The following is a 70,652-nucleotide window of genomic DNA, read 5'->3' on the forward strand; positions in this document are numbered from 1 at the left end:
AAGAGTTTTCTAGGCAAAACGTAGCCCCTGGTTTGTGTCTTAAAATGCAGAGGAGGAAGTCCACCACATTAAACTTCCCAAAACAAAGCATTTCACATTCAAATGTTAACTTCAGGGTGAAGTTTCCAGCCCTTCGGAAAAGTTGCTTTATTTTCAATGTCCTGATTCAGAAAAGCATTTGTGCTCAAGCAGCACAGAAAGCACCTTTCAGCGCGGGCCTTCCACTTAAATTATCACTGGGAGTCAACAAGACCTCAAGACTTATGCTGAAGCACACTCTTTAAAGCTGTACTTTTCCTAAATGGGCTTCAGCATACATTTAATTATTTTCTTGAACTAGAGCCACTGCAAGTGAAGGAATTATTGTTATAAAATATGTAAACAAGGGCAGCTGCACATTCCTGCAAATATTCAGTATAAAAGCACTCTTACTCCTGAGGAAAAAGAGTGAGATTTTCCTCAAAAAGGCTCATATTTATTCTACTTAGCTCTTTTTCTCCCAGAGATGTCTCAGCCTGGGAGGGACTTTTGGCCGAAGATAGCCCAGTTTGAGCTTGCAAGGGAACGCACCCTGCACAAACTGGTTTTCTGCTGGAAACATTCCAAAAGTGGGCAAAAAACAACATTACAGATGCAATGTATTTATACAAACACCCCTGCAGCACTGGCCACAAGAACGTTGATCTTAGACAGAGCTTGCCTGGGTGCCTCCACAACACCAGCTTTGCATTGCAAAGGGTAATCCCAGGAAAGGACGATTTTAACCTGCAGCGCTATCGCTTATGTGCCCGAAATGATGCACACACGACCCGGGTTGGCAGCAAGGACACCGCTAGCGGGGATCACACCACCCCTGCAGCCTTTCCTCGACAGCCTCTCTCCGGGGCTTGGGAATCAAATGAGTTTCTCTTGGTCTTGCTCAAGGAGCTGCTGCCTGTGAAAGCAAGGATTGCTGGCTGAGGCAACAGCCCCAGGGAAGAGATTTCTCAGGAAAATGTACTGGAAGCCTCATATTAGCCGTTAGCTAATAGCTATTTTGAACACAGGAAGGCTGGTCTAGATTTGAACCAGCCACACTAATGGCAAAATACTTGTACGCTACAGCCAGGCCTGCTTCAGGCTCAGACCAAACACCGATACCTCCTGTTGAAGCCTGCCCCAAGTGGACCAGATTCCCACTCTCCACACCTGTGGCTTTCCCAGCAAGTACCCCTGGCTTTGCCAGCTACGCGTGGCCAGGGGCTTCTTCCCCCTGCAGCTGCTGAGGCAGCCTCATTAACCCCTAGACTAGCACTTGGTGCCCCCGTGGCAGCAGATTGTGGCCCCCTCACCCACAAGTGCACGGATTCAGCCTGAAACTGCCAGCTCGTGTCTTCTCCACCGCAGCGCGTGCAGTGCAGGAACACTGCTAGTCAGGCTTTTCTGCTGATGTAAGCTGTCGTCTAGAGACCTTCAACAGCTAACATGTGGACTACCAGCTCAACTGGCTATTTTTCAGGTGGGTGTCCTGGAGAGATGCAGCTTCTCCCTTCCAGCTTCAGTTCTCAGATAGGAACGTTTTTCACATTTACTGCATTGGCCTCTATTGCTTTGCCCGGTCTCTATGGAGCTCCTCAGCCAGTACTTCCCTAGGACAGTTATGTTTTCCCTCAGCACCAGGGACTTCCTTCTTTGTTTAACGTCCACATTTAGTTACATTAAAAAATAAAAAAATAAAAAATAAAAAAAAAAACAAGATTTCTCTTTAGAAGATGACACATAAGTTTTATGTTCTCATAATCTCCTTATTTCCTCATCTTCCAGCTTCTCTTCTCTTCTCTCTCACTTCCTCTCTTCACACTCCCAAAGTCTGTAGCAATCCCTCCTTGCTCCCTGGTTGCCTTCCCCATCCCACTCAGTGTATGGGGAATAACACAAAGGATGTGTGAATCCCTGCTAATGCAGGATGGAGAAAAACAGCTCCAAGAAACACAGAATCAAACCAGGAAAAACATAATCTTCTGATCAAATACAGCAGCTCAACCCTTGTCTTTAATCTCAGCCATCTGCATAAATTGTCCCTGACCACAGTGGAGAAGAAACAAGACAACTTTGACCAAGAGAAGGGGGGAATTAGGTCATCTCCAGAGTTTCCACCAACATTTGAACCATAGCCTGGAGAACACTAAAGAGCTAGTGGGGCTCCTAAATGTAGAGCTCGTGAGAAAGTGCACTGGTATGGCTTCTCAGCCACTGACATCCCCACAGCTCTTGCCAGGAAGTGGGATCCCAGGAAAATTATATAGGAAACACAGTGGGGAAGCCATTCCTGCATCTCTGGCACTGCAGAGAGCTGTCTTTGGCACCCAGCAGCAGTTCAGAGAATGACCTGAGTAGCAGGATGAACAAGTGAAAGAGCACTACAGGAAGGACTAGAAAAGATAAGAAGTGGGAGAGTGCAAAAAGAGAATTGACTTGAAAGGACAATCCCAATGGGGGAGGATCACTCCTGGGGCCCAAGGGCCACAGGAAGACTTAGGCACCTACCAGCTGCCATAGAAATCTGAAGCCAGAAATTAGATCTTCAAAAGCCCCTGGGGAAAGTAGGACCCTGCCACGTAATGTAACGTAACATAAATTATTTTGGGATTCATAAGTCTGGTCCCTCCTCAAAACAGGCCTAGCAAAGCCAGTCCATCCAGGAAACACAAAGCAAAGCTGTCACATTGCTTTCTCACCACCAGCCCCAACATCTCCCTATGCACCAGGCTGTGGGAAGCCAGGGCTATGTTCCCAGGAGGAGAATAAAACTGCTAACTCTGATTATATGGGAATTTTTGTAATTACAAATTCACAATTACACTTTTAAGCAAAGTTTCCCTCACTCCCACCTACTCAAGCAGTTCCATTTTTGCAAAGAAATATTTAATAGGCCAATAAGCCAGACAGTAAGAGGGTAGCTGCAAGGGGCACTCACCAAGTGAAAGGCAGCTAAATCTTCCAGCATCTCATGCAATAAAGGATTTGTATCAGTTATTCTTGAAGCATCAGGGAAAAAACAAATCTCTGCCTTTGCAATTGCATGTGCTACTGAGCAGCCTCCACAGTGGTTTTATTTTTCTTTCTTTCTTTCTCTCTTTCTTTCTTTCTTTCTCTCTCTCTCTTTCAGGTAGAGTAAATAGTTAATTACTCTAATTACAAGAAGCTGGGCATCTCTCAGGAGCCAGCCTCCTGGTGCAATTCTTCTTCAGGCTGCTTTCAGTAGACAGCTGAAAGGATTCCCCATCAGCTCTGACCTTAAATAACGATGAGAACTGCCTCATGCTAGAAGAATAAAACAAAAATGAGATGGGAGGTTGGGGAAGGGAAATAAAGGAAGAGCATAATTATTTTTTATACATCTGAATGATGTAGATGGCTTGCATTCGGCATATGGGATTTCAATTTGGGCTTTTCATGGAAGAAAAACTATCCCCGTGTTTCTCAGCCAGGGCAACCAAAACGATCTAGATTTTTTGTATTCTGCAACTGATACCTTTTCTCTTTCTTTCTTTCTTTTTTTTTTTTTTTTTCTTTTTTTTTTTTCTGGTAATCATGGCTTTCACTCAAGGTGATAACTGGCCAGAGAGTAAATATAAAGCCTTTAGGTCAGTGCGAAAGCACTTACAGCATCCTGGGGAACAAGAGCTTGGCTCCAAACATTAAGCTGAGGCAGCAGCACTCTGGCAAGAGAGAAGTCACATGTCTGCTACACCATCTTCAAAGTGGAGATAGCAACAGCTTTCATAAAGCCCTGAGGCTTCTTGTTTTTAAGTTCATTCTTAGCTAATTACATCCCTAACCCCAATTCCTTCAGCAAGTTTCTTGGCTGTGCATGGATGTGGTGAATAAGGAGCCTGTAGTGCTTGCCAGGCACCAACTGTAAACCACCAGGGCATGATGATCAACCAGGTAGGCAGGGGACATCCTGGCAACTGTGATCTGCAGGTTCTAGTAATCCTATTTCAGGGTCTTTCGGGCTACCGGGGGGCCCCATAGTCCTAGTAAGCCGTGAGCTGAGCGTAGCCCTTCAAGATCCAGCCTTGGGAGAAGGAGGGAGCTCAAGGTTCCATGTCCCCAGAGGCTTCAGCACCACGCAGCAGCAAAACACCTGGTGCAAGCACAGGAGGGCACTGGCAGAGGAACATATAACCCCTAAACATGTTTCTGACCTCCACCCAGCAGCTGCATGCTTGACAGCTGGTCCTGCAATGTCTTAGACCATCCTGCTACCTTCAGATTGTCTTTGTGGAGGCAAATTGCTTTGGTACCTGGTAGCAGGCTCTGGGCTAAGTTCTCTGCTGATGTGGCTCCACTGAAGACAGCTGGCTTTTTCCAGCACATATACCTACAAAAGCCAGTTGGCTTCTGGCAATGTAACCCACTGAAGTTTTGTGTAAGGACAGTAACAAAGCAAAGTCATTCTTCAAGTGATTCACTTTCCTGCTTATTTGGAGGGTGTTCATTCATCCACCTCTTTGCTCACCAGACTTTCAAGCACCTGCCAAATGTCTAAGGAAAACAGACATTTCGCTGTGTTTTGCTTGTTTGATTCATGTTCTGTTCATGCTACTGAAAGGGAACAGCACCCATCCCACATGGGTGAGGGCAGTCCTTTCTACTCTTCTAGTTTGGCCACCAAAAGCCCAAAGGCCTGGGACTGCAGCCAGCTTGAGAATTGTGCAGAACCAAGTCTTCAGACATGGAAACACCAGAGTGGCACATCTGCCTTTTGAGGTGGAGAGAATCTAGGTCAAGCTTTCTAGTCAACTGTGCAACCCTTTTTCTCTCCCACCCTGAATGCTGGGGAGAACTTGAAGGCAGCTGGAAGCCACAAAATGGGAAAAATGAATCCAAGGTGACCCAAATGCCCCCGGTGGCCAGCATGAATGGAAGACTGCGCCTCTCCTCTCATGCAGCTTCGGATCTTCACTGCATTACAATCCTATTAGCTCTCCACAATGGCAGCACTGGCCATGCTTCTCATCCCATTCCCTTCGCAACCCATAGAATTAGGAAAGCCCAGGTTTTGAAAGCAGAAATTCCAGTAACTACTGAGCCTGTAAGGACTGATCTGGCCAAATATAAGCTCTTCATTGTCAGGTGCTCAAACTGTGCCATTGAGTAATTAAAAGAAAAGCAAGCATTACCATCACTTGTCATATTTATATTTTTGATTTTATTTTTAAGTTTTATTAAAAAAAAAATCCAACCATTATTACAGATGAATCATTTACTGGAAGGCTTCTGCCAAGGAGAACTTTCATTTCAATCTTGTTGTGAACAAAACACAGCACAGTTAAAACCCATAGGCATAAACAACCACCCTCCCCCCCCCGAAAAAAAGAGAGAACAGTCCAAATCGTAGCTTATAATCATACAGTTTCCTCAATGTCAACCAGAGGCTTTTGAAAAAAAAAAAAAGCCGCTCAATTCAGAATTTCATGGGAGACTTTTACAACACAGGAAGAAGGAAACATGCTGGTAAAGGAAACAAAGAAATCGAGGGGAAAAAAGGAAAAGAGAAATAATTGCTTGGGTAATAGTTAATGAATTGAACAAATTTACCTCATCCAAAGCAATCACCATTTGCCTAGCTATACAATTGGCCCCATCCTGAAAGATGAAAAAAACAGAATTCTTGACAAGTCATTCTGGTAAAGTTTCCCAATGTTGCCAGTGGTTTGGAAGGGATTTTCAGCGAGATTATACCCATCTTTCCATTTTGGGAACCCTGCGTTTGCAGAGCTAGTCAGTACCATTTGGAGCCTGGAAAAGGACCTTTAATTCAAAGTCTCCTTAATTGAGATAGCATCATGAAAAGCTTTAAGCATCTTTTTATGTGCTTCTGAATCAGGGCTGAATTAAGCACCTGCCCTTGTACATCATGGGTATCAAGCCCAAAACTGGGTATCTCAAAAACTGCAAATTAATGACTACTTTGTAAAAAACAAAACAAAACAAAACAAAACAATAACCTTACTGTGAAAACTTGAAGGTCAAAAACAAATAAAAATGGTCTTAAAATATATACATATATATATATATATATGGCTTTTAATTTTTCCTATCCTTTTCACTGGAGAAAAAAAATAAATTTAAGAGTGATATTTGGTTTTTAAAAACAATTCTGTCCTTGTCTGAAGCTGTCAGCGGAAGTTGACGGGAGCAGTGACTGGGGAATGCTCACGTGGGTGCTCAGAACCCGCCTGGGTTCTCCTTCATCTTCGCTAGTAGCCTGGAGTAGACGGGTGCTGGAAGAGAGAAGAGCCCAGCTGCGTGGGACAAGCATGCAGCATTTCACTTCCCCCTTCCTCCCTGCTATGATGAGCCTTGCTTGGAGCAAGGCAAGTTGCTCATTCGCTGCTAACAGGGCCACGACATGCTGGAGTTGGCCAAGAGTACCCTTGCCTCTGATGGTGTCTACTTCCGGCCAAATCGGTCAATAAAGTCCCTCAAGAATGAGGCCCCGGCTAATCTGTGGCTCTGTTTTCAATCTTCCCTTTCAGTGCATATGCATACCTCATTTCCACCCAGTGGGGGCTTTTTTTTGGCCTCTTATTGCCATCATTGACCCTAGGAAGCCAGGGATGTCCAAGGCAAGAAGGGCAGACAGGAGAGCTACCTATGTGCGCACCAAGGGCTTTCCTAGGGCCAGATGAAGTTAAGGCTGGTTGCACACACCCAGAGCCCAGCGCAGCCTTGCGCCCTGCTGCCCCGCACGGCCAAGCACCCACCGAGCGGGCAGCCGGAGTTGCTAACATCGCTCCTGCTCATAGAGCCACACCGATGCATTCAACAGAATAAGCCTCTCTTTGAACGAGGTGTGATAGGAATTAGAAACAAGCTAGAGAAGCAGAAAGTCACCTTACCTAGCCGAGGATTCCTTTGAGAAACCTGCACAGGAAGAAAATCAGTGAATAAAACAAATCTCTGATGACAGCACAGTTTGCAAGTCAATATATGTATCCCTGTTCTCCAAACACTATCAAACAGATCCAGATTGTTTCACTTGTTTTTAGCAGAAATTACGCATGCACAGGCATTCAAATTTTAAAACAGCTCAGCCAGAGCAGTGACTTCTCTAGACAAATTATCACACAGTGTGAAGCCATGAGGGCATCTTAAACCTCTGGCTTTGGTCTGCATTATTGGGAGCTCCCCTCCCACCAACCCCAACGGCAAGACCATCCAGGAAGTCTGAAATCTTTACATTCAGGAAGTAGTATGCAGGGCAGGAGGAAGGACACGTTCAGGGAGGACTGCAGGATGCAGGACCACCTTGCCCCACGTCGCAGAGAAGCTCACAAGGAGCAGTGCAAAGCTGCTCTCCTCTGCGGTGCTTGTCTGAACAAGTTATGTTTATAGCTTTTATAGAAGACACTTGCCCATGATTTTGTTTCTGACATTTAGCAAGTCAAATCTGTTACTTGCTAATTCTTATTCTAACAGTCCCAGAAGGGCTTAAGAGAAGAATAAAGGAATGCTTCTTCAAGACCATGTGTGTTATTGCAGGTTGCCAAAGATTGTAGTGCGCCAAGGCTACGTTCACAGTATGTTGCAAACTCGAAGCTTCATGTTGCAAAACCTATTACTTCTTATATAATCAAGTCATAAGAAAAAAAGATTGGTCAATCCATGAAACAGATACATTCAGTCCTTTCAGAAAACAAAATCTGAATGTGGCTAGTTACCTTCAAATCAGTAATAATACCAAAATGTACTTTTAGAAGTACTACTTGATGACAGGGTTTTTTTTGTCTTTTACCTTGGATAATGCAGATGCCTGTTTGAAGATTTCTAATGCGGGATCTGCTGGCTCATCACCTCTTTCTTGAGGCCTTGAAGCTACGGGCAGAACATAAATAGCATTGAAATACTTTTCAAAGCACATGGGCTGCTTCCTTCGCCCGTTTTGAAGGATACGTTGAAAATCCAGTAACAGGCTAACGCTCTAATTGCCATGCATCACCTCTCCCTCCTCGAGAGGAGCAGCTGATGGGACGGGTGGCAGGAGCTAGGAGGGGGCAGTGAACCGAAGTGAGCTCGAGCCAAGCTTGTCCTGCCAGCACCACCCAGAGCAGCAGCTCTGGCAAGAGCAGGTTTCGCTCCGGGAGCGCTAGGTCAGCCGCCCGGTGCCCCCAACCCGCTCCCTCGCCTTCTGCTGGGTTTGTTTTTTAATATGCTCCTTTTATACAACCGGATTTTTTGTTGGCAGCTTTGCACTAATGTGGAAACCATGCTGCTCTAGGCATTTCTAAACACGGACCTACCCTGAGGCTGCAACACTGAGTTCACAGCATAAATCACACCGTTCGTGGCCATGATATCACTTTCAGCAACAGGCTCCTTGTTGATGTGTATTACGTGGTTTTTCTGTCAAGAAGAGAAAAAGAAAAAAGTGGAAAATGACAAGCTTCTGTCACCTGTGGTTTCCAGTTCTATTAGAAAAACCTTCACTTTGCATTCATTCATTTACTCAGTGGCTGTAAGAATTTTTGTTGCTCTTGCCAATTAAGAAGAACATAAAATCAAATTATAATTCCAGCAGTTTGTCCAAGAGCGGCCAGCAGGCTCTGGAGTCCTTGACCTCTTCCATGCACGGGGTGGGAGTTTGGGCCAAGGCAGCAGAGAACACCCCCCCGCTGCCCCAGGCACACCCAGGGGCTGCTCCCTCACTTGCGGAGGAGTTGCTTCAGCAGAAGTGGGCAGATCACGCCTCAACACAGGTCGAGTCTCACACACAGATTGGCCAACTCAAAACAGCTGGAAACACCAGCCTTTCCATTGCTGCTGTCCTGCATTTCTTCTTTACATGCACAGAGTAAGTCGTGAGTTATTTATTTGGTAAAAAATATATCTTTTTTTCCTCAGTAGAAGATCCTACAGTCTCTTAATTTTGTACAAAATTTTTGAAATAAAATTATACATCTAAATCCTGCTGTGCTAAGGGAGCACATGCAAAGATCATTGTCATTACATTAAAAAAGATGTTATAGCTGAACAGGCTATTCATTTAATTTATTTATGCTCTTTCCACCATGACTCAGGATGAAATTTATTACAGTTCCTGGAAGTCATTTACAATTGGTCTTCTGGGGAGAAAGCTGAAGCAAACCACATTTCAAGACTGCTAGCCTGTTGAACTGAACACATGGCAACACTCCCTCCGCTACAGTCTCACAAAACAGTTTTGTGGGACAACACACACATTAGAAGAGGTTCTCATACCACCCACATGACCATGCTGTGGTGGACTCCATTATGGACAGCTAAACACAAAAAAAGCCCAGCACCCGTGTTCACTGCAAAAGCCCACCTGAGGTGACTTACCATGCTGACTTCCAGCTTATCTCCCTGCATGGACTTTAGTCGCACGAGAGCCCCAACAGCGCCACTAACCAAGATCTCGTCAGCAACGTGGAACTTGAGGATGTTGGCAAGTTCTTTGGCATTACCTGTGGGAAGAAAACATTTAAATCTGCAGACCAGCATCAGAGGTTATTTCCCATAGCTCACGATCTGGAATGACGTTATCAGGAAAACGCAATAATTTCCCGAAAGCGCAAGGAAACAATGTCAATTTGAAAGACCACGTAGAAGCACCTTAGATGGAGGTGGTTGGGACATTGAGGCTGATCTTGCCAGCATGTGCTGAGACTTGGTAGGTCTGGATCCCTGTGAATCCAGAAGGACACTCTCCCAATACCCCTTCTTAGTACTAGCCATGCTCTAAACAGGAAATCCTCATCTCTTGGTTTTTCTGTCTCCCCTTTCTCTTACTGTGCACTATACGAACCTGCTTCTATAGCTGCTTTCACTTCCCAAAATAGTTTAGGAGAAAAAACATCTATGTTAAATAAGGGAGCCTACAGGATTCCCTGGTATTTGCAAATGTCAATACTTCTGCCAGCATCAGTGTAACTTTGCAATACTTTTAATGGGTGAAACTGTAGGATGTCTGGGTGGGAAGGAGAAAAGGGCAGGAGAAATGTCCCTGATGGTTCACAAACATTAGTAGTTGGGGTATGGATCAGACTGGCGATGAGTCTTTCTCAATTCATCTAGCTATGCTTTGAAGTAGGTCTTAGAAAGATGAACCACTTTTTTACAGTCCATCTTCCTCCATCTTCTCCTTTAAGGCTACAGCGTCACATCTCAGGCAAAACCCATAGACAGATGATGGGGAACACCCAGTATTAGAAAGTCCTCCATCTACAAAACCAGAGCAGCTCCTTCAGCAGGAGGAACTTTTCATCTCACTGCCTGTATCTGAATAAACTGTGAGCCCTTTTCCATTACAGCTTTTCTAGGGTGGTCACAGTTCACACTGTGCGTCTTCAACAGCATGATTCACTTCTTCGTCAAAAGCATAAGCTAAATATTTGCGTGAAAAAACAAGACTGTTTGAAGTGCCCGCATCTGGGATACTTCATTCCTGCAGCCGTTTACAATAGCGGCGGAACAGTTCTGAAATATTTATACATTCAGCACTAGACTGAATGTGCAGTCTGATATTACCAATTCCTCATCCATGCACTTAAAAGGATAACCAACTACCATGGGCAAAGGCTTCCCAAATTATGATGTCAATGTTTGGTTGTGCTTTAATGACAAGAAGATGTTACACTCAAATACCTGACATTGTTTCCAAACCACAGCCATTTTTCAACATGAAGAAAATAAAAGATCATGCTGCATATACAGAAGAGAGTTATTAAACATTCCCGTGCTTTTTTCCCCCTCATTCAGTCTGCAAGCTTGTGCTTTTCAGGATATTGGTCTTGGTCTTTGTCTATGCTAGACCAGAATATTTTGTCATCTAAGGATCCGACTGGATTTCCTGCTTTGTCTATGTACACATACATGGAGCAACAGCTCCATCCTTTTAATACTTACATTTCATACAGCACAGCTTGAAGCTGAACATGGACCAGGCTTTCTATTTGCAAAGCCTGCTTTAGACACCCTGCTCCTATGTGGTTGAGAATCTAGGTGGAATAAGGCCAGCCATGTTCTCACTTTTTTCATCCCTGACATGTGAGTCAGAAACCTCAGTCTCTAGAAACACTTTCAGGTTATGTTGCTTACACCATCTGGCAGAGCCAAACAAAAGTCAAAGGGAGTATGTAGCATACACTATAAACATGTCTTCCAAGCCCAAAGGAAATACAAGCCCATGCCTATGCCTCGTAGGAAGTATAAACCCATGCCTGTGCCTTGTAGGAAGGTTCAGGGCCACTCCTCTGTGTCCACCCCAAGCTTTTAGCTGGAACAGGACATATCAAAACCATGTAGGAAGTCCATGTTTCCAACAGACAGGGTCGAAGAATGAGGTACAGAAGACATTAACCTGAGTCAGCTTTCAAGCATCATGCCAATAACACACAGCAGCTGTTCATCTACATGCTCTGAAAATTCTTACCCATTAGTTTGTTCAGTTCCCCTTGTGGCATAGCTCGGAAAGCTTCATTTGTTGGAGCAAAGACTGTGAAGGTACCTGGCCTGTTCAAAGTCTCCGTTAGACCTGCAGACTGGATTGCAGCCACCAATGTACTGCAAGACACACACAAAAAATCTCCAGTGGCTTCATTTGTTTAAACTATGTTGGTCTTTGAGCAATTGCATATCATGTTCAAGAGAGAGCTATGAAGTTACATTGGAAAATCCTACTGGGATCCAGCAAATCAATCAACTAAGAAGTCAATCAGATATGAACTGAGCCCTCTGAGATCCAGTAAGAACATCTGAGCAACAGCAAAGTAGCTCAGGGATGTTGAATCCCTGGGGACAGTGAGGTGACAGAGCGGCCTGACCATAGTGCCTCTCACAGGCAAAGACTGCTTTACAGCCAGGTGTTTGTTGTTTCAGTGTACTCACAAGGTCTTCATAAGGTAACTGAAATAAAAAGTACAAATCAGTATTTTCCTCAGTTAGGTCCCAACCCAGCTCTCACTAAGCTGATTTAACACTTGAGACAGCAAGTGCCACTAGAAATAGATGAAAAATACTTGTTACATGGATAATTTAAAGCAATGCACACACTCCTGGCTCAATTGCTACCTAAGGGCTCACAGTTTTTAAGGGGTTATTTGAAGTCTCACTCCCTTTAGGGACGAGACTATGGTGTGGGTGCTTTTTCCATGTTAAGAAATTATGTATAGTCATGACTATAATCCACAATAAATAGAAACTGATTTGACAGCTCTTCTGCTCCAAACTGGCCATTAAGAAGAGCAGAAAGGTCACCTGAAGCGATGATCTGCCTTAAGAACATCCATCACTGAACCAGACGGTGGGGTCAACATTTTGTCCATGCTAAACAGGGTCCCAAACCTTCCTCTCTTGTCATGGGCAGCAATGCAGGCATTTTCAATGCAAAGGTTCTGCAAACAGAATGGCAGATCAAAGACATCGTTAGCATACGCTCTGAAAGAGATTTTGTGTTTTCCACAATGCTCAGCTACATTTTTTACATGTTAGCCATAACATTACAGACATCAGGTATTGTTCTGCAGGCAGAGTGTTTAACACAGATAGTAAGGGACAAGAAACTCCAAAGTAACCCCTGCCTGCCTGCCTGCACTGAACTGGTCATTTAGAGACACTGGTGAAGTTCTGACTGACTGAGAAATTCCAACTGATTTTGAGAAGCTGAAGCTAGACCCTCACCCAGACATGGACTCACTGATGCACTAGAGATCCAGGATACAAAAGCAGCCCATACACAGCATCCACTCTTTTATAGCACTGCATACTATGGGAACTTACATTGCGGTAAACAAAAACTCTCAGTTCCTTGTCACCCAGAGTCTGCAGTTTCTGTCCATGGTAAAGATATTTAGAGGAAAGCTGGTCTCTAACAATGTGGTTCAGAAGCAAATTTTTCATGGAGCTGTCAATGGGGGGATTTCCATCTGCAGCAAAAAATACAGAAGGAACCGGTCATTCACTTAAAATGATCCCTGAGACATTAAAAAGATCCAGGTACAGAATATTATCTACAACGAGTTTTAATTTTAAAGCTACATGCCACTGTCTATAGCTGAAGCATTTGAGGGAGGGCTTGAGTGCTTGTGCACTGTATCTCTGCTGAAGAGAGACTCTTTGAAGCAGATCTGTGGTCCGCACTGACGGACGAAAGGGAATTACTCCTAGGTTTACCTTTGAAGGCATCATTTATTGGGGCAAGAAGTGTCACACGCTCACTGCCAGTCAGATGAGAACTGAGACCAGCTTGTCTGAAAAGGTCCATAGACTTGGAAACTGCAGATTCTTGGGCCAACTCAAACAAGGTCTTAGCTGAAAAGAAAAGCAGCACAGATTAACCTTACGTTAAAGGCAATTCAGCCACTGCTACAAAATATCTACAGTAAATTCAGTACTTCCTGACAAAAAGAAAAATAGAAAAAAGAAAGACAAAAGAAAGGCAAAAGGAAGAAAGATGCAGAGAGACACTAGTACCTGAATCTGGGATCAGCAGCTCATTAACGAAATGTATGACGCCGTTGGTAGCCAGGACATCCTTGTTAGCAATGATGGCCTTCCCGTTGAGGGTCAGGTCCTCTCCACTGCAGCCTACATCCAAGGTGGTTCCTTCTAGAGTCTCCATCGTCAGGCCAGCAATGATGGCCTCAGCGCACATGGCTGATTTCAGGATGTGATGGTTCAAAAGGTCTGTAAGAGAAGTAAGTGCCTTAGAGAGCTAGAAAAATTAAACATGTAAATCATGTTGGGTGGATTACTGTAGCCTGTTCAAAGGCAAGAGCATCCCATGTGGCACCATGTAGGGCTCCACTCCAAAAGATGTACAGTAATTTCAAAGAGGCCGCCTGTGTTTCAGGCTGTGAAGTCAAGTGCCTAAAAAGAATAATTTTTATACACCTTTGTCAAGTTAGGAAATGTTTCATGCAGTTAAAGTGTTTGACTCATTTGTTGGGGAAATTACACTGATTAGATACTGTTTCTCTTTCACCTTGCAAGATTAATAGAAGCCACCATCATCTGTAGGAGTGCTAAAGCATCAACTGTCCCCTGAATCTTGTACACCCATTCAGACTGCAGTCTTGAAAAGAGACCAACCAGGACACAAACCCCTTCATTCCCATAGGCACTCTGGCCAAAGATCCCTGGGGAACACAACGGATAACCTGGAAAAGGGACTGTTTCAGCGCTCTCCTCAGTGTATCTGAGTAACACCCACTTTGCCACATCTATCATGTTCAGCTCTGAAGCATTCTTCACTGTCCGGTTTAAATGCTGAAGGTTCTCAAATGGGTTTATTCTAGCTGTTACCAGAGCGTATCAAGGATCAGTTCACATCTATTTGAAAGTGCATTTAGAAGAACTGCAAAATACTCTTCCATATCCCAACATACTCAGTAAACAAGCTCTTACCCCTGAGGGCCTCTGGGTCCCCCAGGATTCGGTTCAGCATCTCTCGTGGGATCTTCTCAAAGGCTTCATTGGTTGGAGCCAAGAGTGTGTACTGGCCTTCACTTTCCAGCAAACTGTTCAGGTTGGAAGCAGCCACAGCAGCCTTTAGAGGAATGAAGAGAGAGGATAGAATACATTCAGCAAGAATACAACAGTTGGCAACTTTGCCCAGTCACTAAGGGCCAGATTTATTAAAGTATTTATTGTTTCAGAACTCAGAACACTAAAAAAAAAAAAAAAAAATCCTTAATAGCCTCTTTCAGCACTTTGTTACTTTTACAGATTTTATCCTGCCCCTTGGTTCTCTCTTGTGCTCCAATAATTTGAGCATGAGATGGACAGAGCCTTTTCTGGACTCTTTCCGAGTTAGTTCTAATATGCTGAAATGCCTGGAAAAGTTTCCAGCGAATAATTCAGATCAGAACCTGAAGCTGGCTAACAGCAAAACCCTTATGTTTTTTTCAAGTTACTCTTTAACTTGGCAAATAGCAAATCAAATAAACTGGCACTCATCACATTTGAGCAGTTAACACCTAACAGTGGGACACCTAAGGCAAAAGTACCCATGAAAATGTGAGGAGCCAGACTCGGGCTACATCTTTTTACTGAGAGCAGCAGCAAGGTGGCACTTGCACTGGCACCAAGCTTTTCTCTTCTTAAAGAGCAAAATAAGCTTCACCGGTACAAGGCTTTTAGTCACAGCACCTAGGCATAGCAAGCTCTGTGTTACAGTTCCTCGGGAGGGAATATCTTCAAGGTCCCCTGGAACATGCATCTCTCACCCGCAGAGTTTCCAGGCTTTCTTCGGTTTCGATGATGTGCTGAATGCTGTTTGTAGTGGTGGCGATGACCTTGTCAATGACATGAACCACTCCGTTGGTGGCATGGTGGTCAGCTTTCAAAAGCCTGGCACAGTTCACCGTCACAATCTGCAGAGGAAGAGAGTCACAGGGTGTTATGTGCGGTAAGACAGGAAGGTAAAGCCGCCTCTGCTGTTTTTCTATTTCAAACGCACCGAGTGCTGTAATACTGAATCAGCAGGAGCAGAAATGTGGTTTCCTAGAAAAACAAATGAAGAATGAGAATGTTCTATCAAAAAACATATTTGAAACATTTTATATTTAAAGAGCTTTGAAAGCAATCGCGGTTTTGTCTACTCTGCATCAGCAAGACTAAGAAAATAAGTCACATCAAACAGTTGCACAACCATAGTGCTTTTTATACCAGAACATGCAGCTTTCCTGCAATATCATCTATGAAACTATCTGCCTGTAAATATTCTAGCAAAGCTTCACCCAAACATATTCCCTTAATCAATAACCTAAGTGTTACTGAGCCCTGGAGGTCCAACAACCCTGTCGGAGATGCAAGGTAGAAGAGCAAGCCTATTGTGATAAAGCTTAAATCCACTATACTGCAGTCCGTGCCCTTCACAGGCACTTTCTAGGGGACCACAGACCTAAATGATTTTGGTTAGTACTGTGTAATTGTGCACCAACAGGTATCTGTGTATGGTCTTACTGTGAACCCAGTTTTAATCTACGTGGGGTGACTAAACCTGAATACATCCCTCAACATATCACGCAGGGCTCCAGGTGAAGAGAAAAGGGGCCCTGAACATGGTTTGGCTGAAGGCAACAGTTTGCCCAGGTGTATCAGAGTACCCTCAACACCCAGTGCTCACCATGTTGTCAAAGCTTCTTCTCTAGAGTTTTTAAACCTTCACTTTTATCCTCAAAAAAGAAAACTCAGCTGATGTAGTTGATATAGGTCCATTCTCAGCTCCACCTGGGTAACTACAGCATCTCAAAGAGTTGTCTTACCCCATTAGGATAGTGGTGAATGTGGATAGGAAGGTTCTGGTACATTGAATTAAGTGTTGTCCCATGTTTCAGCTCATCTGTTAGGACTCGTTTGTTCACCATATGGTAGCGGAGGGCGTTGAGCAGCTCAATGTTAACATTACTGACTAAGGAATCCAGCGTTTCCTGAAAATAAGCAAGATGAAACTCAGGGCTGAGTATAACCAAGCCTGTTGTCTGTGAGAACACAACTGCACCAGAAGACCTGGCTGTGTCCAAGGTGCTTCCAGCAAGACCTTACTTTATGCGTATGTACATGGTTTTGTGTGGGTCTCTAATGTCAGTAAGACTCTGTCCTTTGCCTTACAACAGCAGCTAGCAGCTCTGGCATCCCTGTCCTGGGCAGACAGATGGATGACAGCAGCAAGGTCCAACATGGGATCCCTGTATCAACAGCAGCAGTAAGGCGACAAAAGATGCTATACAGAGCCAAGAGGCAACTGTGCCGGGAGACCTTCCCCAAAGGCATCATCCTCACAAGGGAGCCTGCTGGTGCAGCTTTGGTGGCAAAGGCTTGATATTGGAAACAGGAAAAAATGCTCCTCTCCCTGACCCAACAGCTGTTCTTGCATGTTTAAGGACAAGAGATGTAACTACAGGCTGTAAAATACGGGTTGTGAAATCAGGATTCTCTCCCAGCCTAGGGATGCTCCATGTGGATCACAGCACCAGCAAGACAGTAGTGATAATTTGGGGAGGAAAATTTTCACAGGATGCGGAGTGGAAAAATTAAAAACATGGATACTTGTGCAAATATTAAGAATAACTAGAGTGGTAAAGTAGAAATCAACAACAAAACTAGTGAAAGGGATGTTAAATCTCTTGTTACAGATCTCATGATGATCTCCAACAGTAAGAGATAGGAAAACATAAAGGAGGTGATTGCTATATCCCTAGAGAGCACCTACACCTTCCTCTAGTGCTGGGCTCTTCCAGGAACAAAGCTCTGGAGCTGATGGACCAGTATGGTGATTCCTGTTTTGGAATAAGCTTCCTACATCAGGGCTGTATCTGTACCTGCCTTCAGCCTGCAGGGCTGAATATCCACTACAGAAAGAAGAGGAGAAAGAAGAGAAACTGAATCTTACAGCAGACAAGGACGCCCAGGCCTCATTACTTGGGGCAAAAATTGTAAAACTTCCAGGTCCTTCAATTTCTGGCCTTAGGTTAGACCGGTCAGAGTACAGCTGCGTGGTAGCAGATCCAACAACGCCAAGGGTTTCATAGATGTTTGAAAGCGGCAACGCTGAAAGAAGGGAAGATTATGTTTCCAGCACAACATCACTCATCCTTCACTGTACTTTGCTGAATTAAAAGAAAGCTGCTGGCAAAAATGCTCCTGAAAATGAAGCATGTCATTGAATTCATATCTGTTCATTAATTAGATAATGAGTAATCATAGGCTGTCAGCTCCAATCTCAATTATAATAGTGTTACCCAGGATCCACTGCATCTCCGCAGGCTTAAACAGAGTTACCACGGATTAGCATGCATGAAAACAAGGAAAAAAAAAATCATAACCCAGCACTGTATCTGGCCTGAGAGACTAAAGAGGCAGGTACAGATAACCATCACTCTCACCCAGTCCATCAGGGCTGACACCCAGGGCCAGACGGTCGGACCACAGCACCAGTCTGGCACAAGGGTGGGTGGCAAGGGCAGGACTTCACCCCAATTTGTACTCCTTGGCTCTTCTCTGGGACCCTCCTGCAAGAGATGCGAGGTCCCGCAGGACGTCCCAACCCCAAAGCGGCCGAGCTCTCCCCGCTTCAGGGCGTGGGTCACAGCAGCCCCGACGCCGCCGAACTGCGGGCTGCAGGACGCCCCTTCGCTAGCCACGCTGCCACGAGCTCACCGGGGGAGGAGGTGTAAAGAAAGCAAAAGCAGAACACGTCTTTCTTTGCTAGACCCAGGCAATTCCCTTCCCTATCCCCACCGGGAACCAAACTGTATTTTCTATTAAATGCAATTTTGCTAAACTCACGCTTGCCAAAATAGAAATGAGCAGAGACTGGCAGAACTGTCTGCTACTGTATCATTACTTTGTATTGCATTTCCAATAGAGCTGTATTACTTGTTGGAATAAGTAATTCCCTGCGGCCCTTCCCATGCTTGATTTAGTTTAATTATATCCAGTGTTTTAAATTGTCTGGAACATTTTGCATGCTTTGGAGCTGGTCTGGCACTCGGCTGGTGCTCTGCTGAGTTTTCTGGTGCTCTGCTGAGTTTTGACTTGTTCATGGCAACACCATGCACAAATTGAAAAAAAAATCAAATCCACTTTGAATAATTTTCTAACATTTCTCTTTACTAGGCAGTTGTATAGTTTTAAAAAGTCTAAATAAATGTCAAACATTTTTACCAGCTGGGCAGCCTTTTTCTCCAGGAACTTTTTCATATCCAGGACAGCACTCGTAACTGATTACTCTGGAATAAGAAATGGATACGGAAGATTAACCAGTGGTGTTTCCATTTTCCCCCACCCTGTATTAGCGATACTCTTGTCTGTGTTCATCCATATTTGGTGATGTTTCTAAAGCACACTCTTCACTAGAAATATAGACTTGAACAAAAGACAAACCACAATTTTTATCTCCTTTAGGATTGCATGTTGCCAATTTCTCCAGAGAACAAAAGCAGACAGAAGTTATTTTCAAGACTCCCAATTTTGCCAGCAACTTTATTCAGTCTCTACTCAAACAGTGGACAGAAACAAATGCTGCAGTCCCTTGAGCTTAAGGCAGCCATGAGGCACAAGCTCATATCAGGATCTGCACTGCATATAGAAAAGGAAGGCAGAGAGACCTAGAGGTGAGAGTGGCCATTCATATTTACATGTATCTCCTAGGTGGTATCTGTGAGGCTTTGGTGCCAGCTCTGTGCTTTGTAGCCATTTGCTCTGCAGCATGCTATGAGAACAAACACAACTCAGCACTGCCAATAACGCAACGAAGAGGACTTGCATTTAATATTGAACAGTTCCATGTTACAGCTGAGCAATCAGACAACGCACATCAATTTTAAGGATGTATCATCCCCAAGTGATCCTCGGGAGAGGAAAGCAACAAGAACTCCTGGGTATTGCATATCCTGGCATACGTGGTATGTGCAGGGGTCTGAATCACTGCTTTCATCCTCTTCCCATACGCTGCACCCTTGCTGTTCTGGGCTATCCTGGCCAGTGGCTCCTGTCACCTCTGACCTCTGCTTGGACAACACGCTGCAGTTCTGGTACATCTGCTTCACCAAACCGGCCGAGCGTTCCCCCTTCATTTCACCCCATTCTCGCCCACTGTGAGAAACTATCTGCCGGCATGTAGCCAAACCCACAACACAGACCTTGAAGGTCTTGGTGCTCACCAGCTGGTGGGGAAGGAGCATCTCTGGCCTTGGATACATTGCCCCAAAGGGCAATGTAATTAAGCAAGCCTTTCTTAGCCCCAGGTACCACATGGTGCACAAGCCACTCCTTCTGGCTGGCAGCAAACTGCCTGCTTTGTTTAAGCACTGTCCATTCAGGGCAAAACCGAGGGGGTCAGAGACCTGATCCTGCATAACTTGGGGATTTAAAGATTTGCAAAGCCTAAATAAGCAAGAGCCGGCTGAAGGCTGCAGCCATCCTCTGCAGCTCAATGGAAAATAAAGAGTCATCTAATTCCCAAGCCGTCCGTATAAAAAAAGAAAAAAAATCAGAAGTTATCCTTTTATTTTTCACAGGGGTTCCTTCTCCTATTGCTCTTACTCTTGGTACGAAAGGACCAAGGCTGCTCACTGCTGGGCCAGCCCGTGCGGGAACAGGTATTCCTCGGGAAGGCAAGCACTTCCCCGGGCTCCCAGCCAGACCGGGGACAAGCCCGATGCTGAAGCGCACGAGCCGAGCTTCGGCACGCTCCGTTAAAGAGAACGGGGAAGCCTCGAGCTTCGGATCTTTGTCATCGTTTTAACACTGCTAACAAACAGCGGAAAGCCCTGGGGTTTAGGAGGGAATTCTTCAGGGTAATTAAGAGCCAGTAAGTGAAACAAATACCTGCGTTTGTGTGACAGAAGCAAATAAACTCGGTGTCACGGTTTCCTAAGAGAACTGCAAAGCAAACCCAGACTGATTGTCTAGACATTATATATGCCATGTGGGAAAGAGTTTGCCTAAAGCAATCCCTTCCTTTGACTACCGGAGATCTTAACACCCTGCTGCTCCACTTTTCCCAGCTCCCTTGTCTCATGTTCATTAGAAACACACGCTTCCCCCCACCCCTCAGCTCCGATTTCTCTTTTTGTTCACCCCAGAAACTAAATCCAGTCTAGACAGTTCCCTTGGTTCACAACTGTAATCAAAGACGAAGAGCCGATTAAAGAGAAATCATTCCAAAGTTCAGCATAAATAATTCCCGAGTGCTGACGTAGGCTCTGAAAGGCTTATTTATAGATCGATCCGAGGCTAACGAGCTGCGGCTAGGCGAGCGGGAGGCTCACGTGCACGGCGTGCAGAGCGCGGTGCCGGCAGCGCGGCAATGCCCCCCGCGCGGGAGAGCCCGCGGAGGAAGCGCGGAGTGACACCAACACCACCCGCCCCGGCACCCCGCCAAGGGGATGCTCGTGGCAAGACCGGCGTGACGGGGTCAGGCCGACGGCGAGCCACCATCAAGCAGCTGGGCTCGCGCACCCACCCGCCAGCCTCTCTGCCCTTCCTCCCAGCCTGCCCCAAAAGACCGCAGGCGTGATTTTCCCCTTTTTTAAGCTGTTTGAGTACCAGTGCACTTCTGCAAAGGGCCAGGAGAACACAGAGGTGTCCAGCCAAGTGTTGCACCAGGGACTACAAGATGCGAGAGTCAAGGACCAAAAACACTCACCTTTGACATCAGCCTCTTGGACCTCCCATGGCTGCTCATTCCATCCCTTTTTTGCTGGCCCCTGCATTTCAGCGCTAAGGTGCCCCAGGTTTCCCTACGGGAAGGGAGGCTGTTGCATTGAGATGTGTTGCCTTGCTTGGTTCAGAGCCAGCCCCAGCAGCCCACCAGGGCTGGGTGACTTGTTTCACCCTGGTTCCTGCTGGCTCCATGCTTGGTGCCACACTGAGGATCTTCAGGAATGCCCTCAGCCATGAATCAGGCAGCACGAGCTCTTTTTGATGGACCTAAAACCAAGCCAAGAGCCTGCCAAGCCCATCACAAAAGTCTCCCGCTGCCTGCGCGCACCACGAGCGTGGGCCCAGCAAGGCAGGGAAGGAGTTTCTGCCTCGTAGCCAGCGCGACCGGGGCACTGGCTCCCGCCGCGGCTCCGCTGCCTTTCCGCACCGGTGGCTCAACCGCCCGGCGGCCCTTGGGCTTGCCAAGCACAGTAGGTATTTCTAGTGTCCGGTCAGCGGTTACACATCATTACATCTCCACGCGCTGGATGCCAACTATGCGGGTTAAATAAGCAACGTCCTCGCACAAAGCGCGTTTGTCATCTACTCCGCAACGCCTCCGACCACAGTTTCCTGGCCTCCTCATTGAGTAATCGGGAGTCAAATCTTTACAGTTATTCAGACTTCGGTCTCAAAACACTGTAGTCTCTACATGCCTATGGGCATTTGACTGCCGAAGTGAGCCTCCTTGGTTTTATTAGGCATTGTTTCACCACTGTTGCATTCGGAGAATCTGAAATTAAGTTTTCAATGCATTTTTCAAGGTAATAAAAATAAGCTTAGGCTTATATTAGTGAATAAAGATCCATTTGTAATAATTTCCTGTAATAAAGCCCATATGTTTTGTTTTTGTAAAAAGAGTGCCAGAGACTCATTCTTTTCCTGAATTGGCAAAAATACATTGGACAAAAAAAAAAGGAATGTTAATTTAAAAGAAAAAAAATAGGAAAGTACTAAGAGGCAGCTTACTGCTACTAGTTATTCCTCAAAAAAAACCCACAGAATTGACGTAATTTATCTTTTTGTTCTCATGACAAAAAATGTGGGGGGAGGGACATTTTATTGCAAGTGTAATTCTAGGGGACTGAGTCTTGTGCATTAGGGAGTTAGAAAAATATTTTAAAAAAACAGAAGGTAACTATGAGAATATACGCTAAATAAATTATTTCTTTGGCCTCAGAATAACCAACAGTGGAAAATTACCTAATTATCAAAACAATCTTGTTTCAGTGCTCATTAAAATCAAAGCAGTGTCAGACTTCTTGCCAACTATCTTATCTCACTTCATCAGCAAGTACGCAATGATAAAATGCACATAAATCCTCCATGCAATTCCTTCCTAACTGTGTGAGCCAAATCTTAAGCAAAGAGAAGAACACCAAGGAAAAAGCAAGGATAAAGAGGTGAGAGTCTCCCTCTGACACGAGTTGAAGTTTCCACCATGCTGCACATTGAGCGACACTAGATCACTCCACGTCGCTGGGCCACAGGATGCATTTTGAGAAGCAAACCTGCCGATCCCCACTACCAAGCCTCACACTTACTACCTTGACCTGCTTCTGTCTGATGAGAGCCACAGCAGAGATCCCCACGGCGCCTGCTGCACCCACGGGAGTTGTCCTGAGGGCTGTCAGCCATGAACCCTAACAGCTGCCGTGAGCTGATGCACGTTGAGTCAAGTCTAAAGACCAGACACATCCACATTTTCCAGGCTGGCTTCCCTTGCTGCTCCATGTCTCTGGATGCAGGACAGGATCATCCTTGAAGGAATGAAGTCATAACTTACTGCTACAGACTTGTAGCAACTTTTCTACCTTTCTCACTCAGTGCAGCATTTCAATTTTCTGAGTCAGCTTTGTAGGAGCTCAACTTTGCTTCTCTACAATACCTGGCCTCTTGCTGACCTCCCTCCCTCCCACCTATGCAAAACAGTGTTCAAAGAAAAGAAGTCAAAGCAATTAGAACTGTCTTCCTAGAGCCTGGTATTTGCACCTGTGACACTTCCAACTTGCAAAAGTACTGACCCTTTAACCAAATATGAAGAATAATGGACAGGTCAAATGCAAAGTAAGTAGATGAGAGATGGGCCAGGCATAGCCCATCCCAGGACTGCCATTCTCAAGGGCTGACACAGCTTTCTAGGAACACGCTTATCCACAAATCCACCAGCCTCTAATGGAATAAAGCTCCTCCATGCTTGCTGCATTGAAGGAGTGGATCCATCCATCAGAGGAAGGACCTAAGCGCACAGTCTCAGGAGAGGGCTTCTGATCATAAATCCTGAGTGAAGGCTGGAACCATCCAGTTATGCTGATTAACAAGCCAAATCCTGCCTGTTTCTGGAGTTTAAAGATATCTCCTGTTCTCAAAACTTCTCACTGACCAGCCCAGTGCCACATAGAGGGCCAGTTTGACAGTTCATGTTCTACAGCATTAACCGGGCTCATGCTCTCTCCTGGGAGCCAAGAGGCTCCTTGACACTTGCTTTTTTAAAGTCTGATCGCTGCAGCCTAACGCACCATGCCCTTTGCAGCCTGCGTGACTGCTGATTGCTTCCATATGCCAGGAGGACCAAATCCAATGGGAGCCGTCACCGGCAAATGTTTGTAATCAGAGCTGTCCCAGAGACCTCAGGAAAATCTGAGTCCAGGCACATGTCTTGTTCTGCACAGGCACTGCTATGGGTCAAAGTAAGGCCTGGCTCAAAAATAAATAGCAAAAGAGCAAGACAATAAAACTCATTGTCAAGATGATGCGAAGTGAAGAATATTCAGCAAACGCCTGGTATAATGGGGCCTTTATCTCACAGGTTCACGCAGGTTAACGCTGTGTATGCTTTTCTCTCAGCAGTGCATCATTGGATTAGACATTTGGGTGAAACCAGAGAAAATGAGGTTAGAGATCACTGCAGCTCCTCACATGAAATCATGAAATACTGCTAGATGCCGGTTGTTCTACCTCTTTCCAGAGACACACAGCAGAGTTTCTCTGACAAATACAGCTGCACACTTGGGTTACTTGAGACTTAATTTCCGATTTATTTCAGAGCTAAAGAAATTTGCAGCTGGGCTTTTTCACCTCTAAGTGATTTTAACAGCAAAGCTGTCCCATATCCAAAGCTGAGTGTGGTTTTGTAATGGAGCAGTATAGTGGGTCTCCAAACATCTCCATCATTACCCCAACTTCTATAGAACAAGCAACAACGACACCATATTGCCATGGCATAATCTGATCCACTTTATGTCAAAGGATATTTCAAAAAGGCCATCATTCAGCCAAGATGAGAGTCACAACTCTAAATATCTAAATTAAGTCTTCCAGATTTGGCGGTTTTGTAGAATTAGGTGTGCGTGTAGTGGGGGAGTAGCTTTTTTACAATATTGCTGCTTCTTTTCTTTTTTTGTGAAGACAATTGGACATAAAGGAAACCACTATACATACATACATACATACAGAATATTGGTACATTCTGCAATCCACCCTCCTATTTTAGATTAATCCATGGGTAACATGATAAAAGGCCAAAAACAGTACACAGTGACAATTCCTGTTTTGCATCCCTCCTCACTATACCAGTAATGGACAATCAAAACTAAATCTGATAGCTAGAAACTCAACTGAACCAATTCAAGCAACTGAAATAAAAACAATACAGCTTACCACAGTGAAAGATCTCTAAGGCTGCTGTTCAGCAGAGTTTAATCTGCAGAACATAATGGTATGTTGCATTAGCTCAAAGGACCACATCAGGAACATACTGGATGATTTTCTCCTATTTGTCCTTCTAGGGAAGTTATTTTCTGTACATGGTTTCACCTGGGAGAAATTGCCCATACTTTCATTTCAACTTTTGCTTTTCATTGCACAAGAAAAGCCTGCATAAACACTCGCAATGGGAAACACTCACTCCAGTAATGATTATTAACATCTGCCTCCTCTCGTCACACATTGAAGAGAGGTCTTGCATGACCTTGCAAGCTGTCATCTCCCAAGAGATCTGCAGGACCCCCAGTGAACAGGAGACCCACAGGTATGGGGCCAGGCCTGGCCCACCGCTTTGCTCCACAAAGCCAGCAGCCGTGCAAGTCCTTCTTTGCATTAATACTGGATAACACAGAGGTACGTGCTAAAGCATGGGCCAATGAGAATGCATCCAAAAGCCCTATTTGGCATACACCAAGGAGAAAAGATTCCCCCCTCCTGATCTAGCCAAGCATGCCTACCCTTAATTACCTGCTGACAACATTTTTCAAAAGAACATCCCAAGGCTGGTTACACAGGTACTCTACGCAATAGCTACTTGAATATTGTTGTTTGCAATTTTAGATTTTGAAGTGGCCTACAAGACTAATTAACTTTCACTGCAGAGTCAGAGTGTTGGCTAGAACTGACACCTCTTTCTCTTTATTTCTGTTTTTCCTTCCAAAGAAATCATATGTAGATGAATTTTATGTTCTTTCCAATATCCGTCAACTCTGTATTGCCTTTGCTTTTTCTCCTCTTTTTTTAAAGCTATGCAGCATTGAGCCTAGGATTGAGAAAGATGCAGCTAAAGTACCAGAAAACATCTGGCACATGCTTCATTACAGCACTGAGAGTTAAGTAAATATATATAGAAATGCAACTAGAATAAATGATCAGTTTTTGAATTAATATAGTACTTTCAGTTCTGAACATCTAAGCGTTTTAAGATCACGCTTGGCATTTGAGAAAAAAACAAGGCACAAACATTGCTTTGGGAGTAAAAGGCCAAAACAACTCTTAACACGAATTCGGACAAGCAGCCGCTCGCCCGCCCGTGCCTTCACCGGGAAGGGAAGCGAACGCTGCAGGGTCGCGGCGGCGTGGGAAGCCCCTCTCCGTCCCCGCGCCGGGAAGACCCCTGCACCGCTCCCCCAGGTACTCACGTGGACTTGCCGCAGATTTTCCGTTGGTACCACTGCTTGCAGTTGGTAAAATATTTCCGGTTCGTCCCAATGAGCTTCTGCACAGCGCACACGTTGGGGCTAGAGCGGGCGACAAAACAGAACGAGAGCCTCTAAGTCTCCCCTCTCTCCACCGCTGCGCCAGAGGCTGCGACGGTTCCCACTCGGACACGCCTGAAGAGCCGTCCTGTGTTTGTGAAGGAAACTTTTATAGCTGCAGGCTAACCTTCTAGGGCACCAGGGCCTATAACGGCTATTATAACCCGAACGAAGCTGTGAAAGAGATCTCTCTTCACCACGCCAAAATGTGGTTTTTTTCTTTGTTGAATGCAAAATCTTGACTTCCCCCCCTTGGGTTTCACTTATCCTCAAAATAAAAGGAAATCAAGTTGAAAATACTAGTTTGACCAGTATTTCTATGGTGAGCAGCTACTTACGATTTGGGCATTAACCAGGATCCCAGATAGAGCCTGTAAAGCTATGCAATACTGCAAATACTACCCAGAAAAAACATCATTTTGGTTTTTAGGACATGCAGAAAGACAGACATTTGTCAGGATTTGGACCAGCTTGCACTGAAAGCGGGTGAGAAAAGCACATTTTATGACAGCGTACATTGACAGTGGCTATATGGTGTCAGTCCATAAGGTCCCAAGAGTTCTGCTCGACCAGAAAAATCACACGCTTGAAGTTACATGTGTGACTAATCCCACTGAAATCTGGCTGCAGCCTCCTAGCTTTCTAGGAAGTGGGGTCATTGAGAGAAAAGATGTGGTCAAACAGGAGTTTACTCACTCCTAGTCTGGCCAGCACAGCGTTTTCCCACTCCCCCTGGCTCGCTGCACCCTTGGCCCACGGGTATGGACAAGGCAAAGTCGTTGCATGAGATACGACTTACAGCTCTGGGTTGCAAGGCCACCGACAGCCCCTGGGTTTTGAGTAACAGGCTGTGGATGCTCGGCCCAACTGCGGCTGTATTCCCAACACCAAAACTGTGCCCCAGTTACAGCCCGGGAACCAAAAGTTTGTACAGCATCACTTGCCAGGCAGATAGGGGAGAAACAATTAAGTAAAACACATAGATCATCACTCTCTTTGCGTTTTCCAAGGCAACCTGCACTTGCATCACCTAAGTCTGGAGGGGGCTTGGGGATGCTGTCGTAAACGTCTTGCTGAGCTGCTCAGGAAGCGCTGGCAGCCCGTTTCACACTCGTTTGGACCGAGCACCTGCCCGCGCACCTAACCGAAGCGGCGTCTGCCGCCCAACCGCCTCGTCCTCCCGCGGGCTTGTCTGCTCCTCACCAGCACCCCAAATTCAGCCCTCCGCAACGGGCCAGCCTCCCCGTCATTAGCAGGTATCCCCGCGAGGGTCTGCTCCGCGGCGGGGGCATGCTGCCAGCCTCCGCGGGAGCTTGGCTCGCCTTCGATAAGCCTCTGCGGAGCCGGCTGTGCTGGGGCAGGACCCGGGTCGGCGCGGCCCCGGCACCGCCAAACCGCCGCCGGAGACCAGCCGCGGGGAACGATGGTCGCCGTTTCCATCGTTTCTCAGGAAAATCTGCTGGAAAGCGTTTGCTTCACTTTCTATATAAAAGGCAGAGGGCAAGGAGAAAGACGCAATGTTGAAACACTCAGAAGTCCCCAAGTCAAACTTGCAGCTGGTGCAAAATGACCCGCGCTCTGGGATTTCCAGCCAAATCACCGCTCCGCGACTCAGCCCACCTGGGCTACGCCGGCCCCGCGGCGCCTGCATGTGGCTCCAATTACACCCAAAGTCCGCATCTCGCCTCGATTTCAGCGGCTGGCGGAGGACAACCCCTCTAATATCCGTCTAGACAGCCCTGGCTACCGAAGGCCTGGTTTGATCGTTGCTGCTGGAGCCCAGCTCCGCAGGGCTGCCGCTCGCTTGCTCACTTAGCGGTCAAATCCTTCCCGGCTTTTCCCGGTGCAGAAAGCCGCCCCGAAGGTCCGCACTATCGGCGGCTCCCGCAGCAAGGCGGCAGGAGCTGCTCCCCGCCGCGCGTGGGCTGGAGCTCTGCCCAGGCTGGCTTAAAACGCATTAGTCAACACTCTCGCATTGTCTTAACTCTCTTTTTATATTTCTCAGTTGCAGTCCCTGACCTGACCCAGAACTCACTTAAAAAAATAATAATAATAAAAATAAGAGGTCAAAGTTATGCTGCAGAGCCAAATTCTGGCCGTTTCTCCGCTGCTGCATCTGTTTGAGGCACCATTAATCAACAGTCATAATTCAGCCGATGGTTAAGAACTAGTTTGTTATGTAGTGCTCCGGCCATCAGAAAAGGACCAGTGAGCCAAACCCCGCTGTAAACTCCGCTGTGTTTATATCAGCGTAACTTCACGTCCTCTGCCAACCCTGGCATAGTAATTTCTCACATCTCCCAGAAAAATCTTAGGCACCGGCGTGCGCTGTAATTGCATCTTACCATGTGCCTCCACCGATCGCACGGGGAATAACCAGCTTCTCTCTGCAGAGACGAGCGGTGGTTACCCCACAGCTGCACTAACTTAGAGAGTCTGAGCGGACTTCTGCACTTCTGCCTTGGGCTGTCAGTAGAACTGGGTCTTTGCTTAGTTCCAGATTATGCAAAGACGAAGAACACCGTATTTGTACGCAAATCACCACAATTCTTTCTTCACTGCCAATTTACAAACAGGCATCGGCTCAGATTTTGTCTGTTAGATTTTGTACCTGACTGGACAGGCAACCGGTGCACCCCCTGCTTCCCCCTGGATCTCTGCCAGGTGCTCCATCAAAAGGCTATATCCCAGTCCCTCTCTCTTTTTTTCCCCCCTTTTTAAGGCATTTCCTGATCCTACCTTCAGCAATCCGTCAGTTCAATGTCACCATCAGAAAACACAAAAACCAGCTGAAATGTCTGTCCATCCTTTCACCCCACCTAATTCCCAATAAACTTTTAAAAAACAGTAGAAACAACTACTAACATCCGCTTAGCTCTCTACTACCAGGATCCATAAGATCTTGCTAGCCCGGCAGGAGATGTCTGCACACCTCTGGGGGATATTCCTTATCTCATAAGTCTTAAGATTAGACAAGCCGTTACTTTCAGCAAGAACATTTCCAAGACTTCCTGGGGGCTCCAGTCACACAGCAGGTTAGTGCTTATTCCACAGAGACACCCCCTCCTTCCGCCTCCCCCCGTAAATCCTGGAAAACAGAGTTCCTTCCACAAAGGGCTTAAAGTTTGGAGCCTTCTCTTTTTCTTTCTTTCTTTTTTTTTTTTTTTTCGAATGAGGATAGACTGATAAAAACCAAATCACTTAGCGGTCCCTCTCAGATGAGCCCTGGACTGCGGGGCACCTCGAAGGAAGGCCGGCAGGCAGCGCGCTGCCCCGGGACGCGAGCCGAGCGCGGGGGCGGCGGCGTGCGGGGCCCCCCGGCCCCTTCCCACCGCCCGGGAGAGGCTCCGGCGGCGCGGGGCAGATGCGAAAGCAACGCGCAACCCCCGCGGGCCGCTTCCGCGAAAGCGCGAAAGTAGGGAAAAGCTCCCCCCCCCCCCGCCCCCGCCAGCCCGTTTTTGAGTTTGGGGTTGTTTTTGCCCCCCCCCCCTTTTTTTTTTTATTTTTTTTCCTTTCTTTTTGCGGGGCGCGGGGCCCGCCTTACCCGTGCTGCCGGCCGCGGAGCCGGCTGTGCTGCAGGACCTGCTGGTAGGGCGACTTGGCGGCGGCGGCCAGGCCCAGCGCCAGCGCCAGGAGCAGCGGCGGCAGCGACATGGCCGGAGCGGGAGCGGGGCCGGAGCCGGGACCGGGAGCGGGAGCGGGACCCGGAGCGGGGCGGGCCGGGCCGGGCCGGCGGCGGCCGCGCGTCCCGTTAAATGCGGCGGCGGCGCGGGGGCGGGGAGCGGCGGCGGCGCGGGGAGGGCAGAGGAGAGGGGCCAGCGAGGCAGCCCTCCCCCGGCCCTCCCCCGGCCCCCCGGCCCCCCTCCGGCCCTCCAGCCCCGCCGCCTCCAGCCCTCCCCCGCGCCCGGGGCCGGGGCGCGCTCGGCATCTCCCCCCCGCTCGGGTTTCTGCTCTTTCTTCCCTTTCTTTCTCCCCTCAACTTTTCCGATGTGATGCCGCCCCGTGGTCCCTCCTCACCTGGCACCATCCTAGCGCCTGCTGCCATCACGTCCCCCGCTTGCCCCTTTGGTGCCATCCCCGCTGAGAGGATTTGGGGGTTTTGAGGGTTTTTGTTTGGTTTTTTTTACACCAAAGAAGGGGCAGCAAGGCTGCCCAGCCTCCCTCAGCGTGCCCCCTGGGCCGGGTGATGCGTGTGCTGTGCGGCTCGGGGGCCGATCCCCGGGGGGGATTTGGCAGCAAAACGCAAGCTGCCCCGTTGCGCCGCGAGGCAGGGAGAGGTGTCGGCGCGATGGTCCCTGTGAGCCAGCCCCGGCCTGGCAGCAGCCTTGCTAACGCCACAACGGCAGTGGCTCCCGGGGGAAAAAAAAAAAACCTTCCAGGAAAGGGCAGAGCACGCTGCTTCATACTGCTCGGGGCAGGATGGGTGTCTGAGCTGTGCTGCGATGGTCACCAGGCCCAGCACCCCGGGCTTCTCGAGAGCCACCCCGCACGGGAGTCCCGGAGGGACGAAGCACGGGCCAAGCACAAACAACCAAGGTTTCCTGTGCAACGTCACCTACAAAGGAGTCCTAAGGTGCCTCTCTCCCATCTCAGGCATCTTTAATTGCAACATCCCAATGGTGTTCTCAGTGAACTAACACCAAAATTGAAGCGCTCGACTCTCCCCAAAGCTTCCTGGGAAGCAGAAGTGGTCCTTCTTGGCCACTTCCCTTAGGAACAGGCTTCTTCAAAATGTTCATGTAGATCTGGAGCCTGGGTGGCGGCCAGAAAGGGCAGCTGCTCTGCTGAAGAGAGGAACCAAAACATATCCCGCAAGAAACCAGCAAGCCAAACAGAAGGCTTTAGCAATAATAAACCATTTACATTTACAATGATATTTTTCCACCATAAATAAATCTGATTAACATAAACAGCATTAATGCTTCTTAGATAAAAGGCACCAAATCCTTCCTCAGCATCCAGGGGGCACCTCAGAGCTCCCTCCGCCTGGGTAGGTGAGTCACAAAGTTGAACATCAAGTGCTAACAATCCCAGCCCCAAAGACAAGAAATAGAGGTTTCAGGTATCCCTGAGAAGAAGGTGAAGTTTTGGACATCGGTGAGTTGGACGTTCAGTGAGGCGCAAAGCCCTGGGCAAGCCAGCAAGCACCTTCCTGCTGACAAACGCACATTTCCAAGGAGGAGCTCCTTGCCTGGGAAGCACAGAGCCCTGTGTCCCAGGATGAGCTTTCTGCAGCCTTTGCCCTGGGCTGAGCTCACCAGGGTCCTTAGGTCCCCATTGCCACAGTTCAAAATCTGTGCTGATGGTCTCAAGCCGCAAAACCCCGCACTGGAGTCAGCAGAAGTTTGTTGAACTCAAGATGTTGGAAATGAACCTAATGAATGTTTTTTCCAATGAAATGTTTCCCTGGAGTCCGAGCGAGCAGGGGACGGTGGAAGGATAGCCAGCTGCGAGGGGCCAGGGCAGGCGCAGGGGAGGCGTGCGCAGACCCACTGCCTTCCCACGCCCAGGGCCAGCGCGCCAGACCCTCACCCATTCCTGCCCCCAAAATGCTGGTTTGGATTAAGTGGAGTTACACAGGGCAGCACTGGCTAGAAACACAGGAGTGGGGGCAGAGGAGCAGAGCTGAGCCCCGTGTCGGGGCAGCAGAGAGCTCCTCCTCAAAGGCATCCCGCACACACCAAATGGGGGAACACCATTTTTATCTACTGCTGCTGGTTTCCTTCTCCTCCATCTCTTGCTTCCTGGTCCTGCTGCCACCTCATGCCTTTTTAATTCATCATTTTCACTATTCCTCTTTAGTGGGACTCCACATTACTGATTAAGCCTTCGATTATTTCTGTAAATCTTTTTGAGTGCAGTTCAGCTCTAGGAAGGAAATATTCAAATGTGTTAGGCTATTGGACTCTGGTGAACTTACTTGTGGCTTACCATCATTTTATCTTGCACTTGTTTTAACCTCTGCTTGCAGACGGATGTTTAGTTTGAAATGAAACCCGTGTCCAGTGGACTCTGTGCACACTCATACAAATACTCTAAAATCAATCATGTAGAAAATAGCACTTACACAAATAGACGCTTCTATACACTTTTCAGTCTAAGCAATAAGCAGAAGTAACAGCTGCTCCACCAAGAGAGAGGAATCACAAGACGTACCCCTGAGCCAAGCAGAAGTAGTCTTCAACAATAATAAACACTTATTATTTGAAAAGATTTTACTATATAAACAAATCTGAAGACTAGAGTAACTGAAGCATTAGGGCCATTTCTCACTTGGTGTGAGCTGCACGGGAAACACAGAAGGAGAGCTCCTAAAAGAACGACCACCTCTCCATCTCCCTGGAAATGCTTTAAGGGGACATGATCAACAGCATAACTTAAAAGTTCTTTTCTGTATGCCTGCCGTGTCATAGTTCTACTGCCCTCGTAATCGCGTAATTCCCATAGAAAGTTGTAGTTGCATTTGATGAAACCCCCATCCTGGTGCGGACTGAAGCTCCATTTAATTTCAGTCTCCAGTTAATGCTGATTTCAGGCCCATTTCTTTATCTGGGACTGGCCTCAGCTCCCATTTTTACAAACTCCCTCTGAGCATAAGCCCTGGAAAATAGCGCCTGCTTGCTGTGCTCTGGTGTTGCAGGTGGCCCTCGATGGGGAGGGTGGAAGGGCCACCAGCCCGCGTTTGACCCCCGAGCACCTGCCAAGCCCCCGGCGGGTTCGCGCTGCACGGCCCGCGCTGAAATGAAAAAGCCACCCAGAAAAACAGAGTATTTCAGAGAAATACTGCCTCTGCCCTACTGCCCGCTTGGTTGTATGTACTGAGCCTGCTGATACAGGGTGGTGATGGATGCCCCGGTTTGTCCCTGCTTTCGCTTCACTGTCTGTCCGCTCTCCACTGTCAGTGCTGTTGCTGGGCAAAAAGATCGTCCCTCTGGGACTTTGTGCGTCTCTCTCGAGCCCCTTCCTCGCCGCAGATGTCCCCGCGCTCCTCTTCGGTGTCTTCTGCCCGTGCCCCGGCGGCCGTTTCACACCGCACGCTTGCTCTCACGCGCCAGTCTCGTTGGAAAAAGATACGGATCAAGGTCACACGATCCCCGCCGTTTCACACTGCATCAAGATCAAGGTCACACGATCCCCGCCGTTTCACACTGCATCAAGATCAAGATCACACGATCCCCTCCACCCGCCCTCGGAGGCAGCTCTGCCCAGCGCTCGCTGGAGGAGGAGCAGCACCGAGCCCCGCTGCCGCCGCCAGCTCCGGCCCCGCGGCGAGCTGCGGCGGGGGGACCGGCGCGATTTACGCTCCAGCTCGCCCCGAAGCTCTGTCCGTAAGACGCTTGGCGAGTGCGAAGCGTCACCGTGCCGTGCGGCAGCAAACAGCAGCGGGCCGTGCGAGCTGTCTCTAAAACCTCAGGGAAGTCCGCGGCCTCGCGTGCGCGACGCATGGGCATGTAGCTGAAATTCAATCGCCACGACGGCAGCTGCGCGGGGTATTCTGCCGCCGTCCTCCAGAGCGTTGCGAGGGAAGAAATGTGTGTTTTATCTGCTCTGCAGAGCAGAGAGCTCCCACAAGGCATCTCGAGCTCTCACACGTTCTCGTTTTGTTCCTTATCCTGCAATTTATCTTCTTGTTCTCTGCACGCCAGCAAAGAAGTAGAAAGACCCTAAGAAATCCGTGGGCTGGTGTGTCCTTCTGGGGAGTATTCATTTCCCCGCATAGCTGCAGAAACCACGGAAAGCTCCGTGCCATCGCTGGAGAGCAAACCGCTGGAAGAACAGAGTCTTCAGACCTTCGAACGGATAAAAGCGAGTTTTTCCTGGCCTGCTCCGGCTGCCTGATAGACGCCCGGTGTCGGTGCGGTAATCTGCTGGGGTTGGCTGCGGGCCACTCTGTAATGCAGGAAGAGAGCGAACGCTTGAGCCCCCTGAGCCAAATTGCAACAGGCTGTTATTTTGGGATGCTAGGCTTGAAATCTGAATTCACTTAGTTTATTATGATATATTGGAACTTCCTAAAAAAAAAAAAAAAAAAAAAAAAAGATACTTGTTAACTTCAGTTAAATACAACAGGCAGAAGAAACCATTCCCTGCCAAAAAGATACACAAGCTACATTATGTCAATAGAGTAACTGGTAATGGGAGATGGAGTAGCCAGAAGGCTGCTTCTGCTTCCCTATAAACTTTGGATGAAATTCAGGCTCACTGAAACCGGGATAAAATTCTGACTTCGAGACGCGCAGACAGACCGACCTCAAAACTTCCCTCCGCGGCTCAGCACAATAATTTCTTTGGCAAGGTTTAGGGAGGCATTTTCTCCTCCGTCTCTCCAGCAGATCGAGATACTACACCCCATGTGGTGAGGTGGTCTACGATTACCTAGTGCTCACAGGGCCTCTTCACAAGTCGTCTCTCAATAGATTTCGCATGGTATTATTGACATGGAGGAGAAGACGAATTAGACACCAAAGTCCCTGCTTTTGCCAATACCCTGCCATTCTTTCTCCTACACACTATCCAAATTTCTCAAATACACCCGAGGGGTTATATGGACCACATGGGCTCTCATGGTAGGAGCACATGAAAGATATTGAGTATTACAAAGTGGTGGGAAGTCAAGAAGCTGTTTGGGAGAGGGGTAGGGCATTTCTCCAGGCAACGGTAGAGGTTGCAATGTTGCGTTTGATCCTTCCTCAGTAAGAAAAATGTGACGTCTAAGAGAAGAAAGAGAAAGAGCTTTAAATTAAAAAATATGTGACTGGTAGCTATTTCAGCTAGTGTTTACATATTATTTTGATATCCCAGTTCTGTGAATTCATACAAAACCTGGGTCGTTTTGCTGGTTATTCCTTTCTTCAGACAACAGACTTCTCTAGCGTTAAAGTTAAGCGAGTAGGTAAGAAAGTGCAAGGCAATAGACAAAGCAAGCAATAATAACTTTAGGAAAATTACGTCCTAAAAAATAGCTTGTTTTTTAATACAGAGAGAAGGAAGCTCAATTACACTGACAGGGTATCCCAGCACACGCAGTCCTGCCTCACCCCAGGCTGCTGTCCCAGGAGGCAATGTCCTCTCCCCAGCCCTCAGACCTAGCAATCATCCAGGTGCAAGCTGCTCTGATGGAAAAACAACCCTATTTTTGATAAGATGGCTTTCTGTCGGCTTCAAGAGCTGCATGGACCCACCACGAGGTTGCACGATCACTAAACCTGACATTGGCGAGGGCCGAGAGGGAGAAGCTGAGCAAGCTCCCTTTCTGGCACAGCCCATGCCGATCTGCAGGCTCAGAAACTGCATTCCTGCGCTTTCGGCAACGTCTCAGACAAACATCTGCTGGGAGGGGATAGCTCAAGCCGAGCCAGCCCCGCGACTGGGAGATGGGCTAGATGACCTGAGCTGTCAGCGTGTATTAGATAGACTTACACACTCCTGGACGTGTTTCCACAGAGTTAGACATTTCAGCTGATTTGATCAAAAAAAGGATGCTTTGATCAAAAAAGAAAAACTGCTATTCCCTCTCCCACATGTCAGTTCTTCTTCCTCTGTCTGTCCCTCTTGCCCCAGGCTCCCAGAGCTGGTCCCCTCCACACTGGTCCCAGGGAGCCAGACTGGACTAGGTACTAGAGCAAAACAGTCCTGCTGGGCATGCTCTTCTGCCTGTTATCACCTTGGAGGTGGCAAAGGGCCTTCTGCGGTCTTATTTCAGCTCCGAAAATCTGTGCACTGAAGGTGATTATTGACCTCATCGTTTTCAGCATTCATGGATGTCACCTTCTGCTTCCTGACACCACACAGACACCTGAAGACTTACTGTAACCTCAAGAGTAGAAAAGCTGGATGGAGACTTCCCCTTCTCCACCGTCTGCTTTCTGGGGCTTCACGCCAAGCTGAACTTCACCGGAACCCATGATTCATGAATATTGCTGTTTATACATATGCATACACTAAAAAAAAAAATACATGTATTTATAAATCAGGTATTATGAGTTCATCATTATTGCATGGCATTGTGGGGGACATATGGCTTAATTTAGTTGCAGTGGTTTTGTAGATTCCAGCTGAGAAGATAACATGACAAGGAGAGTAATCGTTTCTAAGAGGGAGTGATTTAGTAATATAGTCTACAGAGCTTGTAAAGCCTCCTTGATGAAGGGCCAGGGAGAGCTGGAACAGTCTGGACCCGTCTCCTTGCTGCTGCCGAGACTGAATGTTGCAATATGTGTTAGGAGGGTTTAATGGAAAATAATTGCCTCCATTATGTGAGTTCAACATGCAGACATATGTTCCTGAGTAAGCCACATTTACCACTAGCCAGGCCCGCGTAGCTCATTTCCTATAAAATATAGGGAGCTGCATTTTCTACAGGCGCAGCGAGAAAGCAAGCCCAGGTGGTTTCCCCCATCAGAGAGATCAGCTATGACGGTCCGTCTCCCCGCTGAAATCCTGCCTGACTCTGAGCAAAAGCATAGTGGCTGTGGGTTCGCTGAAGACTGATTTATTAAGAGGAGCATTTGGTGTTCCTACAGCACATCACGCATCCAAAACACGGTGCCAAACGCCCCGTTGCTTTGGGGAAGTTGCCTGTTCGCTTCTCTGGGTAGGGGATGCTGCGAGGCAGACGTAGCTCCCATTAGATGCCACGAAACATCACCTTGCGTTAAGACACCCTGTTTCGGCCAAGCGCTTGAAACAGGCACATGCTGTTTTATCCAGCAAAGCGTGCATGTGTTTCTGAAGTTAATGCACACAGAGGTTCACCGCTTGTGTAAGAGATGCAGGTGTGGGAATAGCTTTCCTAGGTGATGTTGGAACATGCAACAGGGCTTTGGCATATCCAAAGCAGAGAGAAACTGGAGACGGGGATTTTTACAGGAGATACGACACATTGTAAAACAAGATATCTGGGGCCAAATCCAGCTGCTTTTATTAGGATTGACCTCTTGATTTCAGTGGTGCTTCTCATTCAGATGAGGTAAACAGAAACTGAGCTTCTGGCATTTATGAGAAAACTCAGAGAAGTCAGTTTGTTAATGTGATACAATAGGACTTTGTGTTAAAATTAATCCAACGTGCCTGGAAACCTGGAATTCAAGTAAAGCAAAATCTCACTACAGATAAAGAATTTCTTAAAACCAAAATTGTTTCCACTACTACTTTTAAAAAGCAGAGATGCCAGCTGCTAACTAAGTGATGCTCTAATCTGGTCGGATTCCAGTCGGATTAGCCCATCATTTGCAGCACAATCGAGACAGACAGACTAATTTCTCCATTACTAGTTTTTAATTCTTCTGAGTCTGCTTTCCACAATGGCTTGGCACCTTCTGCTCTTGCCGCTTGCTGACTCTAAAGCTGGCAAGTGGAGGCATCTGCATCCTTCATTTATTACACTGGCGGGACGGGCTAATTTCCACAAAGAGCCCGGTGAGTCTGGGAAAGTCCTCCGGAGCGCCAGGAAAGGCAGGAGAGCCATGGTCCCTGCGCTCGCAGCTGCCACTGCAGAGATGGCACCTCTGCAAGCAGGAGCAAATATTTATCAGACATCATCTGGTCCTAATCCCTGCAGCAATGCGAAACTCCCAGGAGGAGGTCATAGTCGTTGTTTGACGCTAAAAAGAGGGTTTTTTAGAGAGAGCAGGTAGGTGCAAGGAGGCGGTGGGGCACTCTCCTGCCCGCTGTGCATGTATCCGCACGTGGCAACGTGCACGGGGCCGCCAGGCTGGGCACCACCATCCACCACCCACGTGCAGGCTGGCCACGCATCCAAAATCCCACAGCATGTATCCACGTTCCCGCAGCATGCCCAGAGGCAGCCAGGGCTCTGCCCCGCAGATTTACCTTTCCTGGGTGGAAGCAAAACATGACTTTTAACCAAGCCGGAAATTTGAGGAGAAATGATTTGTTACTCTACTGTTGCAGGACTTGGCAAACAATTGTCCTAAAACACCCTGGAACCAACAGCGCTCAAAAGTGAAGTTATTAAAATAACACTGATTTTTTGTTTAAACACTTTCAGAAGATCTTCCCACTTGGTTGGAATGGCTGGGAATACTTCGTAGGCAATTGAGGTGTCTTTGGTTTGCTTATTAGTCTCCCAGTGACTCGGGTGATTTACGCATTCAGCACAAGAACCAGGGAATTCCCCAGCCATTTTCCGCCAATGACTGTTCAAATCTGGAATTGTCCAAATTAGGAATTGTATCTGAAGCATCCTGAGATTGAGTTAACAGACGGGCTTCTGATGGACCTATATTATTTTAGCCCAGATGGTACTAAAAAAAGATCATCTCCAAAACATGAGACGTCCACTGTCGTATTTTAGGACTGCAAGTTAAACACACAAACCAGCTATATTCCTTCAGGTTCCCCCTTCCGTGAAGGGTGTCATGTCACACATACAATAATATTCCACACCTTGTGTGATATTAGGTGAAACGATTTAAAATACGTCACTCATCAATATACAAGGTGCAGCACTACTCCATCAAGGAACTAAATTATTTTCTGGCAGGGCAGACACAAGTGCACAAGTGCAACAGGTCTCAGCAGAGCACGTTAAGTTTTCAGCTGAAGGTTTCTCAAACCTTGAACAGGATGAAATCTTGGTTGCTCCCAGAATAACTTGAGAGCCAAGTAAAGAGGGATGTTGGACGGTCAGGTTATGTCTCTCATTTTGAACCAGTTTTTGGTGCAGCAGTTTAAATAAGATGAAGCAATTTCTGTAAGCGAGGCTGAGGGCGACTTACCCTGAAGACTCCATCGTCCTGTGGCCAACCTCTTCTCAAGACATGAACTTGGATCTCCCACAACCCAGGCAAGCCCAAACCATCAAGCACCGGGTCTGGCTTTTGAAAATCTCTCTCTTTGCACATTTTTTTTCTAGACGTTTTGGGTTTATGTCATACTAAACAAAAGCAACAGTTAAAATCTCCAGGTTTCCCTGCAAAGACGTGCTGTCTCCCAGGTGTCCCATGTTCTACCACAAGACAGCTGCTCCAGTCAAGCCCTCCCACCTGGGCCTTGCCATCAAACGAGCACACATGCGCATGCACAAAATCTGGGTAAGAGACAGGGCGGATGCATTTAACTTCGAGCACACTACAGTCGCCACCAATAAATAACAGAGAAGGGGCAGCAAGAGAAAGTACCTCAGGCATCAGAGCTGGGTTGTTTACTGTCTCTCCTGAGCAGGTCCTTTACCTACTTCACGTGTGGCAAGAATCAGTCCTTGGATCTTCAGTTTTTTCCTTCCACCTCATTCCGTTGAGTCCGTCAGCCAGCGAGATCAGCGGTGTCGCAGGAACCAGACCTTTCTGCCAAATCCCTTCCAGACCTCTCACGCCACAAACACATCAGTCATTGATAAGAGCTTAAGGACAAGTTGCTCCCTGTTCATTAGCAATGGCTACTGTTCCCTGGCAGAAATGTTTTTTTTTCCCTAGAAAGCTTTGGAAGCAGCTTTGCAGGAACGGTTTCTTCTTCCTTCACCCTCAGCCAGACCCCCAGGTAGCTCTGCCATAGCCCCGCAGCAAGCGAGCAGCTCCCCAGCCACCAGCCGGCAAGGACCTGCTCTCACAGCGCTGCCACAAGAGAACGGGCACAACTCAATCCACTGTGGAGGCATTTGGGGACTTGAAGAGAAGAAACCAGCCCTGGATGTGGTCACAGCCCTCAGGGTCCAACAGCCCCCATCCCTGAGGCTTCCCTCCCATCAGTTCAGTGGCATTAGATGATTTTTTTTTTTTTTGATAAGAAACCAGATGTGAACTGGAGCACAGACTCCACACAAGAGTGAGCCTAGCAAATGGAGATGCACAGGACTTTGTGTCGAGGAGGTTTCTCAAATCAAGACTGCAGTGGGACTTTGGCTCCAAGCCTGGAAGCGAATTCACTTCCTTTCTGTTTGCCCACAAGTGTGTCATTATTTCCTTGACCAGTTTCAGCTAAATTTTACACAGTTCTTTGAATGAATTTTGATCAGTCTGTGATTGCTATTAGGATATATCTTATACCAGTCGCTCTGCACAAGCTCACAAGGGATTTTTCTAGGCTAAAAATAGCCTCAGAAAAATCAATACTGTCCATTGTGAAGATTCCCAGCATCTGCATTTTCCCCTCCTGTCATCTTAGTTAATGGATAGAATTTTAAAAGTGCAAGCAGGCAGGAAAGGCTGTTTCTTCCATGGAAAGTACCAGTCTTGTTCCTGGGATGGGCTGGCAGGATGGACTGATGCAACATCCCTTGCCTTGGTCCCAACCACACCACCGCAAGGAAACGACATTCAACAGCTCGTCCCGCCTTGGCATAGATGCGGCAGGGAAATGCCAAGCCAAAGCCTGTGGTGAAGTCTCCAAAACCTGTTCTTTTAATGTAGCTGCTTATTAACATGACCTTCATCAGGGAGATTTCTTCCCTTATCCTTTGAATTAGGAAAACCATTTCAAAACCTTGTCCCCATGAAGTGTGGGCAGCGCATCAGCTTTAAGAAGCTGAAAATAGCAGTGGGTTCTTTGCAGCAAGCAAAAAGCCATGCAGAGTCTGTCATTTGGATTTCTGAATGTAAAGTCTGCTCTTTTGACATAATCTCCTTGATTTAAGCTAGTGGTTTCTACACACAATTTCCATGAACATTAATGCAAGTCATCTGTGCAAATCTTTCTCAGGCTGACGGGATGAAAGCTTTAAATTTTAGGTTCAGTTCCCGGAGCTGTATTTCTAGTTTCTGGATTTAGTGTTCACCTGTCTGGGACCCAGTCTGCAGGCAGGACAGAATCCCCTTGGCTTTGCTCAGTGGGACCCTCAGGTCCTCGGCACTTGGTGCCAGATGCCTGCACTGGGCACCCCAAAGCGTGGAGGAAAGGTGAGCAAATGCCTCTGGAAATTACGCTTTTGTCTCAGAGCAAGCACTGGACAGTTATTCATTAGGCAGAGAGGGAGTTTCAGCCTCGATTGCCTCTTTATGCTGCAGAACGAAGCTTGTGAATGTTATAATGAAATATGTGTCATGCCGAAACTGTCAGCGAGCTTCACCTTTGAGCTGGGCCTGACCTAGAGAAGGGTGCGTAGACGGGGGATTTATCCAGCGCCACGCAGGGATGCCCAGGCTTGCTTGGGAAACTGCTTTTACTCAAGAAGAGCTTTCTGCTCAGGTGAATATTAAATGGAAAAACTCCGAACTGATAGAGCTCACCTACTTCCACACAACAGATCCTGGAGGTATACCTGAGACACTCCCATCCTCACGAAGCCGAGCCTGTATTTTAACTAGTACTTGCTGAAAAGAGAGGGGATCAGTTCTGAAACAGCAGACAAGGCACAAAAGTCTCCTGCACACCACCCATAACAAAACCCCCATTCCTTGCAAGTCTCTGGTGTGAGATGCTGGTCAGGGAAGGCCCTATACACCTACCCCTGGGAGATGTTCATTCTCCAGAGCCCTCAGACTTCTCCAAAGTAAATTCCTCTAGACCACGCCAGCTTGGTTCAGCCTTTTCAGACAAGCTCCCTCCTAACAGCAGGCAGGGAAACAGCAAAGACCTTAATCATTTTTGGTGCCATAATAAGAGATTTCAAAGTCAGCTGCGCAGAGCCCCACTCCTTGCTTAGATCATCAGGAACCGGCTTAACACCTCTTGGTACAGCAGTGATAATGAAAAATGCTCAATTCCCACCAAGCCCTGAACACAGAGCCCTGGAGCAGAGAGGAGACTCTCACCCAAACTGTGGGGGAACGGTGCTGCATGGAGGTCTAAGCTGCTATTCGGAGGATTAATCCACACCAGAGGTGTGTGTGTGTGTATATATATATATATGTATATGTATATGTGTGTGTGTAGCAGCAGGCAATCCCATGGGCAGCGATACCCAAAGCACATCACATGACACTACTTTTGCCTCTTAACCAAAAATTCAGCACTTTTGGAAGTAAATAGCAAGCACTGTATTCTGTCCGTGCAAGATCCTGTCCCTGTTGTGTCCACCGGCACCTGGGCAAGCGCCGTACAAAGGCGAGCAAAGCTCTTGGCAGGGTTCACCAGGCTCCCCAGTGCTGGAGCAGCTCCACCGTGAACCCCGCTCCTGCACCAGCGTCTCGTAAATGGGTGAAGCGGGACGGAGAGCACCCCAGCAAAACCTCCCAACAGTGAGATAATACAAAAGGGCACTGTAAAAGAACAAAGAGAGATCTGATCAAAGGGGTTCTTGCCTCATTTTAGGCTGAAACACTGGTTTTGCAGGGATTTGCTTTGGAAGAGCATCTAGAGGCTTGCTGGACTGGCGCTGGGCTAGGGATGAGGGGGCACGGCACCTCCACACGTCGCATGGCCTGCGCTCTTCTCCCCCCGAGTCTCACATCTGCTGAATTTGGCTTTTTGGACTCAGTCCACCACTCTAGAGAGACCTGGCCAAGACCAAGGTGAGTGCTTCTCCAGGACTAGCTTTCCAAATGCCACCGTAAAGCCACCAGGAGGTGCCGCTCCATCCGACGGTGGGTGAACAAGTGCCGACACGATTCCTAGTGCTCATTTCTTCCCCTTTTCTCTGCTGTAGGTCAGATATAGCCCACAAAAGGATAGCCAGCTCCTTCCCAACCCAATGTGGCTCCACTTCCCAGCACAGGCTAACACTAAAACATTTGTTGAGCACGCAGAAGCAAAACACATCGTATTTCCCCCAACGCAAACAGGCAAAAAAAAAAAAAAAAAAAAAAAAAATCCTCCAAAGCCTGCAGACTAATATACTTTGCAATTCTTCTCCTTTACCTCCAGCCCTTTGCATTGCCCGGGCCCTGCTCTGCTGAATCCGCACCCACAGAGACCTGCTGCTGACTCTCTTCGGGTCTCTTCCTCCAGCAGTGTTTTAGGCAATGAGGTCGTGACGGGCTCAGTGCTGAATTTGGCTCCTTTCCCTGGAGCCTGTCAGCTCCCGGCCACGATCCGTGATTAACGCAGCTCGGCTGGGCCAGGTGAGGCAGACGCGGGTCTGGGGAAGGGCATTTTAGCAGTGACTTTAGCAAAAATCGCAGAGCTGGACCACAACCCCCTTGTCCACCAAGGCGCAGACAAGCATGCTCCAGTCTGAGGAGCAGTGTTGGATGGAAGGGTAGAAAACCGCAGTGCAAAAATCAAGATAGATGAAGCCCAGGAGTGGAGCAGAGCTCTCTGCAAACGTTTTGCTTTGACACTTATAACATGATCTGCCTCGCGGGCAGGTCCTAGTGATTTTTACACAGCTTCGAGAGCTGGGGAGAGCCAACCCCCTTGGATAAGAGCCCTGTTCCCAGCAGAAGGCCTGCCTGGCTCTCGGAGGGATGCACGACAGGGTCCAAAGCACGGCCCAAGCTTGGTCCCAAGCCTGAGCACACGCTGGAAATTAACTCGGAAAAAAAGGGCTAATAACCTCTTGCAAGCAAATATTTTGGGTTGCTTGTTCCTAGCAGCAAGAGCCTGATGTGCCCATGGATACTGATTAATGGATTACTGAACCGTTACATAATTGCCAGTTATTACTTTTTAAGAATGACTAATTAAGTAATGGGGGGGTTGGTTTTCTTTTTTTTTTGTTTTGTTTTTTTTTTAAGAAAAAAAGAAAGAGACACTGTTGGGTTCTAAATAGCCTAAAGCAGGAAAAGGTAGGGAAAAAATAAAATCCGGCAATATTCATTTTACCAGGAGGAAAAGCCAAATGCCATTAAAAAGACTGAATTTAAAATAAAAATAGGAAATAGCTCCTGTACCTACCAGGGCCTGTTTTATCTCTTACTCTTCTGGCTTCCCAGCTGCCCTTCAGCTTTCTCGCCTTTTACCTAGAGCACACTACACTACTGTCTCGCAAAAGCCCTAGCGCAGAAAACGAGAAACACATTGCCGAGTCCGTCACGGTCGCAGGCCGTGACCCAGCCCCGTCCGAGCACCGACGGCGGCTCCTGGCCGCCCTTGCAGTCTGCTCTGCAAGGGCTGCTTTTAATTTTTGTGCCCCAGCAGAGCCAGGGAGAGGGAAACGGGAGGGAAAGGCGCCCGCGCGCCGCGCTAGGGCTTGCGCCGGCAGCGCGATACCGTAGCAGGCGCGGGGAAGACGGAGAGGGGAAAATAGCCCGAGCGATTTATCCCTTTACGAAACACAGCCGCGCTCCGTGTTTACACAGTTTGGGATCCGCAGATGCTGGTGCCCGGCAGCACGCCGCTCCGGCGGTCAGACGTAATGCGGAATAAAGCAGCTAAGAGGGAAGGCACGGGCTTTTCAGCGCGGCTTTGCACCGCGGCCCCGCTCCTGTGCAGTACCTGGAATTAACCTATCGTACCAAAACGCCACCTCTCTAGCACGGACAGGCTCACCGTGAACACACCATTTTACAAATCCCAGCGGAAAAATACCACTACTTGTGGAAAGGCCTTACTGACCTTCACCATCCCAGAATCGCTCGCAGGCATCGAATGCCTGACCCCAAATCTGCCTTACACCATCGTACATCTTCGCTGAGGATTTTTCGTTCTTTACAGTTAAGATGTTGAGCAAATTGCCTCAAGTAAAATTTTGCTTACCAATTTTGCATGCGCACCGGGAAAAATCCGGCACACTAACATCAGTCCCTGATGCCGTTGCCTCGTGTTCTGCTTAGGCTGTAAAAAGCAGCAAAGAAGAGGGGGGAAAGGCAGATTTAAATGAAAAAAAAATAGAATAAAAAGTAAAGTAGAAGGGAAAACTGTGTGTGTGTGCATGTGCAGGGCCAAAGCCAAAAGTGTAGAAAGGAGTGAGGGGAAGAGCCTAAGGCAGATGAAACCTGGTCCGTAAGGCACTTGTCCTGAAAGTTTCCTGCTAAGTCATAGCTCAGACTCTTCTTCATCCAGAAAAACATTTTCCTTTCTTTCAAGAGCAATCACATTTTTTAAAGGGAGGAAGAAAAAAGCAAACGAAGAGTCTTATGTGAGGAATTTGAGCAAGTGCTGTGAAATCTATGAGCTCTTAAATAATTAGAGAGTCTCATGGGTATTACGTTAAGAGAAATTATCTGTATCGTCCAAAGCTAATCATTACTACTGCTAAGTTCCTTAGTTTTGGAGTAACTGTGGGAGTGAAGAAGGATTGTATATAAATCGGGCCACAATCTTTTTAAATTAGAAAATCAGTGAGGAGTTGGTCTTGAAGAGCTTCAACAGTTTGTCATTGTTTTCTTCTTAATTTTTATACATGCAGACCATGGAGGAATTTGGACAATAAATGATTTAAGTAGAAGATAAATTTATTGGCATTATAGACAGGATTTCTTTTCTGATCTAACCCCTGTTAATGTATTATTCAAATATATATATTTATATGAATACACACACACGCATATAGCTTGCAACACGTTACTGTAAATCAAGTGCAAACACGGAGCAGATGTTATATAGTAGCTGGGATTATCGTGCCTTGGTGGTGCTTTCATGGAAAATGACCCAGCGCTGGCTTAGCAGAACATGCTTTACGGATACGGTAATGGGGCTACTTGAAAAGGATATTTACACACGGGGCTAGCCGAGCTTTTTCGCATGAGAGGTGACTTGTCTTCCTAGCCTGCTTTTAGATGAGTCAGACTATATACAGACAGCTTCATTAGAAAAATATTTTCCAGTAATTGGTCATTTGTAATTGTCTGCACATCCCGAGCAGGAGTTTTCTCAGCCGCTTGGTGGTTCGCAGAAGTCCCCCTTGGTCAGCGCCCGTTGCCCTCCCCGATACGGGGGTGCAGCAGCCCCCACAGCCCCCCTTGGGCCAGCTTGTCCCAGGAAACCATCCGCATCCCACAGCCGGGGACGCGTCCAGCCCCGGAGGCGGCGGGCTCCCGGGACGCGCTCGGCGTGCCAACGGCAGCTCGCCGAGCCCTGCAGCCTGGGCGCTGGGGCTGACACATCTGCACGGCCAAGAGACAGCCCGAGGGAAGAGCAACCCACCTGCCGCCCCGAGTAAACGCTCTGCGCTGCAGCTGGGAGGTTGCTCGCTTTCCTGCGGACGCTGCACTGCCTGCTCCAGAGGTTTATCGCTTTCAAATCAGCGTTTCTCCTCAACAGAAATGATAATGATAAAGAAGTAGTCTTAGCAACATACATACAATTATATAGGATTTCATAAGAAATTATATTCATGCAGCAAAATCCTTAGCCCATCAGTGTTATTACAAAAGATACAGAAACAAATGCACCTTTAAACACTGTCGGAAGCAATAAACCACAAACCAGTTGCAGATGCACAGCTATCAGTTAACACCTCTGGGTTTTAGACTTTTCTAGTCTGCTGCCATCTTAGCTCGCGCGCTTGAAAAACCGATTCGAGTAGCGTGGGCAGAGGGTTTCGTCCCAAGAGGCTCTTTCCAGCAAACTCCTTCCCAGCACAACTATTAAACCCGTGGGAAGACGGGGACGGATTGGCAGGGAAGTGCTGATGGGGATTTACAGGATGCAAGGAAGCCCGGGCTCCTCTCCACCAGCATCAAGCCCTGGACGTTGGCACGTCCGCACCGAGCTCGTCCTGGGGAAGGCAGAGCCGTCCCAGCAGAGCGTTCGCTGGGAGAGCAAGCGAAACGTGGGAGACGTAGCAACATCCCTGCAAATATTTTCCACGTCTCAAAGTGGTCAGTGACGAATGAAAAATTAGAAATTTCACATATGCATATATTAAAAAAAAAAAGGAGAAGAAAAAGAAAAACCACACTAGTTTCTAAGTCGCTCTTGCCAAGGGGCAGCTCTAGTTCCTCCCTTTGGCCATCTCAGCTGAATTTTCCTTTACACAATTTTCTAAACAGCACAATTTCCATGGTTACCCCGGCTTTCTAGTGATACACCTCGCACGCGCACCGCACGGTTTTGGGGGGAGGACGCTGCGTTGGCTGCGTCACCACCGGCCTCTTTGCCCGCCGGCGGCTCCACCTGCCCCAGCACAGCCCCGTGTCCCCAGAGCCCCCCTGGACAGAGGCCAAAGCGAGAGTGGATCCCAAATAGGGAAAAACATGGAGAATCCACAAAACCAAAGGGATGGCATTGAGAAAGGGAGGGAAAAATGAAGAGGAAACAGTGCAAAGCCATCGAAGGAGAAAGGGTCGAGGAAGCAACACGTAACTTCAGGGTGCAACGCCGCACCAGCAGCAAGCCACCACAGCGGGAACCGTACCGGAACCCAGCCTCCGTGTGCCCAAACTGGCACTGACCCTCTGATGCATGTCCCCATGGTGTCTCAGGTGCCCATGGACCCGGCCATGTGCCCCGGCCACCGCTCAGCCCCTGCCACCGCGCGGGCTGGAAGCACCTGCAGCCACCCCGTCTTTGCCAGCTCCATCGCAGCTTCCCCGCAGAGCCAAGAGCACCAGGAAGGAGATGATTCACAAACAGAAGGAAATTTTTATAAAGTGCAGGAAAGAGGCAGCTGGGAGGGACAGGCAGCCCCAGCGGTGCCTTCAGCCCACGCTGGAGGGGCACCTTTGCCGTCCCACATTTTCCCTTCTTCCCACGTCATGCCACCATGGAGAAGACACTCTCCCTCGGCAGCTCCCATACATCATCTCTGTGGACCGCAGGAAAGCTGTGCTTCCTCTGGAGCAGGAGAGACCAGAAATGTCTGGGAACAATTTACTCTAAATAAAGATATGAGAAAGCAGCAGGCTCAGGGTCTGGGCTCTCCTTCCCCACACGCTGGCAAGCGAGGGGGACTCAGGAGCAGCAGAGACCTGCAGGTCCCACTGGAGGACGAGACCTGCCAGACTCTCTGATGATCTCAGATGACCTGAAGGAGGCTATTATGAAGGTTTGGACTATTGTGAGGGTTGTCCTTGGTTATCCTTGCTCTGGAAAAGAGATTTCAGACAATCGTCCTACAGAGTTTCAGACGTTTGATACCGGCCCCAGGATTATGCCACAGGAGCCCCTGTGTCCCCTGTTCTGGTGTTACACCTTATACATGAACCAGGACCTCTGTCTAGGGAATCAGCATTAACTTATGTGGCCAGTTCCCAAGATCCAGACCTCTCTGGATTCATTCCTGGCATGTACACAACCGCACAGACACACACTGCTTCGATGGTGGGTTCACAGGAGGGATGGGCAGGGAATCACCATGCTAAATGTGGATTATTTTAAAAAATCTAATGCAATAATTAATTTCAACCAAGAAGTCATTTATTTTCCTGCTTTTGATGTTTAATAAGCTAATTTCAAGCAAGAGGATGCCTTACTTCTGAGGTCTGATGAGTACGTTGCATAGAAACCTCCATAAAGCTCAGAACCCACTAATAAATATATAGTCCTTTTCTCCAAGACTTCCAACTTTAAATCAAATGCACAACAACCAGATGTTTTTCACATTACTGCATTTCAAGATTTTACTGGAAGTGATCTCATCATACATACTTAATGTAGGTGTCCAACTGTGCATGTTATTCATATCACGAATCAGACCTTGCAGCTTTAGGACACTGTGTGGCAAACACAACTATTGTTTAAAGTGGATAAAATTTATGCTAAGTTTGCCACTGGGATATGAGGGAGACCAAATTGGAGGCAAACTGATTTTGATGAGTGTCAGAAGTGAGGAAATTATATCATGCAAGCATTTGAACTTATTGTTAGGAAACACTGAGCCACTGTTCCTGGGAAAGATATTGAATTTAGCCAATCTGGTAAATCAAAGACTTCTCTGTTTGTCTTTGAAGAAGGCAATTAATTGCAAATGTAAAAGATTGAGACCATGATGGAGTCAGAAGTAAAAAGAGATGTACATTTTCCAAAGAGAATGAAAATAAAGGCTCACTTGCAGGGAGGGATGGAATAACATTTCAGTAGTAAAACATTGCTTCACCATTTTTGAAGAGACTATATACACTTAAGGTTTGGGTTGAACTCATTAGTTTTAGTTAGGTGAGGTGATGAGGGTGAGGCTTCTTTCCCCAGAGAGATGGAGAGGGCAGGACATGGTTCAGTCGGCACATCGCACGGTGCCACTTGTCTGCTCTTGGACTGGAGGTACAGTCATTAGGGAAACACGGACTGTGAGCTCTGACCCCCAAGTGCTGATAAGTCACCTGCTAATTACCAGCAACAGCTGGTCGAAAGTTATTCAGAAGTCAGAGCTGAATAGTAGGGTGTGGGCAAACCTCTAAAGTCTCCGGTTCAGTAGAGAAGAGCTTATCTTCTAATCTGCCTTTGCTATTCCCCTCCTTTTTTTTCTCCCAATCAAAAAAGATCTTGAGTTTGCTCAAGCATGTGAGGTAGAAATCTGATAGGAAGCCTGCTTGGTCCTCTTGGTTTCTTTTCCACTGGAAATATCATGAAAGCTGCTTTTAAGACAGCTATGCAAGACAGAGGAGGGATCGGTGGACTTCACAGGTTGCAAAGTGAGTCTTACTGAACGGGAGATGAGGAATATGGGAGATAGGCGTTTGCTTGCAGGAATGGGTGAAATAATTTTGTTTTTCCTCCACACCAATTCACCCTAGCCAACACTGAAGCCATCCTACTCAGATCATATTCTTCCATGCTGCTATGCTACAGCTTTCTGGGACATTGTCAGCAAAGAAGGGAAGACTCGCGGCCTTTCAATAGAAAAATGACCAGTGGAACTGAAAGTACTAAAATATCCTTTCACATTGAATCAGTTTTGACTCACACCGCAGATAACAGCAAAGTAGCAATACTGACCAGCATCAGCTGTTTGGCCATTCCACAGATGTTGGAAGTTCACCTCATTTTCCCAGGCCAGTTCTTGGGAAGGGAAGGAAGAAGCAAGAGTGACTCATTTTCTCTTTCTACCAGCAGACTATGGTCAAGGAAGTGCTTACTCAATACAGCCAGGTCATCAGAGCCCAACATGTCTGAGCAGGTTCAATGAAAGGTGCCCAAGTCTCAGTGCAAGAACAGGGATCGTACAGGCACAGACAGACACAAAGGAGCCTTGCTTTTAAAATAGAAGCCAAGGAACCTTCTCCTTTTAAAGAAATAATAAAATGTTCAAACATTAGCATACCCTTCAGAGATATTTACATCAAACTCAAAAAAAAAAAAAAAAAACAAAAAACATAAAACAAACAAACAAAAAAAAACCCACCATAATCACACAACCTTGAACTAAAGAGAGAGCAGCCCCAGGCTGTAGCTGTTCCCGAGCTGCAGTCCTTGGCATGGCCCTAAGCTGCCAGCAGAAGCAACAGGTCTGAATACAGGAGCCGAACTGCTCAGTGCGGTTCCTGCTGGAAGCAGATTGCTTTTTGGCTGTTGCTAGATTAGGGCACGCAGCAGCTGGCAGCAGGAAGGGATGTTCCGCCTGGGTGCAGGCAGCAGCAGCATTGAGGAGCTCCTGGTGCTCTCCTCCTCTGCAAGAGCAAGAGCTTTGGCATGTGGCTCATGACAAACTCGCCAGTATCCCTTCCCTAATCTTCAGGAGCAGCATGCAAACAAGAAGAGTCTGCAAATATTTTTCCACATGAAACACAATTTAATTTATATTCGTAGCTCATTATGAAGAGAATATAGGCTTGAATTAGGAGACTGAATCTAATTAGGCTGCACTGAGTTGCAACGTTACAGCTCTTAGGGGGAGGCCAGGAGGGTCCATTCCCCTTTGAGATGCACTGCAGATTTTGCAAACCCTCAGATAATTTTTACAGGCCTCATTATTCCCATGCCAATTACTGTCAATCATAACCAGCACTATAAAATAAATAAATCGCCATACCACCGCAAAGGGTTTGGAAACTTCCTGGAGACTTGGCATTCATATCGCACTGCTCACCAGTGGGTAAACCTGGTACAAAAGCCCACTGCGCCAAAAGCGGGGAAACGGCTTTCGGCTGGTTGCTGCGGAGGCCAAGCGATTCACGGGGATTACAACCCAGCGCCTCGAGGAGCGAGTCCCACGGAGAGTCGCGTACGAGAAAACCCTACGCGACTGCAGTGCCCAGTTCCTCCTGCCTGGCTGGGCAAAGATTGTTTCTGATGTGGACATTAAACATTTTTAGTTTTCAGGCAGCAAAGCTGCCTGCAACTTCCTTTTCTCGCTCTCTTTCTCTCTCTCTCTCTCTCTCTCTTTTTTTTTTTTTTTTTTTTTTTTTTTTTTTTTTTTTTTAAGAATAAGCTACAGCCAGGGGCAGAGACATGTTTTCCCAGCAAACCAGCCGTGCAGAAATGAAAAGCTGCTGCACCCTCTGCCGGGGAGCGCGGAAAAGAGCCGCGGAGACAAACCCAATACGCGGCGCGTCGTCCTGTACGAGAGGAGGCATTTTTTCTAAAAACGCCTCGTGCCTGCCAAGGGACGGCACAACAGCGGCACGCGAGCGCAGGGGCGTCCCCCCGCCGGACGTCTCCCCCATCTCGCTAAAGCCGTGCATCCAAGACAGATATTTCTTGTACGTTTTTGTTGTGTTTTCCGTCAATTTAACCCCGGAGAACGGGTGGGAATCTCTTAGCGGAGCCGCAGGAGCGCGGCCGGCTGCCTGCAGCCGCTTGGTTGTTTCTTGAGAACAAAAAGCCCACAAAGCCCAGGAGACCTTTGACGCGGTGACACCTGGGGAGGGTTTGATTAACCCGAGCCCGACAGCCTCTAACAGAAGGGAATCGCACGGCAAGGAACACTGTCTTCCAAGAGAAAGATTATCAGCAACTGGAGCGAGCAGACACGAGGGCGGATTTAACGGCACAGCTCGGCTATCAGACCCGAAGCGCGTTATCCTTGGTTATCCTTGCTCTGGAAAAGAGATTTCAGACAAAAGAGATTTCAGAAAATCCCCCGCCGGGATCGGCGCTCGGGACCTGCAGCTCCTAACCCAGAGCAGAACGTTCCCCTCAGGGGCTCGTTGGCAGCGTTTAACAGAGCGGGACGTCGGCCGAGGTTGAACGAGACCCAGTTCAGGTGTGCGCGACGGTCCCCTCCGGCTGTGCCGCCCGGGGGTCTCGGACGCACCCGCTCCTCCCGCTCCCCGCAGCGAGGGTTTCACCCAGGTCTTCCTCCCCTCGCGGGCCCACAACGGCTTCACGATGCCTTTCCGCTATTAAGAAAGTTGTATGTGTTTATAAAGAAAAGAAACACCTTTAGGTCGGCACTGCAGCCCTCCTAACTCCCAGCCCCGAGCAGCGCCTGCCGCGTGGGGAGTTCCAGCCCAGTTCTCCTCTGCGGAGACGCTTCCCACGCCAGGGCTTGGACACGGGAGCGCGGAGCAGCTTCGTTCCGGGAGGACATTGAAGCACACGCGCGTGTTTCTGCATCAGGACCGTGGACATTAGCAGGAATCACTTGATCTAGAGACAGCAACTCTTTCACCACCTCTAAAAATACCCTTGCGCGAGCCCTCGAGACACGATAGCTTAGCGGCGCGTTGGGCTGGACGGTGGTTTCGAACCACGCGGTTTCCTCGCCGGGAGCTGCCGAGGGGCCGTTCCCGCAGGGCCTTCGCTGCCGTCGGCGGGTCTGCGGGGCGGCCGGCGGGCAGAGCCGCTTTGAAAAGGCGACAGAAAGCCCGCCGAGGCGGGAGGAGAGCCGCGAGCGCGGCCGCGTCTCGGGAAGGGCTGCCTGGAAGGACCGTGCTTCCTAACCAAATCGGGGTTCGTCGTCAGCAGCGCTTCCCTCAGCGCTCGTTCCACGAGCTAGATGCTGCGTCCCCGGAGCCCGCTAACAGTTAAAACAAGCGGCAAAAAATTTCCTCTTAAAAAAAAAAAAAAGAAAGGATTTGGCAATAAACTAGTTCCTATTTCTTTAAAGGTTCAAGATCCTATCGGCGAAGGGGAGGCAGATCAAACAGTTGCTTTTGGACACCGCAGCGCTCTGGAATATCCTGTTCTCTCAATTTATTTCTTTTCCTTGCAAACGAAGGTGGGAGGAAAGGTGCTAAGAGTGTTTTTAGCATATGCCAGTTGGGCTGAGAATTCACACCCTTTTGAGCACTGCCAGCAAACTTAATCACCTCTTGGTACTTCGTTTGTGAAATAGAAATGCAACTATTACAGCTATTTGCATCCCTTCCATAAGAGGGGGAGAAAAAAACCCCTCGTATTGCTTTGAGGCAGATGCTTTCTTGTTAATGAGAACTTCATTAGATCACAGCATGGGTTACAGTTTTGGAAATTGCTTTCAGTGACATCGATGAGGTTGGGGGCTAGGATTTAATGCTGTCATCTTTTAAATTTGATCTTATTTGCATTGCATTTCACTTGATTTTGCATTTCACTTGATTGTGCCATTGTGTTTGTCACGGGGCTTCGCAGCAATTAGCCCGTTTTAAAACGGACGGTCGAAGAGCAGGACCTGGGGGTGAGAAGCAAACTCCCTCCGCTCGCTTTCCAAAGAGCAAAGAGACAGCAGAAGCGATCGTTACTTCTTCGCGGCCCCTGTCAGGGCACCCTGCTGCGCCGCACGTCCGCTGCTACCGAAGGGCTGGGGTGAAATCTCGACCCGTGGAAGTCGGCGGCAGAAACCCCTAAGGCACCGACGGGAGGGCGGCAGACCCCTCCGCTGGTCCTCCGGGCCGAGCGACCGCCCCGCCTCGGACCCAGCAACGGCGAAACGCCCGAAGCGGCTGTTCTGGATCCCCTTTGGGGCTCTACTACCGAGTTTCTGAAATCCCAGGGAAACTCCTTGCCTGCTCTGGGAGAGGTTTACGGGAGCAGTTCAGCGCCACAGACTCCGACGCGCAGGCGCTGGTGCCACCTCCACCACTGCTCAGCCCACGAAGCCCCCGGGCCACCTGCCGAGGCGCTGGGCCTCCTCGTCCCACGGGGGGCCTGGGAACCTCCCGCCACGGGTGCGGGTTAGCACTTCCCCAGGCGAGCAGGACAGCACGGTAATTACACCTGCTGATCACAAAATGCAGGGTCCTCTACAAGGCCAAGGAGATTTATCAGAAGATGGAGAACGATCTTGTTTTCCTGCTCTTGCTTTCTCTGCGGGCACGCACCTTGTGCAGTATCTGGGCTCCGCAGCCGTGCCGAGCGGATCACCTTTCCCAGATGCACACGTCTTCCTTCAGGTTGTTCACAGCTCCTAGCACTCACCATGCGAGGGAACGAAAAGCCTTGCCCTGCCCCACAGCTTCCCACACCTTCTCACCAAGGAGACCTTCAGGGGCTGAAGCCTACAGCCTCCGCCTTGGGTTCTACTCATCCTGCTCCTTGCATTAACTCTTTCACACACCTGCCCTCAATGCAAAATTAAATAACTGCCAATTGCTGCCACCTTTTGCTCCCAGGCTTTCTGCAAAGACAAAAAATCTTTGGCTACAGCTGCCACAGAGGAGAAGTGCCAAGAAATGGATAGAGGACCTGCGTTGCTGCCGTCTTTGCAACGCTCTCCGGACCCAGGAGCCGCCCAGCGGCCCCGGTGACAGGGCACGCGGCAGGAGAGCCAGGAACCCCTTGTTCCTGCACCGTTCACGCAAAGGCCACATTCATTGCTCTCTCCCTCTCTGATCTTCATCTCAGGCCATAATTTAAAATCTCAGCACATAACGTAGTCTTTTCCACGTTTAACGCACTCGGTTAGCTCAGTAGAAGTTTACACCTCAAGTTACCAAAAACAAAACACAGCCAAAAGCCCTCGCAGGGAGGGGACGGGCAGTCATGCCCGGCAGATGTTAGCAGCCTTCCCCCTCCCCATGCACTGGAGGAGGCCAGGAAGTGTTTTATTACAGACCCCAGCGAAACCAGCAGCCAGCCTGGGAATCTGCGTTTCCAAAAAAGCTTTTAACGTGAATTTCCCTGTGTTAAACAGGAGCAGATGCACGTTTCCAAAGGTCTCTGTGCCCGAGCTCGTGGGAGATGCTGCCAAGGGAGGACATGAACAGGAGCTGGCTGTCGGGGCTGCTCTCTCTGAGTCCGGGGAAACGTCCGGCTTCAGAGACCCCACGTGTAGGTAGGCAGGCTACAGCCTGAGGAATGCCCCGAAGCCGGTGGTTTCCCGGCTGTATCTCAGCATGGTAAGGGCCTCCTCTGCACTAAACTTAATGCGCAGCTTGAAACTGCATTGGCAGAAAACTTTGGCCTTCAGGATATCAGAGACTAAGGGGGAAAAAAAAGAAAAGAAAAATCTTGTTTTCTGAGCACTGGCTTCTGATGAGATACACAGAATTACTTCATCCCTTCTGTTCTTCTCTTTGGTTGATTAGTAAGTCTCTAACAGAATTAGCAATTAACAAAATGAATTCAGGATGATGCTATTTTGTCTGAACCGGTTGAGCTGAGACATGGCATGAGGAGCACCGTACAGGGAGCTAGGCTATCATTTTTTCCTGCATATCCTGCCTAAATGTACTCTTTCAAAACGTTACATTCAAATATATTTTCCCCCTCTACATCTGAGAAGCAGGAAAATAATAGTAGTGGAGTGTTTCTTCTGGAGAAAAAATGGAGCAGGGTGCAAATGCGAGGTGGGGAAGGCCCTGGCACCTGCCCTTCCTCTCTGCTCTCCCCAGCGGAGACGGGGACAGGCTGGCCAAGTCCTTCTGTCATCTCCTGCCTCCGAGAAGTGGATTTCCTTTCACCTATATCCCTTGGAGAAGCTTTTTGGCGAGCAGTTTGAAACCTCTCTCCTAGCAGGGCCTGCCCAGTTCCCCTCCTAAACTGCCTGGACTTGCACTAGGTTGTTTGGAGCCGAAACATCTCACATAGCACGGGACTCACTGAAGTCTCCACGCAGGCAGCGAAAGCTCCCTGTAGCTGGGCTTTGACTGGTTTCAGGTGTTAGTTTTGTCCAAGCCAAGCTGCTTCCGTATCACTATTAATGTATTACAAACTTCAGCGACGTAGTTGTATGATACCTCACTGGGAAAGGGGGAAAAGGAGAAGGCAGTATGCCTATCTTGAAGATACCCTGATCAGACCACCTTCCTTTCTCATAAAACCCAATTTATGCTCAGCTGCACACCCACTGCCACTTGCTGTCAACAGTGCTGGCAAAGGTACATTTGAATCCCTTGCATCTACATGCTTCTTTTGGCTCGTTTTTGGGATGTGTGGCCAATCTCTATCCATCCATGTGATACCACCAAGAGAAATGCTGCAAAAGAGAGATGGCAAGGGCACAGCATCGCAGCTGAGAGCCCTGACATGGAGTTGCACACATCCTTGACTTTCATTTTTTATTGCACAGAGAAACAAAACGGTCAGCAGCTCCCCCGTGGCACAGACCAGGCCCTTGAAGAGCCAAGAAGACAAACAACTTCCTGTTCCTGGCTGTAAACCAATGGATCACATTCCCTCCCTTCCCAGAAATAACTCCCACGATGACCTTGTTCGTGCTCCAGGGTTCTCTATTTCTTGAATTTCCTGTAATTTTGTTCAGCCACAATATTATAGGGTTTCTTACTTTTTCCGTTCAGGCATGGCGAAGATTGTAAACATGTGTCTCTCTCCCCCCGGTCGCACTGAGATGATGCCATATCTCATTAGAGACAAGGCAGTATCTGGGGGGGCGTAATAAAACCAGCTAATAAACATGGGGTAAAAGGGTCTCGTTTTATGTGCTGACTGATCAGAATACACCAGCACAACGTTGAGCACTGCTAGGTTGAGTCCACCTGGCTCCATTTCTCCCAAGAAGCAGCAGCAGTAGGAGTGCAAGATATTTAACCAGCCAGATATTTTTAAAGTTCATTTGAATTCTTTTCCCTTTGTCTGCCCAAAATATCTTGCTAAACTCCAGGATTGTGCAAGAGGCGGCAATGAAGAGAAATAGCTACAAATCGTCCTTAAACTCTGGCTTCAAAAGTCGGTGTTCAGTTGCAAACAAAATAGTATTTAGTTACTATCGCTGAATAGGTTGGAACCTCTACACCAGCAATTAACGGGGCTGTTGGTACACCTCAAAGCCAGGGCTGTTGTCCATTCTTGCTATCTGGCTTGAATCTGGAAGCAAAAGAACTAGTACCACATAAATTTTCTGATTGGCTGGAAAAAATTGGCTACAGCCTCTGTTGGGATGTATAAATAGAAAGCAAAGTATTTTAGACCTTTCAATGTGAAAACAGAGCTCCCAAGGCACACGAAAATGCATCGAGTCACAGCAGTCATTTTTGCGATTGCAATCTCCAGTGGTAAGTTAGTAGATTTTTTGTAAACATTGCTCTTCGTCAACTGCCTTCTCTCTCTCTCTCTCTCTCTCTTTTTTTTTCTCTGAAGCTCATCTGTAGGGATATAGGAACTGCTTTATTTTGGTCTGCTATTTTTTGCTTTCAAAAATAACTCCCCTCACCTTGCACAGAAACGTCCGTGGGAAAGCCTGTTTAGTTACGGTAAAGAATTGCAGCAACGGTTTTTGAGGAGCAATAATCTATGATGATCGAATAAGAAAAGGTAGGTTAGAGCATATCCATTATCAACAGCGCATCTTTCCTTAGAAGCCTTCTGCTTAAAGATCAGCCTGCCGATCATAAATTTTTGCCATAGATGTTTCTGTATTTAACGTTATCGCCTTTGCTTTCACAAAGAATACCTAATCCATTAAAATAAACGACGAGTACCTCGAACAAAGGGCTCTTTTGCTCGAGGAAGGCATTAGAGGTTTCCTGTATCCTTTTATCCTGTTTCCGCCTGGTGCAAACGTATCGGTTCCTCCGTTTGCGCTATTTGCGCGGGGGAAGGACCCTCAGCTCGTGCTAGACCAGCCCCCTTCCCAGTGCAGAGGGGCCGTGGGGAGCAGCAGCACTTGGGAACCCCCCCGTCGTTGTCGCAGGGGGTCAGCCGGGCTGGTAGGAGCTTGCTGAAGGTCCTGAGCCAGGCGCTGCCTTCTCCCCCCACCACCACCACGTCCTCTCCCAGGACAACGCTAGAGCTGCTCCCGTGGGCGCAGCGGGGTTTTGCCCACGGGGGACGACTGCTGGAGACGGGAGTAAGGAACACGCGGATGCACCGCTCTGGCTGCAACTCAACCGCCAGCCAGTAACGCAGAAGCACTGGGAGGTAGAAAATGTAACTAGCAACAGCTGGGTGACAGCCGTCGCTTTGGACGGGCTCCAACGTCAGGGAACAGGAGCGGGCTTGCGGGGTCTCTCTCAGCCCTCTCTTTTCGTAGCTGAGGTTCGGCGTCACGAGACGCGGGGATGGATCGGCTCTCCTGCAGGCAAGGGCCTCCCGCTGCTCCAGTCCGTAACACGTCTGCCCGTGTGGCCCCTCCAGACCGATTCTCTATCATTTGTTCTGTATTTTAGCTTTAAGGTCACTGTGTTAAGTGCCCTCAGATGTCACTGGGCAAAACATAAAACAAAACAAAACAAATCTGTTTTGTTGCGTTCCTAAAATTAACTTGCTAGCTCCCTGCAGCCTGATCCATGGTTACAGCGATGTCCAGAGGAGCCTTACTATCAGTTTCCACAGACTTTCAGTCATGCTTTCAGGTTTTCATTTATCCCATATGGAAGTTAGCAACAGCAGCTATGAAATACCAGGGGCTATTTCTAGCCCGGGGTTTTCATCTTTTGCTGTTTTTTTCCCTTTTTTTCCAGCTGCTGCAGCACAGTGGGCAAATATCTGCTCGGGTCAACCTGCAAACAAAATCAGAGGCTGCGACTCCACGGGCTGTGGTGGATACAACCTCAGGTCCTCAGCTGTGAAGACACGAGGCTATGTTGCAAGGAGAAATCCCTAAAAATGAAACAAAATGTTAAAAAAGTGGGCAAAAAGAATGGGGTGGAGGGTGGAAGACTTGGTGCTCTCAGAGACCAAAATGCTCTGGAAAAAAGCTTACCCTGGGCTCCCCCAAACACAAAGAGATTTCAACTTTGGAAACATGTTCATGGAGCTTGCCCTCTTTTTCTAGCAATATTAGCCACTGTAAAACAGTATCTTACCTTTCCCTAGGATATCTCCACTTTCCTTAGATCACGCTACTGTATTTCCAGGGTTCTGTCCAAGCTCCAAGGGTGACTCCATCTGCTGAGCCATCGCCAGGCAGACGTGGGCTCCCACCAGCAAAGCAGCTTTGCCCCGGAGCACTTGTGCTCCTCTTGGGTTCCCAGCTGGATGCTCGGGTGTAAATCCGTCGTGCACGGACACGCGGACGCTTTGTTCTTCTTTTGCAGAGAAGGGAGGAAACACAAAGGGGTGGACGTGGTGTGCAAGGATGGGTCCACGGTCTACGCGCCGTTCACGGGGAAGATCGACAGACAAACCAGGCCGTACGGCAATGGCAACGCCATCGATGACGGAGTGCAGCTTTCCGGATCAGGTACCGAAGCTAAAAGATGTGCCTGATTGCAGAGCACTCCGGTTCATTTGCAGGACAAGATGAGCTCAATAAAAAAGCAAAAGTAAAACCTAGAAATCCAGAATCCTAGAAATCTGCTTATACAGGAAAAGTGCACTCACTAGATTGAGAGGACAATAACCCGCAAATGCTTCTAGAAAGCAGAGACCCAAGAGAGGCCTTGGGGAGCCAGCTCCTGCAAGTCCTGTTAAAGCCGAGGCCGACAGGACACTCTGAGCTACTTAACATTATGAGTCGTAGCAGGATGCCCGAGTCATAGAAGAGCAAACCGAGCTCCATCCAGGTGGAATATCCCATAATCCTGATAGCAATTGGAGGCGCTTTTAAAAACAACCCTCCACAATTTTGTTTACAGCTGATACCCAAATGTAGTTGCAGCCTCTTGTGCACATAACTGGGCCAGGCTCTTTGCCGCTGATGGTGAGAAACATGGATCTGTGCATGAACCAGCTGTGGTTAATCATCCTTTCAAACCCTAGGAGAACAGGGGATGAAGGTGGTAAATGCAGATTATAGTATTTCGTCTCCATTAAAAAGATCAAGGGGGTCAGGCTGGTGCGTTTGCACATTTTGGATAATTAAAGGAGCAGCAGCATGCCTTTTAGTTGCTCATGCAGTTTTACCCACAGTGATACCCTTTCCCCACTCTTCTCCCTGTTAATTCATTCCCTTTCCTAATCTCTCCTCTTGATGCTATTGCAGCATCACATCTTCTGCAATTTTTCCTGTTGCCGTAGCACAGTCTTACTGTCTGCCATTTACTGTTTGCTACTGAATTTTATGACTTTGTGGGGTTTCTTAAGTGTTTCAGCGGTCACCCTCCCACACCCCTCCTGTCCCCTGTTAACAGGATTCTGCATTAAGATGTACTTCATCAAACCGGTCAAGCACAGTGGCCCCATAAGGAAGGGCGAGAAAATCGGTGTCATGCTGCCCATGCAAATCATCTACCGAGCCACCATCTCCCACATCCACATCCAGAACTGTGACTTAACCGACCCGACCCCCAACTTGTAAAGGGAAGATTGTGCATCAGAAACCAACCTTTTAGCCCATCATTTGTATGTTCGTTACATTGCCTGCGCATAGATAGTCACTCCAGTAAAGTGGAAGGCACTTGACCTTGAACAGGGGCTCTGCTTTCTACAAAGCAAGCGATGCCCCCTCGAACAGCGCGCCGGTCATTAGCTGCACACCAAGGGGCTTAGAGCAGCGTGGAACAAATACGTTAATGCCGTTGATGTACCCTGCACGCTGCCGCAGGAGTAGGAAAATGAATGCTGAAGCAATCGTGGAGGGAAGAGCATACGTTCAGGAGAAGAAGGTTTTCTTGATGCCCACCAGCAACACAGCCTGTAACAGTGCTGTAACACGCCAAGCCAACAGTTCTCTGCTCTCTTTGCAGCCGCATTTCTTCAGTAAGACCAAAATCTTCACTTCACTTATGTATGGAAAGTGATGTTATTAAAGGGCTGTTTCATTTCAAACTGTTTTGAGTTTATTTGGTGCTGTCACTGTGTCTGGCTTGGCCTTTGGTTTTTTTAAACATAGCTTGCAGAAGCCCTGGCCAAAACCCCTTTCCTGGGGCCTGTCTCAAAACAAAAATGCAAAACAATAACGAAGAAACTCACTCCCTTTTCCCCAGAGTCCTGCTTCAGGATTCCTCTGGCTGCATCCAGACTGCTTTTTGTCATTAACATTTCTTCTCAATTTTTGTCACCATATGGGAATCAGAACATGATCCAACACCGTTTTGAGGGGCAAAGTAAGCCCTCCCCTGCCGTGCTTGCTCCCCCAGCTGCCACATGCAGCAGGAACATGGACAGATGATCCCATCACCCCTTTCTAACACACGGTACATAGGTAGCATCAGGCACTGCGGAGGGACACGAATGCAAATAGCAAGAGATCTCCCTAATGCATCTTATCCCCGCTGCGAGATGCTGCCCTGCTGCAAGCCCAAGCCCTGAGCCGGCGCCCTCCGCCCCCGGGAGCTCGCCAGCCTCATCGGAAGCAGCTCTCGGCACGCTGCCCCTGCTCCTCTCCCAATACTTAGCCCGCACGGCGGATTTTGCACCTGTACGCTAACAGCAGCAGGTCGGCAGTTTTCTGCCGTGGTGCCGTGAACCCTTCCAGCGAGCTCTCTGGTTTCCCCAGGTGAATTTTCGGGCCGCGCCGCTGAAGGCAGCGCCTTGGCGCGGCGGCGCCGGCAGCACCGCGGTCTCCTGCCCGGCGCCCGCCCGGACTGCTCGACCCTTCGCCAGGCTTTGCTGCAGCTCGGCGCTCCGTGCGGCCGAACGGCTCCGGCGCCGGGGAGGAGGCTGAGGCACGTGTTAAAGCGGCTCCAGCAGCAGGGAGGAGGAAGCCAACGTCGCCTTCTACCTTAGGGTGCGCTTGCGGCAAACAGCAGCAGTAAATTCAGCTGTGGTTTTTTTCAGTCTATCAATAATATAACAGTGCCTGAGGAGGAAGGGAAAGCGCAGTTTCTAGCTAACTTTTGGAAGTAAAGGCGTGGTAAGAGACGCCGCTGCAGAAATACTCGAGGGGATGGGAAGAGATGCTACGGGGAGGCAACAGGGGCAGCCAGCCTTCTTAGGAAAAAGTCAGTAAACTCAGATCACCCAGAGCGGCCTCGTTTCTGTGCTAGTTTGCCCTGCTGCAGGGATACTTTCCATTGCCACGTTGGGGTTTGTACCCCGAGACAGAGAATCAAGCCTCATCCCAACCTGCGAAGTCCAAACTGCCCCAGCTATAATTCAAATCTGCACCATACTCTTCTATTTCTCCAAGAGTTAAAGGGCTTTTGGAGGATTCAACCAGCGATTTATTTTCTCAGAAAGACATAGGTAGCAGAAAGTTTCCTTTTATGCTCCTCCTTAATCCCAATGAATACCTGCATAGCTCAGGCCTTGCGATTATATCAATAAAGGCAAAAGAAATTCCACGTGGAGTTTTAAATTGGAACTGTGCACAAGAGCACGACTTCCTTCCTACATAAATATAAGCTGCAGATAAAGGCCACATATTTGAGTGTTCTACAGCACATCATATATTTAACACGACATGACCAACCAATATCTTTTGGCTGATCAGCTAGCGCAACCTGCTGATTTTTCGGTGATACTACAATCTGAGCCAGGGAGCTAAAGCTTATTTAATCTTTGTGACAAAACTCATCTCATCTCAGCCTACTCAAGCGATGATAAGCCTGATTAAATACCGTCTGCAATTTGTTTTACACTGTGCCAGCTTGATTTTCACCATGAAAACCACACGCTGCTAATTGCGCAAGCAAATTCTTCTATGCTTAATTTCTAAAGCATAATTTGATTTTTATGATTAACACTAAGTCTATTATTCATTTTCCAGACAAGCAGCTTTTAAGGTTCATAATGCACACAGATCACCTGGAAAGTAAATGCTGCAAGTTGATTTGGAGCATCACACTTAACATGCTGCACTAGCCAAGAGCAGCAAAGTCAAGCGTCCTGTAAAACATACCCAGGGATAGGAAAATTTACCTTCTCCAATTACCTACCAACACATCTAACAAACTTACAGTTCTTGTAAGCAAGCAATAAGATGTGCGAGCTCTCAGCAAAGTCATTTACCTAATTCAGGGGGAGCTGCAACCCCACAGAGATTGCAAGATGAAGGAATTTATGGCCCAGATCATCGGTTTATGGAAGCCAGTGGAATCCCACTGAGCTGTAACATGTGTAAAGGAAACGATCAAACAAACCAATCCTCACTTGTGGGAAACAAAATTAGGATGGCAGCACGGTTGCAATCAAATTGCAGGCCTTAGCTGTGAAGTTTAGCACTTGCTCAGGGTTTGACCCTGCCTTAACCCTGGAATTAATTACAGATTAATGCTTCCACCTGCGGTGTCCACTACCATTTCCCAGGTGCTTCTTGTACTTTTCTGGCCAGGGCTTCTTCCTCCAAAGAGCTTCTTACATCATTTTATCTTCCAATTTCTTTTCTTTTTTTTCTGTATGTAAGATGGACACGACAGACAGTTCTACCAAGAAGAAGCAGGCTTGACATGCCTAGCTTACCACCTGCCCGTTCTGCTTGAGAGAGATGAGGAATCTTCCTTGAGCTTCTTCTTTATACATATGAAAAGGCACAGAGCCTGGGGCTTCCTATTAGTGACTAACTCATACTATGAAGCCCTCAGACTATGGCTGCCAACCAGGCAGCTCTGCAGACTAGGCAGTGCATCTTTTCTTTTTTTTCCTTCTGCTCACTATGGAAAGCCAAAGCAGAATCGCTTCAATGCTCCCCAGCTAGGGTATGAGCAAAACATACTTTGGGTTATCAGAGCAGCCAACAGTAGGAGATCGGTGTGCGAAATAACTTTCGAAAGCCACTGGCCAATTCCCGTTGCTGATGACAAGTAGGAAAAGCACTTGGATCTTGCACTCCCCCATGGGCAGGACCTGCTGTTCTCTCACACCCCAAGGACTGTGCCAGCTCCTTCTGTCTTCAACTACATGCTTCATAATTTTTAGCACTATCACAACAATTAGAGCTAAATAAATCTTTCTTGTTTTTATTTTTTAGTCAAATGGTTCATTTACCAAAAACGCCATCTATTGAAATACTCATTTACAGAAACACAAATCCGTGAATAGCTTTGAGATAAGTAATTCTGGGAAAAGAAAGATTTACCAGCTACATTTGCAAAACTAGAGGTAATACCCAGACACAAACATTATCACCACCACATTAAATTCAGAAACAAAGGGCTACTTTGTGCTCCTGAGCTAAACTTGCCTGAAATGGGAAAAGTTTATCAGAATGAAGTTTTGCTTTCTTCAAAACATTATCATTTCATTGTTTTCCCAAGTAAAACATGAAACACATCTGCCATTAGGTAAAGGAGGTCCGTAGGGAATCATTAAAGAGCCTAGAGTACAGTGCCGATAACTGAACTCTGTTCCCCTTTCGTCAAATCTCATGGCTCTTAATGTGTTAGGAAGCATTAGTCTGGTATTTCAGGGCATCGGGGGCAGGAGCACGACAGGCACCATCCTATTCAAGAGTCCTGGTAACTGGCAATGTGCAACTCACTGGTATCACCCTCCAGCCCCCCAAAAACAACCTAGTTTACAAAGCAGAGTCACAGGATCTCGGGAAGGATGCACAACTGGCTTGCAAAAGAGGTGCTCTTCTTAGAGAAGAATCTCCCATTAGGAGACTCGTAAGGGGATTATATAGCCAGGGAAGTTATTACCGACATACAAGCAACGTAAGAGGGAAGGTACCTCTTATGCAAGAGAAAGTGGTCCCAGTGCGCTCAGTTGGTCTGTCTGTTCCTCCTGCAGATCCTTGCAGCACCGCGCATCGACTTCTCTCCATTTTCTGCCCGATCCTCCTGACCGCAGGCAAGGAAGTGGTGCAACCGTGGCTCCCGAGGGCCGCGCAACCTGGCGGAGGATTGTCCCATATCCTTCTGTTATTACGCGCTAAGTGGCCAATTAAGTTTCTTTCACAACTGCACCTACCAACTGTTATATTAACATCTTCATTGCCCAACACAGGAATGCCTCCAACGGAGTTTCATCGCTTCCTTCGGCCCAACTGCCCGAGGTGACAGCCCTGTCCCTGCCAGATCGCCCAGTGAAGACAGCGGATCTCCTGCTACATCTAAACTACAATATCATACCTTTGAAAACTATTTTTCTAAGACAGACATTACCACAAGTGTGTTAGTTTATAATATAACAAATGACATTTTGACATATTCGTTTAAGAAAGACTTGAGCAAGACACAATACTATTAAGATCTCTTACGAAGAAAATACAAAAAGCACACATACACAGCTACTAGCCATCTGGAGTAAGCTCCGTAACACAAATGCAGATGGAAAAAAAATTACAAAGAACAGGTAGCTACGAGCTGTTTTTTAAAAAATAAGAAATTGTAAAACAGCAGTCAAAGTAAAGTTTCTTCCAATTTCTCTGCTCCTACAACATAGTTGTATTCTGGTCTCTCACTTATCGGTGTGCCTGGCTTATTTTATAGACAACTTTTCTTTCTCGAAAGACTTTGCAGAGAGGATTGAGGTGCTGCAGTTCCTTCCTTGGTAACACAAGGACCTTATGAGTATAGAAAAAGCTATTAAAAATTTGCTTTTTAAGGCATGTGTGCCCCAGGGAAAGTTTATTCAGTGAGGTATTTAAAACACTACTACTGCAAACTGGCAATCTGGAGTAAAACCAGGACTAAAAAGCTGGCAGACAGAGACCATTATCACAGAAAACACATTTGGAGGCCTCACAATTGAGAAAAGCCAGAAAATAAGTTAATTAGTTTTATATAATTTTGTTTCTAGTAGGAAAAAAGTGTAATATCTAGCTGACTAAGCTCAACAGTACTTTGACCCCTACATCCTATGAAATTCGGGACAGCACAACTCTCGTTACATAGCGTGCAGACACAGCCACGCATCATGCGCACAGCAATCAAACCGGGGTGTAGGTAGACCACGTCCCGCTGTTGTCTCCGCTCTTAAATGATTAACCAGCCTCCTGTTACAGCTGTTGCTTAGGTCGCTTTTCATCTTTTGCAACCACACCATCCCCCTTGGATAAGGTGAACTCACCTCCCTCGACTGAAAGACGCCACACACGACGCCAGCCTCCCTTGCTGAACGGAGCCAGGGCTGTCTGGGGAGCGCCTCTGCTCCTGCGCCGCACCACCTTTGAAGCAGGGGTCTGAGCTCTTCCACCAACAGCGAGACAAGCGAGGACTGAAAATAGGTGACGGACAGTACAATAGCTGTAGAAATTTATTGCTGTACATAACATTTTTACACTGAAAGACAGTTGTAGCAGAAACTTCAAAGAATTCTGAAAGCTCCCAGTGCTCCTTGATAACGCAACCAATACACACAGTCTAAGATCCAGCAGATTCAGAGAATTTCACTCAAATTGTGCTGAGGTCTAGGAAGAGGCGAGGGACCTGGGTCATGGAGAAGTAGCAGCCTGGAGTTGGCTTTTAAGTCTCAAAATCATTTTGCTCTGGCAACATGCAGGTCTCCATCTGTGCAGTTTAAGTGAAATTAAAGCTAGTAAGTCTGGAAAGCTGGAAATAACAGCGCACACACTCCTCACAGCACCTCCAGCAGCCTCTCAACTTGCAGCAACTGCAACTCTTTCTGACAAGGTAGTTCTGTCACATAAGCCACCTCACCTTTAAAGTTCAGGGGTAAGCAGTGTCCCCGAGTCCTGAATGTCCACTGAGACCTCACACCAACATCTTGTGTCGTTTGGAAACCTGGACTCTATTACGCTGAGCAGATCAGGACAAGAAGCCCTATCAAAACTAGCCAGAGGGAACCTAACATTTTAAACAAATATTTGGTGGCTAGGAGTGAAAATCAGTTCTTCCTGACAGGATGGGATAAAAACTAGCAGGATAAAAATCACTGAAGCCACTGATAACACCACTAGGGAGGACAAAAAGATTGGTTTGGGGTTAAATATTGGCTGTAAAAAAGCGTGGAACCATGAGCAAAGAATTCATCTCCTGCTGCCTGTTCCATGGAGTTCTCAAGAAAACAGATTGCAGAGACATTCTTCACAAACTAGAAGTGCTGCAGAGAGACATCTGTTTCTCCTCTGAAAAAAGCCTGCAGGACTTCCAGAGGTTACCAAAACTGGGAATATAGGATAGCTTATGTGAAAGTGCCATGACTCATTTAACTTTTTCATTAACTAAGATTTGCCATAAAGAAAACCTAGCACTTTCCTGTAATTCCTACAGAAAAACCAGAAGGAATAATTAAAAAAATACTTAGTAACACAGATTCCTAAATGAAGATTCTACTACTGTTATTAACATTGCATAAGATACCTAAATCCTAAGAAGAGCTTGAAAATCAGTGGAAAAGTGAACATTAGCAAAGGTCTCCCACCTTTCAGGAGAATATTCTAATCACCAGGTTGTGATGCATCCTGAGGTTTAGCCCTATTAATTCCTCCTAGTTGAATTTTTCTGCTTTATATGAATGCTTAAAAATCCATGATGATTCAGTCTGTTGGGACCCTGGTGTAAAGAGGAGGCTGCTCTTTCAACTTTTGAGAACGCTGAAGGGAGCCAGTCATATAATACTAGAAGTTTAACGCCATGTCACAGCTATGCAAGCGCAACTTTGGTTTGCAACTGTTTATTATAGAACTTCAAGATCAGTTTTTCAAGATCAGTTTTGACATGGATTTTGTTCCCCAAAACTAGGGTTCAGTCAAAAGACTTAATAAATATAAGTCTAGACCAATAATAATTTCAGCTGAACAGGAAAAAAAATTCCTTGCAAAAGCATCCAATTCTCTTAAATTAAGTCCCTAATGAAATAGTAAACCAAACATTGTATTTTCTTGTGTTTTCTATCACTCACTTAAAAAGCTAATGAGCATATATGCCCGAGGTGGTAGTACCGGAATGAGGAATGCAGGACAAACTAGTGATACGAGTAACTCCACTACATGGAGTTTTGCCCATCATTTCCCTCCGATTAAAGTCTCTGGACCATATTCTTCGTTCCTACTGTTCTTGGCCTAAGTGTACCCTTACTTCAGGAGGAGGAAGAAAAGTTGAGAAACGGTTCAACTGGAACTTCCTGAAATGCGGGATTGCTGTTTCCATCTGTTACGGTGTGCTAAGAGGCCAATCATTTTGTCTTTCCCAACCAGCTCTAACAACAGTTAAGTTTGTTGACATCTTTACAGCCTAATATGGCAATACCATCTACTCAGAGGTGTAATACTTTGGTCAAGACTGATTGGTCAGAACAACAGACTTGCACTTTCTAAAGTGCATAAATACCAAAGAAAGCTTCTACACGATGTCTTTGATTTGATCAAGGACCAGTGGTGGGACAGCTCCAAAATGTCAGCTCTCAGTCTGATCACACTGGTCAGCCTGGTGTCCACTGGTAAGTTGAGATTAACATTTTGTTTGTCTTTACTTTTTTTCAGGCTGCCACTAAGAAATCAGTGAAATCCACTCCAATATATATAGTGCTAAAGCTAAGCCTTTCAATTTAGTTTTATGAAGAATTATTGTAATGTACGCTATTATAAAATATAAACATGGGCATGCATTTGGAGTTTGTACCGTATCATACTGAAGCATTTAGAGAGATTTCATGAAAAGCACAAGGGAAAGTGGTTTGACTTGCTTCATAAACTAGGATTAAAAATGTGTTAATTATAGTTTTGCTTTGTTTCTAGAGAACATACCTTAAAATTAAAGGCATAAGATGTCTAGGAGAGGAATCAGATCTGTGTAACAGGTTCTATGACATTCTTTCACATATAATTTTGTGAAATTCTAACAATCCATGAACCATTCTCTACAAAGAGCGGACATCAGCACCAGCATGAATGGTCAGGAAAGCAGTATTGTGTTGTGAGGGTAAGAATATTACTGGAGTAAATCCACATCTTTTAGATATTAGATTCAGACAGACAAGCTCAGACATGTTTCTATTCCCAGTATTAATAAATATATAATGGAATTCTTTGGTGGAGTTGAAATACTTTTATTCATTTTTATAAATTTAACTATTACTTCATTGCTATTTAGCATTTTGCCAATTTGTCATCTTATTCCTCACACACTTCCAGAATCAGAGATTGCTGTTATCTTCCATTATTCCATGTCCTTTCCCCATATGCCTAGCACTGGAAAACTAAACACACACATTCCTGCTGCTTAGAGAGGAGCTCTACCTGCTGTGATTATATCTTGAAGAAAAATAAATACTTAAAGTGAGACAGGTTGACACAGGACTTGATTCAAAGTGTATTCCAGTGAATGATCCAGGTTGGGGGAGCAAGGGGTACTAGATTTAGATTTCAGTCATGGAATTTAGAGATAGAAGAATAAAAGTCCCACAACCAGTTAACGTGCAATTAAAGAAAAAGCTGTATTCCATAGCACAGAGAGAGAAGCAGAGGTGGCATGCAATAGAAGAATCATACTTGTCTTCTACTTTAAGCACAATGTATTTTGCAGCTTAACTTCTACTGTACAGTACTAGGAACGTGGTTCTATTTTCCCTATTTTCCTCTTTTGCTCATAAAGTTTTTGCCAAGGAATGGGATGCACACCCACCCCAACAACATAGACACTGGGCACAGATATGCCATGGGAATCCTACCAACAAAATCCGAGGCTGTGATAAATATGGCTGTGGTGCTTACGGCGCTGACAGGTAAAATAGTGGGGTATTGGGAGTTTGTAGAAAAGTTTGTTGCTGCTTTTCTAAATCAAACCAGAGAAACATCGTAAAAAGCTTAACCACCCTAAAAAAAAAAAAAAAAAAAAAAAAAAAAAAAAAAAGGCTTGCTGACACTTTGTCTTTGTTCAGCAGGATCTAAGACCAATACACAAAAACACTGATGACATTTTTCTAGCAGTCATTAGTATTATTTTACCTATTATGCTAAAAATGACAGAATACTGTTGCCTATAGGACCTTTCTGAAGAGAGATTAATGTCACTTCTGCTGAGGGATGCACAGGTGAAGAAGCCATATCACTACATGAATTAGCAGCTAGGTTTTTGATGTCACACACTACTAGTATACACCAGAATCAAAAAAGCACTAAGTAGTAAAGTATTCCAAGAACAGGTGTCACTTATTCTTGTTGCTCATAGACTAGGTATTTGACATACACCCACAGTGCTTACACTGTGTAAGCCAGTTACACAGCTAACTGGGTTATTTACACAAGTTAAAAATCTGCCAGCATCATCGTTTGTAAGCAGGCACCTCATAACAGAGCAGGCTATAGTATTTCCCAGAAAAATGCTTTTATACACAGAATGACTTCTACCTTCCTTGCATTTTCCTCTCTTCTTCCTTCAAGCCCCATACAAAGTTTCCATCTTCAATATGCAACTTCTGAATTTCTAAATGAAAAAAATCACGATGTAAGCTTCTATTTTACCTGGCACAGACATATTTGTGTGTAGAACAGCAGTATTTTTATGTAAGTTTGAAATATTCCATGAATATGGGAAAACTAAAAGCGTGCTTAAAATTTGAAATCTCATCTTCCTTTAAGTCTGATTAATATAAACAATCTTCAGTAATTACAGATGGACTGAAGCCACTATTTTTTCCAATTTCCTTGCAGATGCAGTTTAAATTGTTTTACAAGCTTTAGATCTTGCTGTTTGCTAACTGAAC

At 47.2% G+C, this 70,652-nt stretch overlaps 3 protein-coding genes across 3 annotated transcripts in view; 2 read left to right on the forward strand and 1 right to left on the reverse strand.

Annotated features, from left to right (window-relative positions):
• Nucleotides 1-5,174: 5,174 nt before the first annotated feature.
• Nucleotides 5,175-29,959, reverse strand: TGFBI (transforming growth factor beta induced). Its single transcript, XM_062587178.1, has 17 exons — nucleotides 29,788-29,959; nucleotides 26,127-26,225; nucleotides 18,679-18,743; nucleotides 17,405-17,562; nucleotides 16,278-16,442; nucleotides 15,237-15,383; nucleotides 14,416-14,557; nucleotides 13,483-13,695; nucleotides 13,183-13,320; nucleotides 12,790-12,935; nucleotides 12,268-12,404; nucleotides 11,444-11,574; nucleotides 9,352-9,476; nucleotides 8,292-8,394; nucleotides 7,787-7,866; nucleotides 6,891-6,915; nucleotides 5,175-6,272 (listed from the first exon to the last, which is right to left on the reverse strand). The coding sequence occupies exons 1-17, from the start codon at nucleotides 29,895-29,897 to the stop codon at nucleotides 6,217-6,219; spliced, it is 2,040 nt and encodes a 679-aa protein (XP_062443162.1). The 5' UTR covers nucleotides 29,898-29,959; the 3' UTR covers nucleotides 5,175-6,216.
• A 27,177-nt stretch (nucleotides 29,960-57,136) lies between these two features.
• On the forward strand, nucleotides 57,137-60,932 carry LECT2 (leukocyte cell derived chemotaxin 2). Its single transcript, XM_062587415.1, has 4 exons — nucleotides 57,137-57,274; nucleotides 58,682-58,775; nucleotides 59,258-59,403; nucleotides 60,293-60,932. The coding sequence occupies exons 1-4, from the start codon at nucleotides 57,229-57,231 to the stop codon at nucleotides 60,457-60,459; spliced, it is 453 nt and encodes a 150-aa protein (XP_062443399.1). The 5' UTR covers nucleotides 57,137-57,228; the 3' UTR covers nucleotides 60,460-60,932.
• Nucleotides 60,933-68,341: 7,409 nt separating this feature from the next.
• LOC134147028 (myeloid protein 1-like) overlaps nucleotides 68,342-70,652 on the forward strand; it is a 6,080-nt gene continuing 3,769 nt past the window's right edge. The window contains exons 1-2 of the mRNA XM_062587728.1: nucleotides 68,342-68,387; nucleotides 69,542-69,671. Coding sequence (XP_062443712.1) covers nucleotides 68,342-68,387; nucleotides 69,542-69,671 — 176 coding nt within the window. The remainder of the gene's footprint in view (nucleotides 68,388-69,541; nucleotides 69,672-70,652) is intronic.

The sequence above is a fragment of the Rhea pennata genome, chromosome 14, assembly GCF_028389875.1.
Source record: "Rhea pennata isolate bPtePen1 chromosome 14, bPtePen1.pri, whole genome shotgun sequence".
NCBI lineage: Eukaryota > Metazoa > Chordata > Aves > Rheiformes > Rheidae > Rhea > Rhea pennata.

Excerpts from the sequence above, each read along its gene's own strand:
- TGFBI (XM_062587178.1), bottom strand. The coding sequence starts at position 29,897 with ATGTCGCTGCCGCCGCTGCTCCTGGCGCTGGCGCTGGGCCTGGCCGCC. Across the intron at positions 13,696-14,415 it reads GGACCCAGAGGCCCTCAGGG|ACCTTTTGAACCATCACATC; the intron begins GTAAGAGCTTGT and ends CTTCTCTTACAG. Across the intron at positions 6,916-7,786 it reads AGGCATCTGCATTATCCAAG|GTTTCTCAAAGGAATCCTCG; the intron begins GTAAAAGACAAA and ends CTTCCTGTGCAG.
- LECT2 (XM_062587415.1), top strand. The coding sequence starts at position 57,229 with ATGCATCGAGTCACAGCAGTCATTTTTGCGATTGCAATCTCCAGTG. Across the intron at positions 58,776-59,257 it reads TGTGGTGGATACAACCTCAG|AGAAGGGAGGAAACACAAAG; the intron begins GTCCTCAGCTGT and ends CTTCTTTTGCAG. Across the intron at positions 59,404-60,292 it reads AGTGCAGCTTTCCGGATCAG|GATTCTGCATTAAGATGTAC; the intron begins GTACCGAAGCTA and ends CCCTGTTAACAG.